We start from the raw sequence: 72089 nt of genomic DNA on the forward strand, positions 1-72089 counted from the left end.
CTGAGACTAGGATAACTTAGGAATCATCAGTTAATTTTTCAATGATGCACTCCATATTCCTTCTTGTTTTCACATAAGGCAAGATTTTTTAGTAAAACATTTAATTCTCCTTCAAAAAGCTTTGAGTTACTGGAATTGGCTTCCCTTTGCCGACAATAAAGGAAGAAGTATTCTAAAGCTGGCAAGATATTCTGCATGTCTAGAGATCAACTAGATTTCAACTAGAAAAGCCAATACACTGCTGCTTCAAAATAGAATTTCAATGAACACAGAAGCAAAGCACAGAAATATTTTTCTTTCTATTCTGAAATACTTTTAATGTTACTGAAGGCAAAGAATTTTAGGTCCTAGTTCAATATGCCGTTACTGAGTTTTGTTGACCAAGAATATATAAAGCTAACAATTAAATCACTGATTTCCTTTTGTAACACAGAAGCCACCTAACTGTAAAAAGTGGACAGATTTTTATTTTAGCTAAAGCACAACAAACACTGCAAGTTTCTAGATGAATATCCCTATTAGATGTAAAACTGATACTTGAGAACTTGAAAAGGAAACCACAAGAGCTAGTGGCAGAGACAAGTGGACTTTTGTAAACAAACATTTGACTTAGAGTAGAAAGTACTTCCTGCTTGCAAACCAATCAAGTCCACTTCCATACCAGAGCTTTAAAGAAAAAATTCCCAACTCTACCTTTGAAAGGCAAGACATTTTGAAAAGATGGTCTCACCACACAGTAAATCTTTCGACCTACATATATACTGGATTCTACCAATTTTTTTAAAATTACATTTTACTACTGTTTAAAAAAAAAAATCAACACTGCTGAGAATTTTGAAAATATATCGATGCCCCAGTTAAATTCTCCTGAAAATAGGTAAATTAGAACTTAGAGTTTTAAACAGTGTCTGTTACCTTGGGGGTTCAATTTTCAATCTCTCAAAGATTTCAGGATAAAGCAATGGAAAAATGACCATCTCCTTTAAAGATGAAATATGGTCAGAAAGACCACCCACGCCATCAAATTGTACCTAGAGATGAAGCCAACAGAACACATTTCATACGTTAAAAAAAGCTGCAGCCTTGATAAGGTTCCATGAGAAGCTGAATTGCTTGAGAGAAAACTGTAAACCGAGGGAGTTGTAGATGGCCCATTACTGGAAGCTTTCATAAATACTGCAAACGTCTCACTGCCACAATGAATAAAAAATACTTACTGAGCCATCTATTTGCATTTGCTCCACACCAGCCAGATCTCCTCCAATTTTCATAGTATCTTTGTCAATTCCCACTGAAGCACACTTCTGAAAGCTGACCAGAAGAGATCTGATTTGAATTGAGGGGAAAAAATGGCTTTCTAACTTACAATGCAGATAGAAGGTTTTTGATTTTCTAATGATAGCAAGTGAATGCAGAAGACCTTATAGATCAGCATGAACTTCCTAAATAGGTAAATGTTCATTCCAATGTTTTATATTTAATGGCTAGGAGTAGATAAAGGAAAATGGTCACTCCAGACATTAAACTGAGTCAATTATTTTAACAATAGTACTTATGAATATCCAAGTCAGTCAACACAGCACATATAGGAATACAAGATTAGAACAATTATTCCATCTGTGGAGACCACGGACCGAGCTTCAGTAGTAAAATGGAAGAATTCCTCTCTTTCCCAAATACACTGACATATTTCAAGTAGTTTTAGTTTCTACCTTCAAAAAGTTAGAGCCTAGGAGAACACTTATTTTAGTGGATGTTAACATTATAAAGGCTGCCCACAACTCTTGGGCTTTCCTGAGGACTTTGGAATGTGTGTGCCAGGAGATACACATCTGAAAGATGTCAGGCTAAAAACTCATTTGTTAGATCGTTATTATTTTTCTCTTAAGAGTGGTTTTCATTTTGGAAAAACAATAGTAATGCACAGAAGCAGTGAAGTTCTACATCAAGAAAATACATCAAAGTGTGTATCTCTACATTTCCTCCCATTCCCATCTAGAAAACAAATTTCTTATTAAAAGTAAATTCTAAAAATCCAGTTTTAGAGATCCCAATTATAGTTGTCAATTCCATCAGGTATGATTAAATATTGCCCCAATTTAGAAAGGGTACAATATGAAGATGGCAACACTTCATAGTTAGGCATATGCTAAGTCCTCCCAGGTACACTCCTCCCTCCTCTATTCTCTAATTTCATTAACCTTCTTAAATTTCTCTTCTTCCTTGGTATTTCAAAGTCGTCATTATCATCAGAAAAGGAAAGGGAATCACTGCTGAGGAGTCCATATCTCTGTCTGCAAGCATTCAAACAAGTAAAAAATTAAAATGCATTCTAAGTAATATCAAAATTTAAGTGAACAATATCTCAGAGTTTACTTTAAAATCGAGTAAGTTTTCAGATCATTGGACATTTTATCTGACTGAAAAGTACATTATGTGATTTTCCTTGTGACAGCAATATTTGATTTTTCTTAGCAAGGTAAAATGTATCACTAGTGTGTAAAGAAATTTCTTAATCAAGTTACTCCTTTTGTCCGGTCTCTCTCTTTCAGACACACAAATCGAGTTTCACTTAGCATTATGTAGCCACTCTGCGAAACATCAACATTTTAAACTTATTTAAAAATTTTACTTCAAAACCCCTTCCTTTCACAATTTGCTTTCAAGGATACTAAACAGTGTTTCTATCTAGCAAGGGAAGGCACTCTACGTGCTCTGTTTAAATGATCTGACACCCCTTTGTCATTCCTACTGCAATTCATAAATTAGATTTTCATTTAATACTTTTCTGGTTTAAGGATAGTTTCATACACAAACATGAACTGATTCCAAAGAGACATCAGAATTAGTGTTTGAGTTATTTAAAAAAAATCCATTAAAACTTCCATATAGGCTAACTAAACTCTCTTCGGTCATAAGAAAACAACTTAAAAAGAAAACAACTTTTATCCCTCAAAATTAAATAGTTTAAGGTTTTCAGAGGGAGAGTCTGGTCTCAGTTACAGAATAAATTAATTTCAGTTACACAATCCACAACCCTCATCATCACCTTATCAGCGACTGTAAATACTGCATTTTCAAATAAGATCTGATGGCTAGTAAAAAGCATGGTCTGCCCCTGCCAGTGTTTTTCTTTATACTCTCAGAATACCACAGTAATCATACTATTTATCTGTAGTTGCCACCAGTCCAAAACCCCTTAAAAGCAAGATTGGGTCATGTGACAGCACTATTGAGAAAGAAAAACTATCACTTAACCATACACAAACCTTTTACTCCCTTTGCATGGATCTCTCACTGATAGAGATGAAGACTGGACTGAAGAATCTGTCTCACATTTTCTACGTTCTGTTGAAAGCAAAGAATTTAGAATAATGTCACAAACAAGTTTAAGATAAAGTGGGATATTCAAAAAGGCAGAAAACAAGATGTGTATCTAAGTGTATCATCTTTAACTTCAGGGGAAGTTTCAAGGCAGGCGAGGGTTAATCATTGCACAGTAGAAGTGAAAAAATATGCAGCTGATTTTTAAGGGGAAACATGTAAAACACGAGTAAGACTATAAAGTCCCTTTAATTACTATTCTTTCAAGGCTAGATAGGTCATTTTTACTGGAAAACAGTAAGGATTCCAAAAAAGAAAAAAATAATAGAATGTGCACAGAATACAGATGTTCAAGAAAAGTTACTGGCAAAGTGAAGGTAAGAAATTTAAAGTTAAGTGTGTGCAAGTATTTTCATTAAAAAAAATATCTTGCTCTCATGCAAGAAATTAGCTCTTAAGAAAAACTGTGCCTAAAACCTACTTTCCAATGTATCTTGGTAGCACTCAACAAAGCAAAGCTTTTTCTCTTTTGCTTCACTTCCTTACAATGAAATTATTGCACACAACGTTAAACTCTTTAAGCACTGTTGCAAATAATGATATATTCAAAATGCACCACATGACAGCTATTCACTTCCGTCCACAGCCCTTTTATCATGCGTGTGTTTTGAAAAAACACTGGGCTTTGGGACTTTTTTGTCTGAATACCTATGAGCTCCTTACCAGTACAGCCCTAAAATCTGTGGCTATGACTTGTAATGTCAAGAGCAACACAGATTTTTTAATAGATGAAAAATACCCAGTAGTTCAGTCCATCTCAATTGCTTAAGAAAAAGCTTTTGGCTGGGGTATAGTCAAGGAAATTCAGAACAGAAGTAGCCTACAATGCTACCTGAATGGTCAGTTGTTTCTTCACCAGTTGTTTCCATATCTAGACTTTCCTAATTAAAAGAAAAAGGAAAAATCTGACACAAACATGCAGAAAACCTGTGGGCATATCTGGTGCTTTTACAGTATCATATTCAAGGTACCCCTTACATGCAAAAGATTAAATCAACACAAAGGAAGAAAGAACAGGAACACCACTCTGGAACCCAGGATTAATAACAAGGATTTATACTCTAAAATAGGGTTTAGTAGATGTGAAACTTAAACACTTGGCCAGATAAAAACCTGACTGTATCAATTAGTCAAAGGTTAATTATCCAAGAGTGTGATAAAACCCAGGACAAAGCAATTCTTAGCAGGAAAAAAAAATCATACTGGCATTTAAGAGATGATTTAGAAAGCACTCTGGTCAATTCTGGTTGAAAAAAAAACCCAACAAATTCATATCTGATCAAAAACAACTATGAAAGCAGGCTATGGATAAGTTTAAAAAACTAAGTGCCTGGCATTCAAGTGGACAGTGGACTAACTTGATTTAATAGAGCAAAACCAAGACACAGGGAATATGATTGATTAGTCTCTATAATTTTAACATGAGTTCTGCTTGGGACAGGGGACTACTTGAGCTGACAGGCAAGGCTGGCACAAGAACAAACACAGATAAACAGGTATCAATAAACTCACTTTTTAGTAAGACTTGGAAGAAAACCCAAGCCCTGAGACAGCTATTTGTAAAAATCTGGGGGTTTTATTTATCCATTCAAAAATCATAAGGCAATTCGGCAAGCATGGTATATGATGTGTTTCAGCATATCACTGCCCTTTCATACCTTCTGCAGAAGGTATTTCCTCCACCTTAGAATGTAGCTGTGGCATGACTGTAATAGTAAGATGTTAAATTATAATTAGAGAGCATGAATAAAATATTAGACTAAACTAAGCTTTGGGAAAAGGTTTCTTCAGCTAAATTAAAATTATAACTAAATAATTTCTTTACAGTATCTACTTCTGTGCAGTGGAACACCCCACTCCATTCTTTGCTGTGTAGGTGTCTTTCCTGTGTCATCCCTTTTTTTTTTTTCTTTGCAAGACTGCTTGTGCAGTACTAAGATACAAAATTGACATGTAAGAGCAAAGGTGAGTACAAAAAACAAGCACTGAAAACAACATAGGTAGTCAGCATGATACTTTAATATAGTATGCACAAAGCAAGAGTCATTGACTCTCTTTTCAAGCCAAGTTTTTCAACACTACTTAAAAATTATGTCAAATGCTTAGGTTTTTTATAGAGAGGTTTAAAAACAAGTGTTTGAGGATTTGCAGACACATATCGGTTTCAGTTAATTTTCCCTTCTCGATGAATGCAGTACAAAAAGAATCTCATTTAGTGAGAAAAAATATAATTCTGAAGATCTTAGGAAGAAAACAAAAAAAGAAATTATAGCATTTTTTCATAGCACTTAAGTTGCTCAGCATGATAGCAGTAAGTGATTTTTATTTCACAGCCATCCTCAGACAACAGGTTGCTTAGTCTTCTCTTAACCAGAATTAAGGTCTCATGCTGATTTTTCCATGAATACATATGCTAGAAAAAATAATATCTCCTTGCTGATATACTTTGAAAACCTTTCAGAAAACAATGTCAGTTTGGGCTTCAGTTTGGGCTTCAATTTGCGCAAAGAGTCACAGACACACAAGTAGAAATGCTAGGACTGCTTCACTTTGCCTGTATCCAACTTCCTACCATTTCTTAACTCAACAGGACATTATAAAATTATTCACAAGCATGAAAGAAAACTTAATTAAACATGAAGGCAATTCTGGTGCCAAGAAGATCAATTTAGAGGGCAGGTTAAATCTACTAAAAGTCACGACATGAAGTGATCATTTCAGTTCACAAGATACCAGCCCAGATATAAAAGATGCTCTGGCTTGAAGATCTCTCTACATCTTGCAATCTCAAAAGCAAGACACCAGTGGCCAATTTAAACACTGGCTGGTCCAAAATCTTTACACATGAAGCACCTGAGAAATACATCCTCCAGTGCGCAGTCTTTAATTTGTAAATCTTAAGCCACAAGCAAGAGACACTACCTGATCAACTTCAGCAGAATGTTTATGGAATGTTTGTCAGGTTGCTTGGCAATGTCCCGTCAAAGTTCCAAGCTTGACCATGCCCAACCCCCAAGTCCCTGATGGGACTTTACAGTGGAGGGCACCTGAAGCCCAACATCAAAGAATCATAGAACATCCTGGGTTAGAAGGGACCTTTAGCAACCATCTAGTTCAACACCCCTGCCATGGATAGGGACACCTTCCATTAGGACAGGCTGCCCCCAGCCCCATTCAGCCTGGCCTTCCACAGGTGGGGCATCCACAGGTTGTCTGGACAACCTTATCACCTTCACAAATAAAGACTTGCCATAAACATAGTGCCACGTGGGAAGGTCTCAACCCAACTAATCCATGCATTTACCACTTGCTGTTAAGAACAAAAACATCTTCTTCTGCCATCAAAAGGAATTCTCTAGCCAATGTTATGTCTAGCACAAAGGCTTGCTATTAAGGCTCGTTTTAGTAGCTCTGCATGATGAAAAAAAACCCCAACTTACTTTGTTCTAAGATGGCAAAAGAAAGGACTGATTTATAGTGGTGTCAAACTTTGTCAAAGTCTACAGGTTCAACAGACCTCTAAATCCCAATTTTCTTCATCCTTTAAGCAACCAGTAATACAGAAAATATAATGCAAAAATGGTTTGATAGGATTACATAGTGGGTTGACCTTGGCTGGAAGCCAGGTGCACATCAAGCCATTCCGTGGGCGACAGGGCAGAGAAAATAGGACGGGAAACAACTAGTACCTTGAGGTAAGGCCATTTACCAAAGCAAAAAAAGAAAAGCTAAAGTTTGTGCAGCTCAGTAGTAGCCAAAGCAAGGGTGTGTCATCAGTACCTTTTCAGCTGCCAACACAGAGCACAGCACTGTGAGGGCTGCCGCAGGAAAATGAACTCTATCTCAGCCAGACCAAATACAGATTACTTTCCATAAACAAAAATGAATTTGCATTAATTCTGCTATTCACTTTTAATTATTTATTGATTAGTTTCATGTGAGCTGTTCCATTATTTTTCCAATTATTTTTTTTTTTTTAATTTCTTCTGTATAGTGGCTGGGTTTTGCCTATGAATTTTTTTTTTTTTTTTTTTTTTTTTGTAAAGCAGTCAACAGACATGGAGTTAACATGATGTATAACTACAGGTAATTTAAAAAAATAGGACTGATAATAATTTCTTTTTTTAAGCTGTGTTTTTAGGGAGACAGAGGACAAAAGAAAAGTAATGCAGACATATATACGAATATTGTGATAGGAAACAACAACAACAACAACAAACTAGCTAGGGAGGTTAGATATCAAACTGGGCCAGTACAGATTTTTTAAAAAAAATCCACATTTTTTCTTTATTTGTTGTGTGGTTGAACTTCTATGTAAGTATGAATTAAAAGAATTATTAAGTCACAAGTAAAAAAAAAAAGAATTAAAAATTTAAATTATGTCTGATGTATTCTAGAACTAAACCAGTCACATTTCTGTATAGTATTTTCTGAGGTATGTTCAAGTAGGAAGGCAGCTGAGACCCACTAGTGTCACCAAAACAAGGTGTAATATTAAAATATTGAATTGCCCTTGGCTACAGTAGCTAATATTAGTTAAAACATTAGTTAAAATATTGAATTCTGTTGTTTAGAATTAGTGTTTGAAAATCTGGAATGATCCAGCAACAGTAAGAAATGTTTATAAATTTAATTCTGTATTTGCTTCCTTGTGATTTCACATTCAAGAAAACCCATGCAAAAGAAAGGCTGCATTAAGAGAACATCAGTGACTCATTCAGGAGATCAGAAACATCTGAGATTGCTTTTATAATGTTAATTCATCTCAGTTGTATGAATATCTTTTCAGGTCAATTAATGAGAGGATTTTTTTCAGAAGATCTCCATCTCACTTAGATCTGGGAATAAGGAAACAGTTTGTGTTGAAGAAGATGCTAAATGTGAGGTAGCCAATCCCCCTTTTGCAGTAGAAGAGTAATTTGATATAGTGAATATGGTAGCACTTGCAGAACAGTTGTCAGATTAAGGAATTTGAGTAGTGCCCAGAAAAATTCAAACCTCTCTTTCTGTGTAAAATCCAAGACAACACTGGAATAGTTCAAGACATAATTTTTAAAAATTGTTAGTAATTCTGTTTTTCCTCATTTTTTTATACCCTATTTTAAATCCTCACAGCTTGGGTTGTGGAATCGTAAAACCTCATTGGTGTAATTTAACATTTCATAGATTTTAAATCATAAAGGAGTTGCAGCTATCTACAGTCAGAAGTTGAGCTTTAGGATACCTGCTCTTCATCTAAACCAAACTGACTGAGATAACTTGTCCTTATTTCCTCTTTTAGTATTCTTGGAAGTTACTTCTAGAGGACTATAGGCAGTCTAATGTTATGAATTACTATGAAATACCAGGTCCAAGGCATCCAAAGTCAGTGAATAATTCTGGCTATACTTCCTTTGTTTCCATCTAAAACGTGGCATGAATGGATACATTAATGCACTTTATTTCATAATACATTTTATTGCAACTTTCTAGTTCACTCCTATGTTGAAACTGCTAAACGTCTAAATTCAAAGTTTGTATCTTTAACAGATACATGCTCCAATTACCCAAACATACCCTCACTTATGTATTCACTAGGTACTCAACCGTTCATGGAATTAGTGTATAAACAAACTCAAGAAGATATAAGAAATTACACATCCAATTGAGCAACTTCTCCCTGATGCCTGCTTTTTCTAACCATCTGGGCTACAGCACAATATTATTGTCACATACACTTTTTGTTCCTTATGAATTTCACTTTTATTTCCATATTAAAATACGGGTTTAAATAAATTATTTTGTAAAGATCAGTTGAAAATCTGAGGCACTGCCAGGCAGCACCTGAATTTACAAATCCCTGGTCAGTGCTTTGGTCACAGTAAAATCCTTCTTTCCTTTTATTACTCAGTAGAATTCAATTCTTAAAATATAAGTGCTAAAAAACTTTGTTGAGTCCTGTGGTATTTTTAATTTAAATAGCAAGAAAAATGTTTTTTTCCAATAGCAATACTGAATAAAGTTACAGATTGATTCTTGTCTTGCTTTCAGCAGGATCCAATCTCCAGCTCAGCTTCTCACTTGCACAAACTTTACTCCATGCAGCATTTTAAATGTTCTAGATTTTACTTCAAATTTTCATTCTGTGTGCATTACCACCTGTGAGAAAAGCACAAATGAAAACAAGTACATAAAGAAAGTGCCTAAGCCAAATCTCCTGAAACGTTCAGTTTAACATTCAGCTCGTTCCCAGCTTTATGGAAGGGTATCCTATAATTTGGGCTGCTATGAAGTTTTTATCCATCATTCTGATCCCTATATTTTATACATCAGTGCACTGAGTATTCTAGCCAAAACTTTTCCAGCAATCCAGCAAACCAGAGCACCACTGTGTAAGGGAGATGTCAGCCTGGAGCCATCTACTGGTTGTATTGCTTAGCTCTCATCGACAAATTTGAAAAACTGCTTTACACATGTAATTCTATTGCAGTTATAAAAATAACAGCATATATTAACAGATTAATCGCCTAAGTATGTGATGTTTCCTGTGTAAAAGTTCTTTGCCTTTAAAATTAAATACTGCATTAACTTAATATGGCCCAATTATTAAAAGAAAAAAGAATTTATCTTGCTTTCATAAACAAAATTAAAATGCAGTGAAAGGGGCCTCCTACTTCTCAATAACACCAAAAAGAAAATGAAGAATAAAGTAAAACTAATGCTAAGATTTAAATAATTTAGTAAAGCAATTCACATATCTTTAGTATTATTCTTGTAATGAAGAGGGTAAGTCATTCTTATTGCCTTACTTAATGCTGTGTAAGATTTCATCCTGAATTTGTATGTGTTATTCTAAAAAGCTAAAATGCACAGTTTTGGGGGCATTAGAAAGGATCTGTCAATTTTGTGACGTTCCTTAAAGACTCTTACTAAAAATAAATTCAAACCAAAAAATTTTAGCAGATGAACAGAAGACTAAAGTCTTTTAAATTGAAAGTTCTAATAAATGAACAACTATGAAGCAAGAATAATCCAAACTATTGAGTCTGGAGACCAAAAGTACATAATGATGATGTTAAGTACGCATTTACTCATTTATTATATGATAATACTGATAATTATTTGTGCAATTTAGTCCTATTTCTTATTTTAACTGTCTTGAGGAGCAAAAGAGAGCATTTTACAGAGCTTACAATTTTTAGTGAGATTCTTTGCACTTATTAAATTGCTACACATATACATTTATGTATAGGCATGTATACACACAGAGACAAAAATATATACATACTAACTCCCTATGCTAATGCCTATACTTTTATAGATATATACTTACACATGTATATAGGTATGTAATACATGTACATTCATCTGTATCTATATATACATATGCACACTTGCATACACACCTATATATCACATCTAACTTGTACCCTCAGTTAAACAAAATCCTCTGCTGGCTCTTAGGTATACTGGGATTAAACACTATTCACATTTGCCCTCAGCAGAACCATCAGCAGGAGAAATTTCTAGCAGAGCCTCTGTGTAGCAAGTACTTTTATCAAGAAATGCAAAGTGCAATTTAAAATGTATAAAAGGCAGATAAACAATAAGATGTCCCAGTTTAAAAAGGAAGGCGTAAACATGTTGCAGGTTTGGAGACCAGGCTACAGGAGCTAGAACTGGGAAGAAAAATATTGCCACCATTGCAGAAGTAGAAGTGGTAGAAAGACCTGCAAGAGAAAAAAAAAAACAAAACTGGTTTAAGAATTTTACTGACCTACTGTGATTTTACACCTCATCCATAAGAATAAAAAACCCATAGGTTTTGCTACACTAGAGTACCATTTCTCATGCTGCATACCTACAAAATAGGGATCTTTCCTAAAATACTTCTTCAGGCTCCTTCCAATGTCAAGGGGAAGAGATAGGCAGTATCTGAAATCCATTTGTCCACATATTATGGGCTCCTCAAGGACACTCAGGTCTGGGTGCTGTGCTGGTTTTGGCTGAGCCAGAGTTAATTCTCTTCACAGTGGCTTGGTGAGGAACTGTGTTTCAGATTTGTGCTGAACACAGGGATGATAACAAAGATGATTTTGTTAGTACTAAGCAGAGCTTACACTCAGCAACCTGGTCCTGCCATTTATCATGGTAATTTCAAGCTCTGATCCACCTTCCTGCCAGTTTCTACTACAAAACACATAAAATGCCTGCTCATTTAAACATTATTGCATAATAATCTCATTTTTTATGTCAACCTGGTTAATGTAAAACACGAAGAATTTTGATTCCTGATATTATCAGCAGCAAGAAGTTGTCACAACCTCTTTCAAAGTGCAAACCTAAGGCTTGCACTCTATTAATACACCTGTCCAAATAGAAGATTCTTTTAAGTTAAATTATGTCTTTTCTTGTCTCTTTGACCTCAATTTAATAATGCCACAGCAAGATTGCTGTGGGTGCAATTTAGCGTGAGCAGGAGTCAAAAGAGGCAAGGGCCCATCTGCTGGTAACTCCTGCTCTCTGACACCACATCGCTCCTGCCAGCAGCGAAATAAAGCTGAAATTAAAGCCCCGCACCAGATCTATCAGAACACTGCTTGACCCTCCATTACACCTCTGAGAGGAAAACTGCTCTGCCCTTTAGCACTCGCCTTAAATTCAGCTCCTCACAGACTACCTTCTTCCTCCCTGGGTTTTACACTTCAACGTGTACAAATGGTTGCCTTCTCAGACAGACACACTCCAAGTAATACCGTTCCTCTTCACATTCTGTCCTGGGCTTCGTTGCCAAGTCGAAGCTCCCGATTTTCAGTTTTTCTAGGCTCTGGTATCTCCTCCCTCCCTCCCGCAGCCTCCTCCCTCCAGCACCCAGAAGAAGACGCGCTCAGAGAAGCCCTTCGGATCACACACGCAAGAAAACACCCACGTTTCGCCTTTTGCTCTCCCAGGATGCGTGGGACACGGCAGCTCTCGGAGCCACTGTCCGTAAGTGACAGGACTCCCCGAACTTTCCTCCTCTGGCACCAAAGGCACCAAAACAAGCGCGCGGGGACGACCGCCCGGGATGTGAGGGGTGGCCGCGTTGATTGGTTGCGGCCAGGCGAGCAGGGCGGGGCCAGGCGGAACAGCTGTGCTGATTGGATGCAGGGCGGAGCTGGGCGGGGCGACCACTCTGATTGGCTGCGGCGCGGCGAAGGTCGGGGCTGGCAGCCGTTGGCGCACGGTTTGAAAATGGCGATGGCGGCCACAAAGGAAGCGGCGGATGGCGGCGGTAGCGCCGACGGTAGTTCCGTCGACTTGGCCCCGCTGGAGGCCGTGGAGGCTGTGGCCGCGGAGTGGATGCTGAAGTTCGCCTGCTCCTGCCTGTGCCGGCACTTCGCGGAGCAGAGCGGGGCGGAGTTCTGGCGGTGGAAGGACGTTGCGCAGGGTGAGAGGCCGCGGCGGTTCGGGGCTGTCGCACGGCTGCTCCCGGGGCAGCGGGGCCTGAGAGGCAGCCGCCTCAGCACGCCGGGCGGTGGGAGCGCTAAAGCACTCGTAGTCTGTAAACCGCCGTGGTCAGCTGCGCTGGGAGTGAGGCTCAGCTCTTTCGGGGGCTTCAGGAGATCCCCTGGAGGGCTTGGGAGGTATCGGCAGCACCCGCACACGGTGGCAATACAGCAGTGCTAGAAATATTTCAGAGAACTATAGCCTGGTAGACAGAGATGAGATGAAGTCTGGTGACTGTATTTTGAATAGAAAAACCTATATTTAAAATGAGAAATAAACTTTAGAGTGAGAGTGGTTGACAACTAGAATTAAATGTCTAAGTCTCAGATAAATTTGATGAATTTATGTTTTCTTCTGTAACAAGCACTTTTCCTGAGGATAGCAGGTTAGAACTTCGGGGGGTTTTTGTTCTTGACCCAAGAAAATGTAGTAGTATGACTAGTTTAAACTTCTGCAAAGAATGGAATACAATGGCATGCACAATGATTGCTAAATAAATTGATATGGAATATGGTAAGAGGTTAGAAATCTAATGATAACTTTGAATGGGGGGCTGCTATATTAAGTTTTTATGTTGCTTCTCGATGTGTGGCCTTTGGACTGCAACTCAGCAGGAGAATTGTACTGAAGTTTTGTGAAGGTGGGAAGCAGAGACACTGTCAGTGCAAAAACAGATTGAAAATATGTCCTGAGAAGAACTGGGAAGACTGAGTGCATTAGTAGAAACTATTAATTAAGTTGTACAGAATTCAAGGTCATATGGAAATAAGAAGTAATAGCAAATTTTGAACTTATTCCTACTCTGCTCAGCAACAGAGGAAAGTCTTTGGCACTCTAAGATTGAAAAGTCAATATTGTTAAAGTCTTTGGGAAAAGCTAAGCACAGTCATAAGGTTGTAATAGAAAAGCGAGTGTGTTTATTTCTTCTATTCGAGGTAGGAAGGCAGTGGTTCCAGATGATACCCAGTGGCTCCTTCGAACCCCAGCTATTCTGTGATTCACTTTTTATTTTGAATGCTTCTGGATTGTGCTGTGAAGATGAATTGCTATATCCAACACAATAGCATAAGAAATTCACAATAACCTGTGTGATGGGAATTAACTCATGACAGCTCCCATTTTAAAATATATAATAATCTTTGTGGCCTTCCAGCCTTTCAAGGAGGATTTCCCTTTTAAATTTACATTTCTGAGTAAGCTTCCCATTACAGTAAGCTGTAATTCTGTAAGTTGCTATAGCAACATGTAAATGTTACCAGTCTACCTGCGGCTCCTGATTTGTGGGCATTCCCTGGCAGTGTTCTTTGGAGTAGACAGCTGTCTTTTGTAGTAACGTACTTACAAAAAACCCCCATAAATTCAATACTATGGTCTTTGAATTGGATGAATATAAACCTGTGATTAATTCTGCTCTTTCTTCAGGAAAAGATATGTTCTTCTGGTCAAGCTTTTAAATATTATTTAAGTTGTTTTAGCATGGAAGAATACTAATTAAGTGTGCTTCATTGGTTTCTTAAGGAAGTAGAAATTCAGTGAAAGCTGATAACACTGTGTCTAATATATGTCTAGCCACACTGTGGCAGTGCTGGAACAACACTGATACAACTTTTTTCTTCTTTTCCAGCTCTTATTAATGGCGCCTCCCACATACCTCCACATCTGAAAAAAACAGTGTATCTCTGCCAGCTTTTGATAAGAATTGCACAAGGAAAAAGGCTTGGTAAATACTCAGGTTCTTTTTTTTACTTGTTTAAAAATTGTTGCATGAACTTCTACAGAGATGTCTTAGATATGTTTTCACATAGCCTTTACTGTGCATATCTATATATACTTTGATATATAGCTATATGTATATACAAATAAATTGCATAAATTGCATAAATTTCACATTTTAGACTTTACTACACATGTGACTGAGCTGTCCACAGGACTTGTGTTACTCTGTGCTGACTTAGCTGCATGGAGTTTGAATGACCATGTGCTTCCTAAATTACCAGGTCTTGTTGTCATATTAGTATCAGCAAAAAAAATATACTGGAAAGGACTGACTGACTCTTAGTGAGCAATACTAGCAAGTTTAAAACTCAGAATATGTTTTCTTTTCTGCACGTTTAACTCCAGAAGTTAAAGTAGGACAGACAGTAGGAATGAGAATATGGATGAAAAGGATGACTGCTCATGTTTCCTACAGAAGATTGTAGGACTTTCTGCTGACAGCAAGTCTTTGGGGCTCTTATTCAGGACCATATCTTCTGTTTGGCTGCATTTGCAACTTGTTGGTTTAGCCAAGATGATTTTGTTTGAGTTTCTGGAAGAGTTTATTTATTTTCTCTATTTGATAAAACTCTTTCGAATTTAAAGACTTCAGAAGCAGTCTCGAAAGCATGAGCATGGAAGAAAAGAAAGCGTATTCTGGCCTAGTAATGCCACAAAGTCTTGTTTTTATAGAATTAAATTTCCTATGTTGCTTATCAGGTATTATGTCATCCTGATTTAGTTTAGCTTGAGAATCAAATTCTAATATTTAGAATAATTCATCATATTATTTAAAATAGCATACAAATTATGAAATTTTTGTGCTAATGCTCTAAATTATTGTATATAACACTTGAGAATATGACTTCATTCTGTTTTTCTCATCAGTAGAGAATGATCTGTGTGATGAGGAAGATTGCATCTGTATAGTAGGTATTACATGACGTGTAGCTGCACAATGTACATGGAAAGCTAATATATGGTATCTTTCCTATTTTTTCTAGTTATTAGAATATTTGATCTGTGCTGATCACACAGAATAGGCTGTTTCAGCTCTCTAACAGCTAAATACTTTGGTTTTACAGTATTAAACAATATGAAGTGTCATGGTACTTGATGAAGACAGTGTTTAGACAAACACGTGGTTTTGTTTTAGTTTTGTATATATGCACATGATACTGTTTGAAATTTCACTGTTTGACATTGTAGCATTATAAAATATTTTTTCTGTCTGAAAAATACTTAATGAAAGGAATAAGTTATTAAGAGAGATTCTGCTGATACCATAAAATGAAGGCGTAAATGAGGCTGTAGTTCAGTGAACATTTTGAAATAAGCTGGCAGTACTATGGGGAAAAAACAGCACTTGTGCACCTGCCAGCTCCTCCTGCATCTGTCACATTGGCACACTCACTTGTGCAGGTGTGCAATGACCAGACTGGGAAACTGCTTGAGAATGTTGAGGGGATAAATATTTGGCTTGGCTAGATTTCTGCCAGAACTCGTCACTCATCCTTTGCTGGGAGTTTCACAGACCTCGGTGTTGGCACAGCAGTACACTGGCCTGGGAGGTTGCTTCTGCTTTTTCAGTGACACGCCTGTGTTGAGCTGTTTGAGTTTCCCTCTCAGTTTAAGCACTTCAAATACAACAAAAGGTTAAGAAATGAGTGATAGACTCAAGGGAAAAAAAAAAAAATTACTTAGTATGGTGATTATATTACAAAATTAATAGTATCAATATCAAATGGTGTGATATCTGATGCTAAGTTTAATGTATAATTAATGCCAGCCCAAATACCTAATTGCAAGTGGTGTTTTAAGTGAAGAATGATTAGCTGACATAATACCCCCTGAAAATGCAACAGTGATGTTATTAGCAAGGATAGGAAGAACCAGTCTCTCTGAAAAGAAGACAGTTGCTTCAGGTTTCTTAAACACGCCTAAAATTTGAGGGAAAGGAATTGAAATTGTATAATACGTATTACTTTACTACATATAAATAATGTAATCTATTTAACTTTATCCTCTGATTTTTACAAGTGCTTTGGTTTTTTTCCCCTCTCTAAGGCTTACAGTTTGAAAATGATCAAAGAATTTCACCTTTGGAATCTGCTCTATCTTTCTGGACTTTACTTGAAAGGGAAGAAAATAAACTGGGCAAACTTCATGAAGATATTCATCGCTTGATTCAAATTCAGGTCCATGTGACTTACTCATAATGCTTCAGGATGCTACCTACTCATTGGGAATGAGTAGCTGGAAAGCTGCCTGGCAGGAAAGGACCTGGGGCTGCTGGCCAGCAGCAGCTAAACAAGAGCCAGCATGTGCCCAGGTGGCCAAGAAGGCCAGTGGTATCCTGGCTTGTATCCAGAACAGTGTGGCTATCAGGACCAGGGCAATGTTTGTCCTCAGTGCTCAGCACTGGTGAGGCCACACTGTAAAGCCTGTGTTCAGTTCTGGGCCCCTCAGGACAAGAAAGACTTTGAGGCACTGGAGAGTGTCCAGAGAAGGGCAGTGGAGCTGGTGAAGGGTCAGGAGCACAAACCTTACAAGGAGCAGCTGAGGGAGCTGGGAATGTTTAGCCCAGAGAAAAGGAGGCTCAGGGAGGACTTACCACTCTCCAGCAGCCGTGTGGGGGTTGGTCTCTTTTCCCAGGTGACAAGTGACAGGACGAGAGGAAACAGCCTCAAGTTGTGCCAGGGGAGGTTTAGATTGGTTATAAAGAAAACTTTTTCACACAAAGGGTTGCACAACATTAGAACAGGTTGCCCAGGGAAGTGGTGGAGACATTATCCCTGGAAGTGTTTGAAAAAAAACATGTGGATATGGCACTTGAGGACATGGTTTAATGGTGAATATGGTGGTGGGTGCTAGGTTGATGGTTGGAATTGATGACCTTAAAAGGTCTTTTCCAACCTTAAAAGTTCTCTTCTATTCTGCTTAAGCAGAGCCCCTTTTATAAAAATCTTGGGTTATTAGCAGACTGAACTGAATTTTCAGCTTTAGTATGGAGTAAATAGATCTGTACAGGGGACCTTTCTCTATCTCATGTGGTTCCTGTTTGTACCAGTTCAAATTTGTTTCAAAATTTGCCAATCTGAAAAAGATGTCAATTGAAATAAATTTCAAAACTAATTTCAGAGCTAGCTGTTAGATGTCAATAAGTGTCAGTAACACTTAAATATGTCATCATCTGAATTTTGGGAGTGTTAGAAAACTGTAGAATTGTGAATTCTCTTGTTTTTTCTGAATCTCAGGTGGAAAGTATTTAATCATATCTTGTTATTCTATTTCCTGTAGATTGTAGCAGTCTATATGGAAAACAGATATTTCAAGGAAGCTGCTGAAGTTCTTGAAAGGCTGTTCACAGACTCTGAATCAGATAAGGTAGTAAATTGTGCAGATTAAAAGCTCTTGATTTTCAGAGGTGAAAGGGGGGAGTTGGTTTGCAAAGCTAGCAAATCCTACCTGCATAACTTCAGTCTCATTATTGTCTATGCAGTCACTTTCACACCTATGTCACTTCAAAATACAAAAGGAGATTTGTGGCTAGGAGATTGATAGAAATATTGAATGATTTTTAGGAGTAAAATGCTTTTAGCAACAGTTGTTCTTCATCCCCTCTTCTACTTCGTATGAGGAGTGAGGTGGCACCACAAATTCTGGAAATTTGACAGTGCTGACTACTAACAGCCAGTGTGCTGATTTCTATTGCAGTGGACTCTGTCATCTCTGATTAGTGTTCTGTGTACCAAAGCATCCCAGGGAAGGAAAACTCATTAGGTTCTGTAGGACAGACTGAGTGCTCTTATGCCTCTGCCTTGAAAACACAACATATGTGTCAGACCACCTCCTGGTTTGAAGTTGACTGTATCATTCAGAAAGTTACAAGTTTGAGTGAATATCTCTTTAATATAATAGTGCACACACTTGAATTTGCTGGGGTGGAGAAAAGAGAAATAGAAGGACTGTAGGTGAAAAGAAAAGAAGTTAAAAATGCTGCCTATATCTTCAACTGGTGTTCTAGGACACATGTTGTATGTAAGTAGTAGCCTGTATAACTTACTCTTCAGATGCACTTTCATTCAGAGGATTTGGATGCTTGAAAAGTGAAATGTAGATTATGGTAATAGTACTCAAATTCATAAACAAAAATGCAACCTATACACAGAAGATAATTCTCTGCTATATTGGATTCTTTAAAATTCAGAGGGATTGGTAGACACAATGTGAATTTCTGATTATCAGTATTGATGTGTCCTTAATGCTGCTGTACTAAGTTATCCTTTTCCTGAACACTGTACACCCCTTTCAATGGCAGTCTTTTTGAGGCAGCAAATGAGAAGAGAGAACTGAGTGGCTTTTTCTGGGTGTTTTTCCTCCACTGACAACCCTGTTTTCAGTGTTTTCATAAAGGAAATGAAAATGTGGAACTCTGATCAGTTAAACTTTACTATTTACTGAGCACATAAGGTAAATACCTGGTATTGTGTCTAGTTGACTATAGAACTCTTTCAAACTGCAGCATGAAGTTGTATAGGGATATTCAGAAAACTGTATCATCATGTTTAGCTTTCTATAATTCCTGTAGATACCAAGTTTACTGCAGGATTTGTGTTGTATAAAGCTGTGCTTTTCTTAGCCTTTAAGGGTGAAGCTGGCAACTGTAGTTAAAACCAAGGATCCATATGTTCCTCTTCTCCAAAACTTCAGTTACAGTCTTTTGATAAGTAAAATCAAGTCTTACATTAAACTTTCCATGAAAGAGAACGAAACTAACATCTTAATACAGGTATGTTGAAAGTATTTTAAAAACTTTTGGAAAAAGTTACCTGATACAATTAAATAGATTTATCCTTTCAAGGGAGTTGTTTAGGCAATATTTAGTTACTGTATTAGATGAAAAGGAAACTTTACCTTCCTTTGAATTGTCTTGTATTCAACCTTTTTGTTTTAATTACTGTGTCTTGGAGAAAGTTAGTAGGAAAGAGACTCCTCTAAGATATCTTCTATTAATACTTTTCCCACAATTGTTTTGATTAGCAATATGATTAGGAAAACAAGGTAATTAAAACAAGATCTGTTTAAGAGAAGAAGTTCTGATATGGGACTCCTAAAAAACATAGCTTTATATTTAATGCTTATTTTAATTAAGCCTACATGACCACTTATACTAAAAATAAAAAGTCAGGACCTGTTAATTTGGCTAAAAGCTAAATGTCAGAGGAGTTAGGAGATAGAAAACTATTATTGCTGTTTTCCTGTAAATACAAATGTTCCTTACAAACAGTCTTGCTCAAAAGTGATTTAAAATTCGCAAGAACAACATTCCTTCTTCAGTTCATCTTCAGGAGGATTGTAAAGAATTTCTCTTATGTTTACTTCATATAAAAGAATATTGAATTATTCAATTACAAAAGCACAGACGTCTAAAGGTAATATAAAGCAAATTTTAAATAAACAATCCTGAAGTTCCTCTGTGTTTTTCATTTTCTTACGAGGGAGACTAGACAACTTATTAGATACAGTCAAAGGATAATACAAGGAATACCTTTTAATCGTTTCACTTCACTTCAGTTTTCAAGTTTCTTTTTCAAGGCTCTTTCTTTGAGTGTAAGAGGAAGTGGAGGCTGGAAGGTGTCAGAGAAGGCCCAGAACTCCATACTAGCATGCCAAAGGCCCTCACTGCCTTTGTGTTTGTGCTACTGTCTGCACCCACATTGCAAAGCTTACTTAGAACAGTTATTCTGGCACATGGAGGAGACAATTTTGTGAATTCCCACTCCTTTTCAGCACACAGGTTCCCCAGCAGTGTACCCTGTCTTCTCTGCAGAAGAACACTCTAGTTTTAACTATTTTCTCTTCTCTTTCTTCTAGTGTCAGATGTAGAAGTATAATCATAGAATAGTTTTGGATTGGACTTTTAAAGGTAGCTTAGTCCAACCCCCTTGCAATAAACAGGGACATGTTCAATTAGATCAGGTTGTTTAGAGCCCCATTCAACCCGGCCTTGAAGGCTTTCAGGGATCAGGCATCAGCCACCTTGCTGGGCAGCCTGTTCCATGTTTTTCCACTCTCGTCATAAACAAAACAGAGTTCTTCCTTAGATCTAGTCCAAATCTATCCTCTTTTAGTTTAAAACCATTACCCCTTGTCCTACTACTACAGGCCTTGCTGAAAAGTTTTTCCCATCTTTATTCAGTGTAGGAGGCCCCTTTTAGGTGCTCTAAAAGGGAGTAATGAATTACTACTTCTTTCTCTTAGCAATGGAGGAGAAATAAGCTTAGTTTATGGCTAAAAGTTTGAGCAGGATGTTAGAAATACTTTTTGCCAGTGCAAAAAAGGTTATATTACAAGCCTAAGGTCTGCTTGGAGGTGTCTTTTGAAAGTGTTACATGTATGTTTTGTCCTGCCATGTGCTACAGACCTAGATAAACTTGCAGTTTATCCTGCAGTTTATCCTGCAGTTTTAGTTTCTAACCTACTCATAAAATCCAGACTTTGGAGTACATTGATAGTATTTGCAGTCTCAGTTAAGCTCTGCAATTTACTTCACACATTTTTAAGTTCACTCATTATGCAACTATTTGTTATATTTCTGTGTCCATATAAAAAATCAATTGCAGCTATGACTAAAATTTCTCCAAGTTGTTAGTTGATAAAGATATTTATGGATTTCAACTTAACGTGCTAAAGTTGTTTAGAAACTACTTAGCTTAATGTTATTAACTCTGAAATATCTGTCAAATAAGCACTTCAAGTTCTAATAAAAATTATACATATTAATCTTAGTGCAAACTCTAATCTAGGTACTGCCTGGCTTTAATTTTGAGATGTCAATTCCATTTCTCACAGGAAGCCACGAAACACGTGTTGTCTCAAGGGTTGGGAGCAACAGCATTGCTAAACAGAACTGTGGAAGTCAATGAAAATGACAGAAATGATTTGCAATCAGAACAAAGGTTTGTATTAAGTATTATACTGTTAAGGGATGTGCTCAGATAGTAACGTGAAACTTGTAAACCAAAGATTAGGTAGAAAGAGGGATGTTAAATTCCAAACTACTGTCCAATAGAAAATTAGCTACAAGCACATTTCCCTATTTTTTTTTTTTTAATTTGTGCTCCTCTGTGGTTGTTACTTCTGGCATTTACATCAAACAGCTTGTCATTAAGTTTAATTATCTGTGAAGCTGCACAATTTTCAGTTTAAACAGCTGTCAGTCTATAATAATAAAAGCACGAAAAAGACTTTGCTTTTTTAATGCTTGATTGAACTCCTTTTAGTTCTAATTGCAGGCTATAGATCATCTTATGAAGAAAAAGAATAAGGAAATGGAATCAGTCTGTTACATTTTTTCTTACAGCTGACCCCTTAATGGTACTCGTGTGTAGGGAAATAGTTATGTTGCTTCATGGTTCTGACAGTGTAAACCTTCAGAACAATTACATGATTATTTTGGAAAATGCTAATTTTCTAGATTTATCGCCACTTGTTTTTAAGGGAGAATAAGTTGCAGTGTTTAGCTGGGATAGAGTCTGTATTTCTTCATTTTTGTACTTGGAATACTTGACATTATTTGGTTAAGAAAATTGGCTGATGCAGACAGTATAGAAGAATAGAGGTCATGAGATTTTTAATTTTTTTTTTCCTTAGAAGGGCATCTCCTGACACATCTGAGAGATATGATGAAAGACTCATTCAGAAAACTCATGGAAATAATTCCTAATGAAAAAATAAAAGCGCAAAATGCCTCTTATCTTCAACTTAAATGTCTTGGGAACAGGCTACCCAGGGAAGTGGTCTATGCACAAAACCTGACAGTTTTTGTGTTCAAAACAGTTCAAGAAGTATTTTCACAGTAGCATCAGGCACGTGGTGTGACTCCTGGGGGTGCCTGTGCAGGGCTAAAAGCTGAACTCGGTGATCCTCATGGGTCAACTTCCAACTCAGCAGATTCTGTATTTCTCCTCCAGGTACAGGGAGGCAAGGTTAAGAGGGCGAATGCATTGGTGCAGTTAGTGATTGTATGTCACTTCTTCTGTAGAGAAGTCTTAGGATTTTCTTTCATTTAAATATTGTTGAATCATATAAATGGCAGGTTGCTGCCTAGGAAATAACTTTTGTCTTTTCTTTTTAAGACTGGTGAAAGAGGGCCAGAATATCACAAGTCAGTCATGTGGAGACATTAAAAAAATTTTTTGTTGGTATTTCTCTGGTCACAGACTTTTTATCAGGTTATTTGTATTCTTACTTTAGATCTGTGTTCTTTCCAGGAGACGTTCAGGACAGGAACCCAAAGAGAGCAGAGTTCTTCAGAGTGAGTTTATTTATACACTTTTGAAACAGTCACGTCAAGCACTTATTTCTAACTGCTATCCAATGTGATTGGATTAATGCAGAAATGGTTGTGGTGGATAAAAACACTCCAAGTTGTGTGTGGTTTCTGCACAAATGCAGCTTTAGTGGTTGCCATATTTAGGAAGCTGTGAAGTGGCTTAAGGTTCTCTTGCAGTTAATTTTGCAAAATCATTTGCTATTTTCTGGTTTGCGTGGTTGGTTTACAGGACTTATGGTATTCTGTGCAGAAGAAGGCTGCCAGAGGAGTACTGAAATTCATTTCTTTCTGAATTCTGTGCTAGATAACTTGACTGGGAAGGAACTAAAGAAGTTAACTGGTTGGAAAAACAAATTGTACTATAAAATGCATGAAGTCAGAATGTTTGTGCATTTTCCTGGTATTACTTCTTAAAAAACTCACAACACAAATAATATAGTACTTAAAGTAAGTTCTTAAGACCATTAGCATCCTCTTACCACAGAGAGATGATGATATAGTTCCTGCACATGGCCATGTTGTACGTGGAAGGACAAACTCTTAGGATGCCTTGAATGCTTGCCACAGTCAATACTGATACATGTACTTGGAAACTGAGGAGTTTTATACAAAGAATCATAACTCTGATTGGTGTTACTTCCCATTCCCTCTATGCAAAATGAGAGTAGTGCATACAGTAAAAATGTTTTTACCAAAATGAAATGCTTTATTATGTACCAATTTTTTACCTAAGTGTTTAAAATATAATTCTTCTGTGAGGTCTATTGTACAGTAAATACAGTGGAGGTTTTAAATAGCCTATTTTTTGAAGTCTTTGGACTATGGCAAGATTCATGTGTATTCATATATAAAAGTATACTTATATTTAAACAGACAATGAAATTTTCCCAACCTGTCAAAGCATACCAAAATAGCATATGTTCTTGTCATGTGTTAATGGTAAAATGCAAAATGGCTGCCTTGATGTTGACTCCTCATTGTTCTGGATTTATACTGACTGTCTTTTAGGTCTTAACAACATGCAAAATGTGGGGGAAAATGGAGTTTCTCTTGCATGTAGCCGAAGAAGACAGGTTTGTACCTATTTTCTCTTCTAAATGGAGATAAAATGAATCTGCATGCACAGAATATTTTCCCCAGCTTTATTTAATCTATTTTTTAAATCTAGTTCTTAGATTTAGGATTCTGTAGTTTACTCAAGTGTTACAATTCCTGAAATTGTTACAGTTGCTTTCTTTTTAAAGACAGGAAATAAAACATATTTTTACTGTCTCAAATATTGCTTTTAATGCTTACAAGCCTTTTATTTGTTGAAATACACCATTACCAAAGCTTAGGGTGAAATAAAAGATTCTTTCCACAGTTTGGATTAAAGAATTCAGGATGTCATTTGCCTGTGAGGATTTTGTGCAAATATCAGACACAACTTGTTTTCCAGCATAGAAGGTTAAATATTTAGCAATTTTATAATTCAATACTTCATTTATGTGATATAAAAACATTTTTACTTGGGAAACTACTCTAGTTTTTATAAACCAAATGGTAGGATCTTCTTATAGTGGTGCATTTCAAATGGTCCTTTGTGCTTTCTTCATGGGTAAGCCTACTTAATGGAATTATATTAAAATAACCCTACTGTGTTCACTAATGCTAGAATTCCCATTGGTGGGAAGTGCAGAAGTGTTTGCCTTAACAGAATGCAATTTGAAATTGATTTGATGTTGGAGTCTTTCAAGCTAATTTTTGTTTATAGCAAGTTTTCCTTCATAAGTGCTCAGCATTTTATCATAACTGAAGAAATTAACATTAAATAAATGTATTGCCATTGGATTGGATTCCTCTTCATAAAATCTCTTAGAAAGCAATGTGTGGAGTCTTTCTGTTTAGGTAATAGTGCAAGTTATCATCATACGTTCATTTTGATGTGAGCTGTTTCATTTTTCTGGTGTTCATTTTGATATTTCATTTTTCATACAACAGGGAAGACAAAATCTCCTTACTTTTTGGTTTTTTTTTTTTTTTCCAGAGAAGAGTTGTAATCACTCTTATTTCTTTAAGCATTTTTACTGAAGTTGAAGTATTGGTTAAATATTCAGTTACATGCTGTCCTCAAATTGGTTAGAGTCCTAATGAGACCTCATCTATCCTTGAATTTTGAGCCCCAATAAAGAGTTTTTCACTTTCTCACGAATCTCAGGAATAGTTAAATCACTGACAATCTCTTTAAAAGCTGCAGATAAAACCAGTGCCCCAAAAAAACCAAAAAAAAGGCAGCACTTACTGGTTTTGTTTTTTGCCTTTAAAAGACATAATTACTTTATTCCAGCGTATACTTGGATAGGTACTTTGTTAGCCAGTAGCTGGTAAACACAAACACTTCCATCAAGCTTGTTTTCAACATTAAGAATTAAACTATTTGGGCCACAATGACACAGAGCTAATGAAAGCTTTGTATTCACATATTTTTATGCTGAGCTAGTCTGTTATGGGGTCACCTACAAGTGCTGTGTCTAGATCTAGGGCTTACCCACACATTTTGTTAAAAAAAAATAGGAGTTCTTTGCTTAATTATGTTGTTATAATTCAACCTTAATTGAAATATAAATACTATATTTGTAGAGAACTGCATCTGACAGTGGCATTGAAAATTTTAAAAGAACTTAAATGAAACTTAAAATTCAGAACTGTGTTTCTTTCAACACTTAGAAAAGTTGTAGGCATTTATTCCCTCTAATATTTATGCCTTACTCCTACCACTGAAACCTCATAAATGTTTTATAGAAAGCAATGATAATTGGCCTTTTAAACAATAAATCTTCTCCTCTGCTTAATCATCTAGGTTATAAAATTGTCCACTTGCATGAAAGAATGCAATGAATGTCAGAGCTGTTGACTTCTAGAACTTCCTTTTCCATGTAGTCCCTCATTCAATGTTGGCATTGTTTGCTCTTGTTTTGTAAATGGCATTTCATTGCAATGGTTCAGTGCCCATTTTCAGCCTTTCATTGCAGAGTTTTCAGTTAGCTGCATAAAACAATCTGCAGTGCTATTGAAAGGACGCATACTTTATTTTCTTATTCCTAAATTAGGGGATGCAAGTGTCACAGAACTTAGGGAACTGTTTGTGCTCAATTTTATATCCAGTAAATATATGGCAGGTCCTTTGAGTTGTCTAAAATCTGCATGATACTTTATTTAAATTAAACAATATGTCTGAAAATCTGAATGTTCAGAATTTAGTCAGACTTATATGGAAAAAGATCCATATATTTAAAGCTGAAGGAGAAAATTCAGAGCAGAGTCCCTTAATGCATAAAGGAAAACAGGTTACTAGAGCAGAACTGACTCTAAGGAATAACAGGATCTTTAGACATGTGAGGGAATGTCTCCACATTCTGCCTGGCGAACTCAAGCTTGCTCTGCTGGTGTTCAGAGGTGGCCAGATGTCACGTTGCTGTGGAACAGGCACTGTGCTGATGTGAGCTCAAGCGTAGTGCAGCATTATGTCCAGGCTTTCAACCAGTATTGTAACTGTGCAAAGCTGAAGCTACATAAATTCTGTCCCAGAGGGAACAGACAGCTTGTCAGTGAGTGGGGCAGGGGGCAATTACTGCTTTGTGCTGTTCCTCAGTAAAGAGTCAGTTCCTGATTTACCTGTAGAGCAGGCTCCTCATTTATACAGTATAGGAAAGAAATTTATTTTTTAAAAAAGCTCAATATAAGGAATTAAAAATCAAGACAAGCTAAAAACCGTCCTTTTAATAGCAAATGTAATTAATCATTGCAAATAACAAGGGTTGTAATTGTCTCTTTTGATGAAAGTATTTCAATTATCTGGTGTTGTAGGTCAAGCATAACTGTGTTACTTGAATAAAGATTTTATTTTGCAAAGTTTTCTGGCGTGCTCTGAAATGAGATGAACTACATGATTCCAATGGAATCTCTGGCCTTTTAATAATAGTAGAAAAAAAAAAAGCTATTCACTGCTAATGTTGCAAAAGATCTGTGGAACAGGAAGAATTGTAAAAAGGAAGTATTTTTGATAAAGTGCAAACTATTTTAGAGAAGTTTTAGGGTCCTAACTGTCTAGAAAATACAGTTGAACTACTCTTACTTTTAATTCTTTCACTGCTTAGTGAGGTTAGTCAGTGATGAAAGTTTACTGAGGAGGCCCTGATACTTGCATTAAGCTGGAATAAACCTAGCATTGAGATGTGAAGTTTTACACACCTCAGCTTGCATTTTGTGTAGATGTCACATTTTCCCTTTTTGAAGAATAACCAGGATACAGTTTTGATCTGATACAGTTTTGAGGCTGAATGTAATCTAAGCTCCTTCCTCCTCAGAAACTTCCCTCATCTTTCATGTCTGAGGCTGGCTGCAACTTTTAGAAGTTTAAATGTAACAGAAGGGTGGAACCACCCAGAATAGCACTCAAAATTGTTACCTGGACAGAGACTGAACTGATGATGCTTACAAGAGCAGAATCTTTTAAAGATCCCAGAAGGATTCCATATCATTAAGAAATAGATTTATTTTTTTCTTCCTATTACCATGGATATGGGTTCTTGTACCACTGACAGTCACAATGGCTGGGTGTTCCTGCTGCTCATCCTCCCTTGTGCACAAGCAGGAGGGTATGCATTTGTGTAACGACAGTAGCCATAAGATTTACATTTCCATTGGGTACATTATTTTCAGAGTTAAGTGATGTTTGTTCCCCTGTAATTCACATTTTCTTGCATTTACCAGATCTACCAGTTGGCCTTAAGTTGAGGCTATTCCTTTGCACCTACGTTTCTCTTTCTGCCCAGTTCTTTACAATTTTGAAGGTTTCAGTTGTAAAGGTGAGCCATAACATGCTTCTCTAATGTTCCCATCTGCTTTATAGCCAACACCATTAATCCATTTTATTGCTGGAAGTGATCTGTTAGTTACAGGAGGAGGTTTTATACGTACTCTGGGAAACCAACCTTTCTTTTACTCCACCAAGCCATAAATTTTAGGCCTTCAGATTCAGCCATTTACAATTCTTATGGCTCTTGTAACCTTCTATAAACATTTTTTCTTCCAATCCAGTTACTCCAATTAACCGAAGGCTTTATTAACATGGGTCCGCTTTGGGAGCCTCCACAGAGATTCAGTTAAAAATTTATGATTTATCCCTAGTTTCAAGATATGGTGCTAAAAAAAAAAAAAAAAACACCCCACTGACATCTGTACTCTAATAACTAGGGAGCTATTTGGAAACTTGCTTTTATATTTGCTATAAGCTCTTACATTAATACCTTTCTCTGTTCATGTATTTGGTGTTTGTTCTTGTCCTAGCGATGGACTTACAAAGAAGACTTGGAGCTGAAATCGGGAGTAAGGAAGTTTGGAGTGGGTAACTGGGCTAAAATTTTAGCCCATGGTAACTTCAACAACCGAACAAGCGTCATGTTGAAAGACCGGTGGAGAACATTGAGCAAGATCAAATAAACCTGATTTGGACTACAGGAACCAACTCTTCTTGACCTTCCCCTACATGAAAACCTACTCTAGCTTTTCAGAATAACATCTTATTTTAGTCTCAGAGTGTCCAGCAGTGTTGCTGTCCTAAAACATGAAACAGAATAAGTAATAGTAATTCATGTAAGCTCACTTGCTCTGGTAATGGTGACTTGAAGTCTGGCCTTTTTTGCTACATGCAATAGATGGCCTAGATTCTGAAATGGGAAAACGTTTGCAGTGATTTAAGAAAGGTCTATTATGTAAATAGGGGTATTAGATCTGACTTGCAACATCTTAGCTTGATGGAGGCTAATAAAAAGTCCAGTGTTCTGTATTTTTAAAGGGCTGTATCTCTTTTCAGATTGACCTTTTCATAATTTTATTTCCTGCCATATAACCCATTCTAATTTGTTTTGCTTCACTTTGAAATTTTGGTCAGACTTGTCATGTCTGTAAGTTGTATCAAAAAGTATGTATTTATTAGTATTGCTAATTTTATGAGCTGATGATTTGTTGTGTTTTTTTTCTGCACTTAAAAATGTGTAAATTGATATAATATTGTATTTGTAAGTAGCAAAGGGACTGGTTTATTCTCTTTACATGGAAAGGAATACTATTATACTAACACTTAGCACTTCTTGGTTAGCTTGTGCTACCTACCTTGACTTGACAAGTGACTCCTTCCAAACCAGCAGGAAATGGAAAGCTCAAAAATGCAATCCCAAAGTGGGGCTCAATAACAAGTCTACACTTGTCACTGACAATAAAGATACACCTTGATGGGGGTCATTATAAAGGTCTCTGCTGGCCACTACCACCAACTCCTGCTCATGGGAGACTGGAACAAATGGATGATGGCATTAGCCTGTTTCTCTGGATTCAGATCATTTGGAAGGGATTTCTACAATCTTTTAGAACTCATGCTTTCCACTGTCAGACTGGTGGGAATCTAGTGACTTGAACTACCATAATACAGCATTCTTTTAAAAGTGAAATCCCTTGAATTCAGATGTTTTCTGTACCTTTTTTTCTTGGCTAAGGTTTTTATTCTCCAAGAACCTTACAAGAAAAAGCACCTGTCTGAATTGGTCATAATAAAACAAAGCTCTATGAGATAATTTTCCCCATTAAAAAGGAAAACATATATTCTTGGAAGTCTGAAATGTTCAGAAAGTATTAAAATAATGTCTGCTTTCTGTTTTGGGGGCCTGCTTTCATTACAATAAAATAGTAAAATACAGTTCAAAGGTTTGTTTCTCAACACACTCTTATTGTGGACAGAACTTCCATGAGGCTCATCTTCCTCATTCTTGCAAAGAGACACTATGGTTTCCTCCAGGAAGTCTTTATCTTGCATGGAGATGCTGCGTGTCTTAACAGGAAATTTTCTTAACCTGCATGTCAGTCTTGCCAGATGTTGCAGGTTCCTATGTTAATCACTGTAGATACCATTTTAAACTAGTAGTAAGTTTTTTTTTTTTACTCTTAGCCACTGCCTTAGTCACTAAGTCTTGTATAGGTTCATCTGCCGGAGAAGTTACACTGTGTATAGACATGAAATTCTGAGGAGACCAATCCCATAGCAATGCTAACTAGGTATATGTGTTCATGAATGTGGATGAATGTGAAAACTGCAGTGTAGAGGAAGAATACTTATGCAGTTGCAGTGTAAAAAACTGTCTAGGTGACATTGGAGAGGAACAAAGGACCTAAACTGAAATTGGTTTCAGCTCTCAAAAACATAATTTTTATTCACCCTTGCTCTTAAATGTTGACAGTGACTATTCTCAGACTTGAAAATATTTGGCTGGCTGACTACTGAGTAGGAACAGTGCCTGTAGACATGGCTGTGGCCAGTAAAGATGGACAACTGCAGGAAAAGCAACTACTAGGGTTAGAAACATTAGCTCTTTAATTACAAAAGAGAAACATGGAAACATGCTTCTAGTGTTATAATACAGAGATCATTCTTCGCATTTCGTATTAAGGCAGAGAGAATTTCCTGAAATACTTCTGCCAAAGTTCCAACTCGTTTAAAATTTGTTAAGGCTCCAGAAAATGCAGCAGGAATATATAGGTTTCTTGGCATTGGTGTTAATTTTCTTATTCTTTTTGTTGCCATTTTAAAGATCTTTTAAACTTTTATGTAAAAATAAAACTATGCACCAGGGGACAGGAACAGTGTTCTAGTTGCCGGATCTTCTTCCAGGTTCCTTGGCACTGAGAGTTGCCAATTGCTTCCCAGTGTAAGATTTTATCTCTGAAATGAGACAATAAATGAGAAATTAGAGGAATAAAAGCTGTGAATTTAGTGTTACTGGATTGTGTTGTATAAAATGTTGCAAGATTGGTTTTTTTAAATCATGTAAGTAAGATTTTACTAAACTCATCTAGCTCTTGAAATTATTCTGGGGCAGACATTATATTCATAAGTGAAATATCCAAGATGGTGGGTTGAGTAGCTGGTTGTACAGGTATTAAGTAATATGCATATTAATGTATGGATCAAATAAAAATCAGTTCTGAATAATAAATATCTACTTTCACAATTACTTTTGTAAAAAACAGGTATATAGGCTTGATGGGAGTACCAATCCACCACTGTTAAATCTGCAGTGAGATTCAGACTATGGCAGGAAATACCTTTTTTAAATAAAAGTGCCCACAGCTGTAAAAAGTCCTCTTCCTCTACACAGATTCCTTCACTTCTTCACAACAGTGAATAAAGTGTGCAAAGCACTGAACTCCTATATTGAAATTACTTCCCAATTTTATCTAGGTTTAAAAGCAGCTTCTGAGGGAAGCAACTTTAGAAACAACTTGTAAGAAAAACCTGATCTCTACAAAACAGTTTGAGCTGTTCCATTTTTTAGGTATAATAAATGCAGCTTTTAAAGAGATCTTGAGAAGCTTTAACTCGTGTCCTGGGTTTTGGTTTACCCGTGTGCGTTGTGGCCGTCTCCGGAGCAGCGCCGCGTGGCCTCGCTCATGGCCGGGGGCTGGCAGGCGACACACACGGTGTGTCCCTCGCGCAGGTACTGCATCCAGCGCGCGAACGGACGCGTCTCCAGAGAACACTGCTGGGAAAGAGACTCTGTCCTGAACTCCACACAGTATCTGCCCAGAAGGAAAAGCACCAAATTATGAGAAAGGAAGCATGAGCTAGGTAGGCACTTTGAATGGATTGACATATCTATGTAAGGGTGGTGTTTGTGAAGTGCAAGTTAGACATCAGCATTGCGAACAAATATCTTTCTGACCCTAACCCAATCAGTGGAGTCTTAAAAACATTATGTAAACTATTTCTCATTCTATGCCCCAGTCCAGTGTTTTATGTATAATCTCAATTTCTGGTAGTGTTTTGTATTCTTAAATTATTTTGAAAAACATCTCAGTAATCCATATTTTTCCTTCTATGCTGCTGAAAGAAAAAGCAAAGGAGACTTTAAGAATATCAATGAGTTTTATTGTTCTAGGGCAAATAACACAGGACAAAGCATTATGAGCATTACAGACCCAATAATAACCTAATTTAAACTTCATTACCATCTCTACTGATAACTAAACAAAATTTCTTATTGCTTGTTTCAAATAGTTGTTGAAAAAAAGGTCTCTTGAGGCCAATCCCATTCAGCCCACTTTGTTCAGAGACCTACATCTAGTTTTTCAGACTTACACTTAGGATACATTCAGCTTTGTTTTAGCATTTTTGCTGTTGGCTTTCAAATGCAGCTATCATCAGATTTGCCATGATCCCAATGTCTAATTCAGGACAATTAGCAAGTAATAAAAAACATCTAGAATATGCAAATAAACTGCAGGAGAGAAAATTGGTACAAGCTATAGCTTATTGTTTAATCACTGCAAATTTAATTGCATTTTTCTCTGTAGCCAGCTGTTTTCTCCTGAACAAGATGACCTACATACATATGATAAATAGATTACCCTGCTGCTTCTTTGTCTGAAGGCCAGAGAGAAGATGCTGCTCGTCTTTTTCTTTCTTTACCGTATTCAGAGGTAGTTATGAAAGCAGGGACTGAGGAAAAAACAGTTATAGTAAAACAGCAAGACACAGCTGAGTCATATTTCAGTTACTGTAACAGTGAGTAAATGAATCAAGAGCTTGTGGATGGCAATGCTGGCTCACTTTATTGAAAAAGTGATAAATTGTTGGCAACATTGCACCTTAACCCCATTCCCCACAGCTAAACCCGCTATTCAGAAGAAAAATATATAACAATGCATGCCATCTAGTCAGTGAGGAAATAGGATGTGCTGGAATCCCACAAGGAGTACTGTTTCCTGTTTTATACTGAATTTGTGTTCTAACTTGATATAGAGATAATTTGATACTTACATCTAACTGAAGGAATGCACACAGTTTAGCTATTTCCATAATAGAAATTAAGAAAAGCCAGAGTAGGAAAACAAATTATCGAATAAAAAGCAATATGACATAAAAAGTAATGTTCTAAATTATAATTTTAACCAGCTAAGTGCAGATAAATGCTTGGGTTTTTGCTGTTCATTGACATGAGGAAAATTTATGATGGCTGTGATGGATACAATGTACAGCAGAGAGATGAAACTGAGAATACCATGTTCATGGCCACAGTCCTCCCCCTGGTAAGTCAGGTATTCCAGGCAGCCAGCCTTCTCCTCCAGAGCTGGACACGGTTCCCCACCATTTTTTGGTTCCTGTTGCACATAGCGCCTACGGATCCGCAGCCCAGGATGACACTGCTCTGCACAGCCACTCCAATGACTCCACTCCCCCACAACACAGGGAATAGCTGCAAAGCAGTATTAAAACATTATTAGTAGTCAAGACTTCTGTTTTATCCTAATTGCTCTCAGAAGCTTCAGATAACAAGATTATATTGAGGGGCTATTTGTTTGGTTTGGGTTTTTTTACTTTCTCTTTTCTAGTTTTATTTATATGGGTTTAGACGCTCTTCCAGGATTTTGCATGATCGAATTGACAATTCAAACCTGCCTGCAATGCTTGACTCCCTATTCTATCCCTTGTCCACAAAGAAACAGCCCCTCATCAAAACCTTTCATTACAGCTGTGGGGTTCTCCTGTACCCTCTTCTGAAGCATAAAGCATTAGCCTCAAAGGAGACCAGCTCATGAATTATCTACATCAGACTGGTCTGACCTTCCTTGGCAGTTCCTACACCACTAGATTTTGTTTAAAGGCTGGTATATTAGGTAGCAGCATGCTTGATTCCCTTCAGATCAATTTCTAACTCCTCTTTCCTCAACACTGAACTGTATCCACTGCCACATCTTTGTTTCTCTGTTTTAACACAGGTCTGCACATATCCAGCTACAGAACAATCCACTGGATATTTGAATTTCAGTTCTCATGGATCATAAACTTTCTCTGAATTTAATCAAAATTTGGGAGGAAGAAAACATTATTTTTAAAGTAAACTTTCAATCATAACAAAACTGCATTTCCCTCAGGCAGGGGAAGAAAAGGTTTTGTGGTGTCATTCCCAAAATACAAAACCAGTGACAGATACATTATTCGTGAGTGAGAAGCTTCACTTTACTTTTCCATTAAAACAATATACAACTGTAAAGATCACACAGCCATTTCACATCTCCATGAAACTGCTTTCCTCAGCCTCACCTCCAGGAACACCAAGTCCTCACTTTTGAAAACTGTATGACCTAAAAATTTTCCCTTCAGCAGTTAGAATGAATACTACAGGTTTTCAAAACTGTACTTCAAGTGAGCCCTGAGGGTTTGGAGCAGGATGACCTCTGGATGCTCACTGATGAAACAAATACAACCCCTCCACCTGAGAACTTCAAATCTGCACAGCCTTGGCAGGAGGAGCAGTGAAAGAGCAGATAAGAAAAATGTCTCACACATGGGCATCCATCAAGTAGAACCAATTCTCTGAGGATAAACAATCACTTCCCTAAAGGCGTCATCCTCAATTTGTGGCCTACAAGGACATTTAATCTGATTAGTGATCAATTTCCAGTAGCCTTTTTTCCTAGAGGCCACCTGGTAGGTGCTCCAGATTAGAGAATGGTACAAAATACACATTATCATCAATGGGTGGGCTATCTTAAACTGGTTCTGGATTGTTTTGGGTCATGTCCCTTATTATCTAGTTAAATAAAACTTTTCCATCTCCCATGTGTACTATTTTTCATTAGCTTGTAATGGAACATAGCACATGCTTTCAATTTTTTTTCTGCATTTCCGGATTACAATTTAAATCCCCAAGAAGCTTTACAGCTTAACCAATAGTTACATCCTTGTATCAGCCTTGCAGGAAAGTGATGGGACCAAATTAGTCTTTCAGGATAATATTTTACACCCTCTGGGATTCTACCAGGGTAAGACATTGGAAAGAAAGAGTGGAACGTGATAACCTCCTTGGGGTTTGTGACTCTTCTCATAAAACATTGAAATTGCAGTGTTTGCTCTGTCACTACATCTCTAATTTCTTGGATGACTACCAATATCATAAAGCAGATAAAACCTCTGAAAGAGGCTACTTGGCAGATGTCCTTAACACCAATTTACTAAAATTCCCTTCCTCTGTTGTCACTGTGCACCAGCTGTTCTGACCAAACTCACCCACTTTTAACTGCCCTGACAGCACCAGGTGTCTTGTGGCTGAGGATGCTGCATCCCACACCCTAAGGAATTCCACTGAAACAGAATCACAGGGCTGCCCTGGGTATTTGGCCACCAGTTGTCCCTCATGCTCAACAATCAGTATTCTCTGGTGTTCTCCTCCAGTTACTGATAAACACCTTCCCAGACAGCTCCTGAGTATGATTTGCATAAAACAGTGCTGGAAAATCACAGAAAAAGCTCCCTTTGCCACATGCAGACACCTGACACTGCGCCACCAGGAACTGCCCTCAGACACATCCAGGTACCCCAAAGTACATGACACAACCTCTGTGGGTGTGAAGGCACCACACTGACATGTTGCAGTACAACCCTCAGACTTTTTGTCCCAAGAATTGTGAACTTGAAAAGAAAACCAGTGATAGTAAAAATGTCTTAGACCCCACCATGGGATACCCAGGACAAGTGCTAAATGCAGTACGGACTTCACAGTCTTTGCCACTTGGCTGCAGGGACCAAACACCATCCTCGAGCCTGTTTGATTTAATGGTACAAGCACAGACTTCGATGCCTGATCACACGTCTTAGTTCTACCCAACTATCCAAAGAACAGTAAATAGCTATCTAGCCTGTTTTCCTTATCTATTGATTCTCTTCCGAGCTGGCCGCATGAATGACCTGCACAAATAAGAATTTCCACATATGTTATCTGCATATGATATTAGCACCTTGATATGCAGATAACATCAAGTCTAACATCACATTTTCCATGAAGAAACTCCCAAAGGGACTGAGTAACTGCATAACAAATAAAGCACTGACTTCATGTCTTACTGGAATCAAACCAAGCTGACAGTGAAATATTGGTCATGTCCAGAAATACATGGTAATTTTATGGTTATCAAGATTTAGAATGAGAAGGATGAATTGCCCTAGTCATGCGGAAAAATAAGAATATTAGGTTGCTAGAATGGAATTTAGGCAATGGGATAATACTGTTGCTCTTGCAGTCAGTACCCAACAAGTATTAAGGGACAACAGAATAATGTGCCTTGTTGGAAAGATGTCAAATTCCCCAGCATGACAGAGACAGGGTCCATGAGCTGACATAAAAGGAAAGGTGCCATCTTTTGACATACAAAAAGAAGCATCAGGAACCCACAGGTACATCTTTATAGATCCCTCTCTGCGTTCCTATTTGCTCAGCTTAGTTAACACAGCAATGTCAAATGATGATTCATTGAAACAATAAGGAGGATGCAAGTCAAAGGAAACTGAAAGATGGGATTTGTTCTCAGGTACTTACCAAAATGTGGAAGCTAACGACACTTGGAATTTCAAAAATACACAGAAAAATTACATAGCTATCTTATGAAAGACAGCTTGAGTAGCCAAAACCTTGTTTTTGTCTTCCATTTGCAGCACTATTTCTGACTCAAACTCTATTTAATTTTTTCCATTTCTGGAAAAAGAAAAATGGAGGACTGTAATATGTTCATTGTACAACTTATGTTGTAATGTATAAGGATCTCTGACTTTTCTCAGAGCAACCACTGATTCAAATGGTGAGCTGATTCCTTTCTCACGCTTTCTCATTTGACAGTAGTTTCTATTTAAAATGCTGTGTACAAAAATATTCTTTCTTCAAAAATATTCTTCATTTATTCAAAAATATTCTTCAGTGTTAGAACTGTAAGAAAGTTTACTTAAAAACTCTTGAACTTGGGTTCACCAGTCCATGAGTCTCTGCTGAGCCATCTATTTATGAAGTACCAAACCTACAATGATTTTTAGGCATGACAGAATTTAACCTTGCTGCTGGCAGCTTTAGGATGTTCATTCTTTCAGTAGTTTCTTTTATTTTGGAGCATTGTTTTTGTATGACTCCTAACATCTCTTGCATCCTAGCACCTCTTGATTACTTACACTTTAGGCACTTTACACCTTCCCCAAAGAAAAAATAATTTTTTGGGAAAAGTCCCCCAAAAATGTAATTTCTGCAGGTGCTGAAATCGTAAGTTGTGAACAAGCTGTAGCATGAGAACCATTGATCACCTTTCTTCACATCTCTATTTTAAAGTTTTGAACTCTGCATTCAAAACAGTGACCTGTGCCATTAGATTTTAGCAAGACTCAGTGGGGAGACCTCGACATCCAACAGGAACAAAGATGACTAAAATTTTCAGCTATACTTGTGTAAATTGATACAAACTTCCACTGGAACTGTTTAGAACTTCTGTTTATACAGAATACAAGTTAATGACTGCTTGCCATAGAGAGTATATATATGCCTTTAAAAGAATGACGTCTTGTAAATTTAGCTTCTGGATGTGTGAGTTCTAGGACCGTCTTGCTAGAGTGCCAAAACTCTGCCCTCCCATGCTACCCCTATCAATGCAAAATGCGCTGTTCCCTCCGTTGGTGTTTGCATTAGTGCTTGCACAACCGGGCAGCGAGGCAGTGTAGGGAGTCAAACCAGGCAGAAACAGGCAATAGAGGAAAGTCAAATAGTTCCCTGTGTTTAACTCCCTGAACTGGGCCACCAAAGACCAGCAAATCCCAGCTCTGATACAGCAGAGGCAGCGAGACAGGGAGGCTCCACTGAGACTCCACCTTCCTGACTGCATCTAGGGCACCCACTGCCCACACACAGGCTACAAGTATGGTGTGCTTACACTGTAGGCATAAAATGCCTTTTGAGGCAATCACCACTAAGCCTGAGACAAAAAATACCAGCTTGATAACAGCAGGGCACCATGCATGCCAGAAGTCACGGTAATGAAAGTATTTAAACTAGAACTTCACAAGCACAATCTTGAGCTTCTTTTTGAAGGATTTCAGCTCTGTTTTAATGCTAACACTGTGCGTGTTTATCAGCCCTCTCCTTTTATGCTTGAACATTAAAAATCATTTCATTTACTGAAAAGATGCAATATGCTGTGACTGTATGACAACTATCTTGCCAGTTCTCCCTCTACTGACTTTCCTGAATGAAAGAACAATGTGTTTTAAAAATGCTAATTTCAAAAATGCTACCTTCTGTCAGACTTTGTGGTGCATTTTTTTCCCTTCTGTTACTCTGAGGAGATTATTTAGCTATGGGAGCGCTGACCGTATTTCTTCTAGAGACCTGTGGTCACAGTTCTGCTCTGCTGAGCTCTTCTGTGCAGTTTTACATCCCTTAGGATGGGTCTACACCATCCAAGAGCCATACTCCCCCTTCCCAACCTGGGCAGATGTAAGCCAACTTGGGTCCCAAAGATATGTGGCTATGTCAGCACGGCACTGAGCCTGCTAAATACACCCCAATTAGCAAGACTGGGCAGCAGAGGCTCATGACTTTTTGGCTGTAGGCTGGCATATGTCCAGCCAGCTGGGAAGAGACATGAAGCTGACCGAAGACTAGCACTGCACCTGCAAAGCGAGGTCTGTGTTCTGCATCCCAGGCATAAAAGAGGTCGGTCAAATTGTGAACACTGCAGAGGGTAGTAATCCCACAGAAAGAGGCGCTGTGAACACCTACAAAGCAGATACTCAGTTTGGTAGAACTGGGCTACTTTCCCCTCTATGCCATTGCTCACTGGGAGGCCGTGCCATCCCCCGAGGGCTGGCAGAGGACCCTCTCACTCATGCTCCTATGCTTATTTTAAAGCCTTTGCCTTCACAGTAAATTCTTGCGAAATCATTCTCCTAGACAAAACCTCACCGTGGGGACTTCCCCAATTATTTCATTGATATTTGTTTGTCAGGATGTGAGGAATCAGCTGAGAGACGCAGGCGGTGCTAAATTAATGTCCCCGCTGTCTCTGTAATCAGCCCCACTGCAATCAATTTGTGTTTGTGACTTGCCGGAATGAAAAGTAAGTAACATAATATTTTAGAAGTGAAATAACTTCAAACTGTCACTGTACTGCAGCTGATCCGGAAATCTTTTCTCTCCGGTGAGAGAAAAGTCTGTCCCCCCTTCCCTGAGCCTGTCGCTAACCCTGGCGCTGCCCCAGCCGAGTGCCCGCTCATGCCCTCGCCCCGGGGCTGGGGAAGGAAGAATCTGCCCCTCTGGCAGCCCTCACGCCCCATCTCTGAACCCAGCGAAAATCCTCCGCCCCGCGCAGCCCCGGCACCAGCTCCCGTCCTCGGGGGGAGCCCCGGGCTCCGCCGGCCGCCCTCCGCCGCGCCCCGCTCGCCAGGGCCGGGAGCGAACGCACCTACCCGGGCACGCCTGGCCGTGGTCGTGGCAGCAGTCCCCGGTTCGCCGGCAGCCTCCGTCGCAGTAGCAGGTCCCGTAGCCGCCTCCCGCCCTCCATCCCTCGCCGACGCAGGCGGCATCCCGACCCTGGCAGCACTTTCCCTGGCAGCTGCCCCCGGCCCCGCTCCCGGCCCACAGCAGCCCCAGCCACAGCGCTCCCGACAGCGCCGTGCCGCCCATCACCGCCACACTGTCACACTGTCACACCGCCACACCGACCACCGTCACACAGACCACCGTCACACCGACCACCGCTGCGCGCTGCGGCCGCGGCCGGCACCCGGCGGAGCGCAGCGGAGCAGAGCGGGGCGGGCTGGGCGGGCGGCGGGGGCGGGGGGCGGCCAGCCCTGCCCTGCTGTGCCCTGCCCTGCTGTGCCCTGCCCTGCCTTGCTGTGCCCGGCTGTGCCCTGCCCTGCCCGGCCCTGCCCTTCTGTGCCCAGCCCTGCCCTGCTGTGCCCTGCCCTGCTGTGCCCTGCCCTGCCCTGCCCTGCCCTGCCCTGCTGTCCCCTGCCCTGCCCTGCCCTGCTGTGCCCTGCCCTGTCCTGCCCTGCTGTGCCCTGCATTGCTGTGCCCTGCCCTGCTGTGCCCTGCCCTGCCCGGCCCTGCCCTTCTGTGCCCAGCCCGGCCCTGCTGTGCCCTGCCCTGCTGTGCCCTGCCCGGCCCTGCCCTGCTGTGCCCTGCCCTGCCCGGCCCTGCCCTACTGTGCCCTGCCCTGCCCTGCCCTGCCCTGCCCTGCCCTGCCCTGCTGTGCCCTGCCTTGCTGTGCCCTGCCCTGCCCTGCCCTGCCCTGCCCTGCCCTGCCCTGCTGTGCCCTGCCCTGCCCTGCTGTGCCCTGCCCTGCCCTGCCCTGCTGTGCCCTGCCCTGCCTTGCTGTGCCCTGCCCTGCCCTGCCCTGCTGTGCCCTGCCCTGCCCTGCTGTGCCCTGCCCTGCCCTGCCCTGCCCTGCCCTGCTGTGCCCTGCCCTGCCCGGCCCTGCCCTGCCCTGCTGTGCCCTGCCCTGCCCGGCCCTGCCCTGCCCTGCCCTGCCCTGCCCTGCCCTGCCCTGCCCTGCTGTGCCCTGCCCTGCCCGGCCCTGCCCTGCCCTGCCCTGCCCGGCCCTGCCCTGCCCTGCCCTGCTGTGCCCTGCCCTGCCCTGCCCTGCTGTGCCCTGCCCTGCCCGGCCCTGCCCTGCTGTGCCCTGCCCTGCCCTGCTGTGCCCTGCCATGCCCGGTCGGGCAGCGGCACTGCTGCCGCGGCAGAACTTGGAGGTGCGGGGGCAGCGGCAGCTGGAGCGGGTACGTGTTCCCCGGGGGCGTCCTGCCAGGCGGTGGGTGTTTCCGTCGGGATCCGCATGGCAGGACAGCTGGCCGTGTCACGCAGCGATGTTCTGTATTAGGATGTCTGCGCAGCAGGAACCGTGTCTTACCCTGCAGGATTCCCACAGGCATGACCCTCGTAGTGATGTCCTGCACAGGGCTGGCCTGCACATCATGACCCACACTGCCATGTCCCACACTGCAGGGATTTACACAGCGGTGACCTTCAATGTCCTCCCATGGCAGTGTCTCCCACATGATGATGACCCTTACGGCAATGTCCCTCTCAGCAATGTCCCCCTCAGCAACGTCGCACACTCCAGTGGCCCCCCACAGCAATGTCTCTCATGGTGATGTCCCTCCCACAGAGCCATGTCCTGTGCAGCAGTGTCCCATGCAGTCATGAGCCACAGAGCAGTGTCCTTCACAGTGGTGTCACACAGCCATGTCACACAGCCATGTCCTGCACATGACCAATCTGCACGGCAACATGCTGACCAGCAGTGTCCTGCACAACTGTGAACTGTGCACGTTCCCTCTACAGTGGTGGCTCACATCACAATGACCCACAAAACTGTTCCAGAGCATCCCCAGCCATCTCCACACAGCCCCATGGGTGGGAATGACCTGGTGCCACTAGCTGTGGTTTATTGGTACAGGCACTTTCTCATTTCAGGGCATGTCCCATACAGTGTTTGCATGTGTAATGTTTTTCATTTTTGGTGGGGTTTTTTTTGTTTTTGTTTTTTTTTTTTTTTTAATTTGTTTCCAGAACGAAAAGAAGTTGTAGTTGCAGGTGCACAGGAAAAGTAAGATGGATTCTCAAGTAACTTCTTCATAACAAGAGGTTTGGATTCTAGTTTTCAGTTCACTTCAGTGCTAAGAGGTTTTCAGGATTAATGGAACCTGATAATTTTAGCCAAAAGTCAAATCCCAAAAGTAAGTAGTGAGGTGACTGCAAAAATATGTTAGCTTTGCACACTTCAATTTGCAGATAGCTACTAACGCAAGAGACATCTGGTCTCCCAAAGCTGCCTACGAGGGGATGTAACTGTTTGTTTTATTATCTACTACATGTGGGTACTTGGACCCTCTGAGACAGCCCAGGCCAGACAGAGTTTAATTTCTTCTAGCCATCAAACATTACTGTTAAAATGTTGTTTAAATCCCTGAGGATTGGGTCTGGTCTGTTATCCAGTGTGCCACTAATGAATTTACTGGCATTCTGCCAGCCCAAAACTTGAACCCCTGAATAGCAAATGTTGGGAGAGTTCCTGGGGTGGGTGAGAGAAGACCAAGACTTGCAGCTTGCCTTGGTAAAAGCAGTGTGAGAGAAGAAATGCCTCTTTATGTTTTCATTTCCTTTATTGTATTCCTGTGCTTCACCTGAAAGGCAAAATACTAGTAAATAGTAGTAGAAACTACCTTTGTAGGTAGATAAATTGTATGCAGATGACTTATCCTGAAAGGATAGGTCAATAAAACTTGGATGAGCCCAGAACTGGTCAAAGAGGGGCTTTCTCTTAGTGGATATGTTTACAGAAGAAACAAGAAAAAAATGTCTTCAATAGTCTAGTAAAAGAAAACAGAATACCAATAAAAAAATGTTACAATTTCTACTAGATATAGTAGAAGGAGATTCTTTGGAGCAACGACGAAAAACAGAATCTTAATTAAAGGAGAGAACAAGCTCACCCAGTTTGTTCCAGCAAATACTTTGGTTTTTTGTTGGTTTTGGTTTTTTTTTTCCTTTTTTTTTTTTTTTTTTTTAGTTAATTCCTTTCTATTAGAAGTAGCACTAGGTATCTAAGAAGGACAAAGAAACACAGTGATGTGTTCTTGGCAGTGACTCAGCATAGAAACCCTTACAGGCAATTCCAGCAGAACAGGCAGAGATTTCTTCCCAGTCTAACATGAGAAGGTCCACAGAAAGATGTTGCACAGTACCTGCTGTTGGTTATCTTTTTGTCATGCAAAAAACTTTACAAGAAAAGCAGAGATTTAAAATGCACATGTAGGTAAGCTTAGGGAACATGCAGAGTCCTTGCTCTTTCTTGCAAGCCACAGAGGAGTATTGCATGGAGCAGAGGTCATCAGGCATCTGTTCCACATGTGCATTTCATGCCAAAATACTTCTTAATCCCAGAGGTGAGGAGAAATCTAAGGACTGTATTGTAGTCCTCTCAAACACAGGTGTTGTTGTTGGCTCTGAGATTCTGAAGCTCAAGTTGTCAGCCATTTTTTTCTCCATTTCTGTCCTATTTTAGCTTTGGAATCTCTAAACTCAGAATCCCAAACTAAAACGTGTAACTGCAGTATTAAATGGTGAGAGGAGAAAAGGAACCAAGACTGTGAAAATTTTTTTTTTCAACTAATTTTTCAAACATGTATTCAGTTGCTACGAGTTTTGTTCCATTGTTGTATTTCCAACCCAAGTGTCCCCATTGCCTTACTTGGAGTTCTCCCTGATTTAAAATGCTGTAAAGACAAAATTGAGCCAAGTGTGTTCCAACAGTAAATCAGAATGAGAACTGGTCTCTGTTATTTACCATGCTTACCAGTATTATTATTTTCCATTATTGTTTATGCTTTCTCTATATAAAGAATGTAAAGCAGAGCCAAGCCTTTACTTTCCATGCATTCCCGTGGAACACATCTACCCATAATACTAGGTAGAAGACTGAAAGCACCTGCAAATGAGAAAAGCTTCAGACTGGGTACAAAATATATGTTTGATAGTAAAATACCTTTCTTATTTTTTCAAGTTGAACTTAGAGGCACAGAGATTCTGAGTACCTCATGTAAGGTCTTTTCAACTTAACTTCAAAGTCTTTTTTTCAAATATATTATCTGTCAGCCAACAGCATTCCACATGCCCACACCTCCTCACGAGCAAACTCTCTGGAAGGTTCAAACTTGCACAAATAGAGCTAATTTTTTTTTGCTGCTGGGAGGTTAATCCAGTGGCATAAACTGAGAGGACTTCAAAAATCCCGCAGGGCATTTCTTTTTCTTTCAGAGTCATGTTTGCACACCGCTTTATTTATTTGAGAGAAATACCCTTCTGGAAGCAACCTGCTTGCATTTATATTGGGACAATATGGTGACTGATGTGACTACAAAGGCTACAGGCTGTCTCTCTGCTGCTACACGGGGCCAAGCTTTCCAAGAGCCCCATAGTCAGCTACAACTTGATTTGTCATATGAGGCCCTTGTTCTCATTGTTCTGAAAAAGTAGACTTTCTCCTGATAAGAAATAATCCCTGCTAAGGTGAAGAACCAAATCACAGTGTTTGCTAGTGTAGCCGACAGCTTAAAGCAATAGCAACCTTTTGTGTGTAAGAGAAATGAGAAGTATTTTGTCTTCGCTAATGATCAACCAGTATAGAAACACAGTAGAGGATACATAAAAGAGGGTTTCTATAGTTTCATGGCCCATGATGTTATACAGAAAACATGATGCTGTTTCAATGACTAGCTTGAGCTGTTCTACATTGAATCGCTCCTAAGAGAGCAGGGTGAATACCTGGCTGTATTTGAGGGAGGTCATTTGCTCTGCATCCACTTTGCCTTGGCAGTCCTGTCAGGCACAAGCCTTTCACGGGTCATGGGAGATGCAATGGCTCGCTGCATCTCAATTACAACCATTGATTTTGCTTGGCGTTGGTAATGATGCACAAAATTGCTTGAATTGGAGACGTTAATGGAAATATAGAAAAGCTATCTATCAGGATATTTTTAGCTGATTTTTAAAGGCCTTCATCCTCCCTGTAAGTTATTGAAGAAATGTACAAGTAGTGCAATGAACAGAGCTGCTGTCGAATTTCCATGCAGAAAAAAAGCAAATTTGTGTGTCCAGCCCAAGCATATAAGGACTGGAAGACATCCTTGTCCTGTCTTTCCCCCTGGATTTCTCGTTTTCAGATTCAGGGAGCCAAAAGGAAATGGAGCACCTGAAGCCTGCATGAGGAAGGGGAGGTAACCTAGGGCAGAAAGGGCAAAAGGCTGCAGGATGTCTCCACCAGTAGCAATTAAAGATGACATTGGCTCAGCTGGTGCACATGGTAGACCATTCCCCTTGCTCTATTGGGCTACAACTACATCTCTTGTTTCAATAACAGCCCCTGGCTTATGGAATAGGAATTATTGCATTTATAAATAAATTTTCTTATGTTAGTTTTTATTTCATCTTAATTCTAAATGCTGTATAATCTGAAAGTGTTACTGATGTTCCAATTTTCGTTTGTCTTAGTAATTTTGAGAGCAATATTCCCACAAGGGTCGCTCACAAGGGAACATGCTGAGTACCTGGTTGTATTTGAAGACCCAGTGGTGTGGTTTTAAACTCTTGATCCTGGAAAGTCAGCCTGTTATTCAGACAATCTGTTCTGGTTCTTCAGGCCAAATAGGACACTCGTGCTTTCAAAGGCTTTGCTGAGTTGTGAAGGCATCTATTCATTATGTGTGAGGAACACAGTCCACTTGACTCCTGTTTGTTAGCTATCTGCCTGCAGGGTTTACCAGGTAGTTTTACATTTTAAAGGCACATGATCAGCCGGAGTAAGAGAGGGTGGCGGTTTAACACTTTCCGAAACAGAACTGTCTCTTACAAGATAAGCATCCTAGGATGTTATTCCACACACTTTCCCGTTTCCCCTGCTTTGGGGTTATTTTCTTTAGTATTTACAGACCTCCTCTTTTCTGCAAACATGACTAAATCAATTATTTTCTTTCCCGATGTAGGAATAGTTATTACCGTTTTGAAGACAAGATAAAAAGATACTGAGAGATGAGGGCACCTATCCAACAAAACACTTAAGCACTTGCATAACCCAAGACACATAATAACACCACCATTGGACTGTTCACTAGTTCCAGGTTGTGCAATCTTGAAGGATTTACTGAGCCGGGGGCCTCCCGGTGTGCCGCAGGGCTCCGAGGCTCTGCTCGCTCCCTCGGAGCTTCGTGCTGCAGCCACCCGCCTCTCCATGCACTGCTTCTTAGCAGCCACGTCATTCTGCCAGACCTAGAGCAAACATTAGCCCTGGTTTGTGCTCAGTCAGCTCCTTTTTTCATCAGCATATAAAGACAAAGAGATGAATAGCTCATACTCAAATTCACTATTAAAATTAAAGTAAAAAAGTGGCTAGGACAGTTTATTTCTCATTAAATCCAGATCAGATTTTCCCTGCTGTTTTAAACTATAATCAGTATTAGCACAGTCCAAAATTCAGTCAGTTTCTTTCTTTCTCAGTTTTCATATCCAATAGCAAAGATTCTGCATCTTGGAGTCATTGGATGATTTTGATGATGGTGCATTTTGCAGAGAAGAATGCAGCTCCCCCTCCTGCCCCTGATGAGCATGCTCTGCTAGCAGGAATAAGCACACATTTCTGTCGATGAAGAAAGCAGGAATAACTATGAGTTTATGAAATTAGGGCACTGAACTGTTGAGAGAAAGAGTAATTTTTTTTTTTTTTATCATGATCCCACTTTTGAGAACTTCTGCCTGTCTTTCCACTGGACTGATGAAAAGATGGATTCTGCTGACTTGAATAATTTGAAAGTAAATGATGATTCTGGTGTACACTGGCTGGCAGAGGGAACTGTTTATATAATTCTGGGCTTGCTAATAACCCTCTTCATAGCTAGAAATGGTGCCAGGAAAGCTGCTGGCTATGTAAAAATGCTCTCCCATTTCCTTGCCTTTATTGTTTTCTGTCACAGCTTGTTTTATTTTAATTAGTACATGAACTATTTTTAGTGTCTGGAGACAAAAATGTATTGTTCAGACTAAAATGAGGCCAGGTACCATGAAAATATTTTCAGGGAAAAATACTTGGAGCCAGTTTATCTTTGGCTGTGTGCAGTGAAAGTTTGCCCTGCTTAGTCCAATTAGTTACAGCCATGTCACTTCATGTAAGTGAATGTAGTTGTGTTAGTGTACAGTGCAGATTTTGTCTCTCAAGCTGCAGAGGAATACTCTAAACCACACACAGCTAGAATCTGTAGCATCTAGAGCATTCTGAATTGGTTTTTTTCCATACAAATTCCATGCATATCTTGCTGAGCAAATAAAACTTTTCAGTCAGATGATGACTTAGGCAAATGTGACTTTTCCTAAGGCACCTCTTTGTAACTCATCTAATCTTCTCTAAGAGATCTTAAAGTTCCTGCATTGTAGACAGACTAGCTGCACTGAGTTCTATCCGTGTGTCCACACACCTGTGTGTACCATGCAGGTAAAGGTGCAGTAAGATTTTGTGACCCACTAATTCAGCCTGGAAGAAATTGAAAAAGCTCTTCCATATGCAACAGTCTCAGCTGAGAGACAAAATGTGAATGCCACATCAGTTCCTTGCAGAATTTCAAGTCAAGCTCAGTCTTGACCATTTTCTTCGTGGTTGCCCAGAGGCCAGTCCCACACTAGTCACCAGGGGAGAGCTTATCTGTGTGGAAGTATTATCCATAATGGGAATTCAAGAAGAAATCCACAGGAAATTAAGAGTTCTTCCAAAGAATCAAGTGCCTCCTGTACTCCAAATATGACTGCATTCTTTGAATTTGCCTAATTAAAAAGAAGCATATATATTTACCAAAAAGACTGACAACATCTACCAAAATAAGTCACTCCAATATACATACTTGTACTTTTAAAGAAGACAACTATTGCTCATGCTGTTAAACACACCTATGAAAGTTTATCCAACACTAGGGAGACTAGAAAAGCAAGACACGTCACATTTGGAATCTGTCCTAGCTGCATGAATGAAATGGGTCCTGATAGTATTTTCATTGAATGAAACCAAGTATTTCACAAAGAGAGAAAAAATATTATCTACAGTCATCTGTCATAAGTGCAATGCAGACTTTTAACACTTCACCAGATAATTTCCTTGCAAAGGCAGGTGACTTGCAGTTAAAGTAATTCTACTTCAAAAGCAGCAGGCATTTTCAACATTTTTTGGGTTGAGTCCTTAAAATACTTCATTAGATGCACTGATCTCTGCAGAAAGAGCTTCAGTTTAGAGACCAGAAATAATGGAGAAGTCACCAAATCCCACAATAATGCGCAAAGTTGTGTTTTCATGTGTCCTGCTGTTTTCATCCTTCTCATCCTTGGATCCTGCCAGCAGCACAACTACCAAACCTGCTGTAATACACTGGTGACCTTCAGCCAAACTGGGACAGGGTTGCATAGAGATGAGAGGCTGAGGGGATGAGCCTCTGAGCTTGGCTTGGCTGGAGGATCTGCTTTTGATCTGCCACAGCCAACTGTTTTTTCAATATCAAAGGATTGGGGTGTCCTTTTCTGCCTGCAAGTACCAGGGCCAGGTCCTGAGGGTCCTCAGGGGATGTGTAGGTGCCTCAGCAGAAGAGAGAAGCTTAGAAATAATGCAGTTAGTCCAATTGTTACCACTTTTTTCTTGTGTTCAAACCTATCTTGATAGCAATAGCCTTTGGCTAAGCTGCCACAGAGCCACAGTACCTGCATGAGGTAAAAAATGAGCCTCATCAGCCAAAATACCAGTTAACCTTGCAGACTTGCATCAAGAGGAAGATCTAGTCTAGGAAGATCTCTCCATTACCACTAATACTTAAAGGCTTCTTTCAGGAAATCCTCTGCAGGTGTCCTTGGGACTGCATTGCCTACCAAACTGCCTCCTACCACCTTCTCCACTTGGCTGCTTCTGTCTGTGGTGTGTCCACGTACTGCCTGAACAGCCATGCGCACTCACTGCCCTTGCAGCACCTGATGGGTTTGTGACACGTGGGCAATTCAGCTGGAGTCAGCCAGCTGGCTTGGGAAAATTTTCTGCAGAGACCCTGAATGATTTTTCAGCTGGTACACTCCCGTCACTTTCTTTGAAGGCTGTCCTTGCAGAGAGGTAAGTGGCCTCCCCTGGACTCACAGGGGAGTGCACATGAAGGGCCTGAGAGTGGATCAGTGTTTTCTTAGCACTTACCTCACTGAAAGGACTATTCTTTGCTTCCTTCTTTTGGCCTATACCCTTATTTATAGAAACACTGCAGAGGCAGTGGTCACAGAATCAAAGTCCCTCCCGCCACAGCGTAAATGTTGTTGAGTGCTTTGCAGTTCCACTCACAAAACCCTCTGCATCGTTTTAAAGAAAAATAATGTAAGATTTATATAATAGGTCAATCCCAAGTCTCAGCTGGCATCACTCTATGTAATTTACATGGAAATATGCTATTTTACACAGAGATCTGGCTTTTCATATTTTGCCTAATTCAGATGCTCGGAAATTTTTGGAGTGCTCTGCACTCCATAAAAGAGCCTTAAATTAATCTGTGTTTTTTCCTGATGTGTAATAACTGCATGTCCTCTCCTTTTTTCGAGAGGCTTTGCAAACCAAAGTGATTTGGAGGAGCCTTCTTCCCAAATGACAACAGGAAGAAGTGAGGAAGTGAAAGGGCCACCTGGGGACAAAGAGTGAGAAATAATCTTTTTCTACCAAGGTGTTGAATTTGGCTCCAATTCAAACTCTGAACTCAGAATGGGTTCATGTATTTTTGCTCTGACTTCAGTAATAACAGCACCAAGCCTGGCCTGGTGTAGATACAGGCTGGGTACATCTGTGTCACCTAGAATAGAGATTACCCAGAGATTACAGAAGGTTTGTAAAACATTGAACAGTGCTAAAGAGCACAAACACTCTATGCAGCCTGACCCAGATTCTTCCCAAGACAAATTTACTGTTGGGCCATTTTTGAAACTTTTATTTTTTATATCATACACCAGCAGGTTGAAATTTGGATGCAAACCCGAAAGCATTCATTTCCTTCAAGGATACTTCAGGTGGATTCTAAGATGGTAGTAGCTGACTCCTGGACTCTCCCTGCTTATGAGAGTCTAGGACTTAGTTACTACCACTGCATATTTGGAAGAAGACAGAGCTGATTAATGTGGCTAGGCTTTACATTCTGTTGGGGTGAATGTATGTTAAGGACAGACAGAGCACTAAAGTCAAGAGGAGTCAGCTCAGCTTTGCCTGTAGCAGATGAAGCAGAACAGCCAGTGCCTGCAAGTGTGAGGGCTTTTTCCACCCAGGAAACCCATTTATTCATGGTCCTGAATTTATCTCAATACCCCTGAGTTTAAAGATACATACTATACATAAAACTGAAAAATATATAAAAAGGTTAAACTGAATAATATATTAAAAGTTTATTAATTTTAGGGCTACACTGTGTCTTCATTTGTTTGTATCTTTCTCTTAAATGTCTGATTTTGCTTGAATCTGTGAGTATCTAGCTTGAATATGTGAGTACTTCTGTTGTATTTCTGTGTTTCTCTGGATTCCAATATTGGTTTAGCTGCAAAACAGAAGTCTCTAGGGCAGAGGATGCCTCCAGTTAGGCCTCTCTGTCTGAAATATGTTTGCCAATTCTTTGTACAACTATCTGTGCATTAGTTTGATTGTAGACCAGCAGAGCATGTCTACAAATCTGATGTTGAAAAATTTAACATTGTTTTTGTGTTCAGCTAGAACTATATCCATGGAGGACAAAACTAGATATACTGCACTTAGTGCATGGAGAAGCTTATATCTCAGAAAGCAGAGCAATTTCTTTTCTCAAGGGATCACATTCCAGCTTTATCCACCACTCATGAAACTTGCAGAACTGTCCTGCTGACTGAATGTGTATCAATACAGAATGGGCCACCAGCAATCTAAAAGCGAATTAAATTAAATTGAAGAGTTCAAACTTGTGTGCTTTTATAGACTTAAACTTCATTACTTCCTATGAGAATACAGTGTAGATACTCTTTGGTGTGACTTTTGAGAATTCTGAACACTGACATTAACCAGGCTACCCATTCCATTCATAACTATTCTTTCTGGCAGACATCAGTCTTGGAGAGATCTTTTTGTTCATCCAAAGCAATCAAAAATACTGCAGTCACTCACATGGGGAAAAAAGAAAGCCCTACACCCATTTTTAATGCCTTAAGATTTGCATCATTTGGAAAATGTTTGACAGCACCAAGTGTTTAATCTATGAAGGGATTACAGCTATCTTCACAGCATGCACACATCATTAATGTTAATGGGAGCTGCACCTCCAAGACTCACCCTAAAAGGTGGGCTGTAAATTGCCTCCCAGTAGGATAATTAAAAGTCTGGTAGAAATACAGCAAGTTCCAACAAACATTTTCTCCCAGGGTAAGTGATCAGAGTGTTTGGAATTGAAAAATATAATTATCAGTTTGCCTGAGAAAGATAGAGCATTGGTTTTACAAACCAGCTCACACACAACAGCTTTTTCCAACTTGGGTATAATTTTAGTTGGTAAATTTTCTTGTGTGTTTCTTAGCCTACTTGTTTTTTTCCTTCATTTCTGTAATCCTACTTGACCTGAAGTTCAACACTGGGCTATGTTTGCAATCATTATTGTATCAGGATTTCCAATTGTCATTTCTATTTCTCTCATGCTAACTACTTGGAAAGATTATCAAAACTGTTAGCAGAATTACATATTTTTTTCCTCTCCTTTTTATTTTTTCTCAGGCTTAACAGAAAACTATGTTTCATGACTGGATGTAATTTTTGGAATAGATTATATCAAAATTAACTGTCTTCTAAAACTACAGTGGCATCAGCTGATAAGTAAAAAAACTGATTTGTCTCATTTTCTTATTCTGCAAACAATAATGACAAAGATAAAGCTAGGAATGAAATCAAAATAATCATCTAATACCCTGTGAGGCCCAAATTACACTGTCAGAAGCAAATAGCCTAGAGCCTCTAGACTGCTTGTAATGTCCCTTGTGTTATCCAATTTTGAGATGACAGTGTTTGCCCGTGGGGACAAGTAAGCTGTGGGAATGGTTTTCCTAATCCACAGAGGTTTTAAAGTTTCTAGGAAACATTATAGGTCTTGACACATTTTCAGTTGATCTAAGATGTTCATATAGAGGCTCTGAGCTTATCCAGTAACCTTTGAATCTCCATCACTGACATCAAGAGACTTGAGACTTAGTCTCCACCATTGCCTTTTCTGGCCTCTGAGAAAAAAATCTCCCAGCACATTCCTGTGTGTACATGTTTAAATGTTTGCATGAGATGAGTGCTTTAGCACAGGATAGAAAATGCTTCAAACAAAATGGGACTTGATTGTTTATGGGGAAAAGAAAATTCGGAACTTTGGAAGTTATGCCACAGGCAGCATCTGATTGTGCTGCAAAACACAAGGCCTTAAGCAAACTTTGCTGCAGTTTTTCTAGACATAAAAACCCCCAATTTCTTAAAGTGGATATTTTCATCAAGCATTTCTGCAAACTTTTAAAGGAAAAAGAAAGACTGTTTCTTTGTTTTGTTACTTGGTTTCTTGACCTCATTACAAATCTATTCACATTCTCTTTGGAACTTGATAGAACAAGTGGTGAGCACTTTCCTGAAACAGATATTTATTTGTTTACAGAATAGGACTTACTGTAAACAAAATAACAGATCAATCACTTGCACTACTCCATTGAAATCAACAGGCACTCAATGAGGAACTGAATAAAAAAAATTTTAAAATGTTGTTCAACTTCTTTATACATCATCAGATTAAAAAGTGTAAGTCCAATACTGCCCTGCAGTGCTCAGTTAAAGCAGTGGGAGTAAACTGATCCCCTGAATGAGTAATGCATGGCTCTGTGGAGGACACAGACAAAGCATAGCTCAAGGCACTCCCAACTTCTAGTTGTGCCCTAAGGAAAGGAGACAGCATGTTTGTTAATGAGACTGGATTATGATCACTGGTAAAGATGAAGCTGCCAACCAGCAGAGAACCTCAGGTCCATAGCACTGCTGCTGCAGCACAGTGTCAGAGAAAGGTCTGTGCAACAGCTGGTGCAGTGTTGGAGAGTCTGAAGAGCCTGAAGTCTGACTAAAAAGGAGATAATGCAGCTCCCTGGAGTGGCTTGTCAAGCCTCGTCACACTCTGGGTGGCTCTACAGGATTTCTGTGCTAGGGAGAATACTGTAGAGGACCTTTTTCTGTGAGTCAGTCCAAGTCAACAAGAGGATTTGTGAATGTTGCGACTGTCTATGCAGATGGTTTACCTTCATGTCAGTGTGAGCTACAGAAATGCCTGTTACCATTTTGACCTCAAGATGAAGTGACCTCCAACAGATCTTCACCTTCAAAAGCATATAGGCAAAAAGTATCAGTATTTTTCTCGTACATATGGACCCAGGCATCCTCCTCCAGTTCTGCCCAACACTTGTGTTCCCACTGCTACCATACAGCAAATGACCCAAATGACCTCACAGCCCTGGGAGCCATTTTCTTCATGTGTCAGGTGCCACCTGTTTGTCCATCCTGCCCAGCATGCTGCCCCTCTTCTTCAGCTCTAAGGTTTAAGGCAGTCCCTCTTTTACTGGAATAAATCTCTGGAGGAAAAAAGACACATTCTTCACAGTTAGAGTAGCAAAACACTGGAAGTGATTGTCCAAAGAGGCTGTGGTGTCACCACCATTTTTGGAGATACACAGAATTATTTTGGATGAGACCTCAGGCAACCTGATGTAACTTTGAAGTTGACCATGCTTTGGACTAGTTCTCTGGATGTCCTCTTAGACTAGTATTACTTTATAATATGAAATACAGCATCTTTTCCTAATCAAACCAATGCAACTTCTCCATAGCGGTAGGAACTGAGGAGTATCCCTTTCACAGCTTCTGAAGCATCTAGTGACCTTGACTGTATTCTTTGTTTCACAGTCATCAGAACTCAGTCAAAAGAATGGTGTTTACATGTTGCTTGGCCTTGCACAGTACGCGCTGAGGGTTTACAGAGAGTAAATGGAGATATTTAGACTTCACCCACATTGCTCCTTTTGGACTACACGCTTTATGGTGTATCTGTAGTTTCTTGTCCACTGTACAGTGAAAAAGAAACTTCAGATACACCATATTTCCTTTCCATGTTCTCTAGGTAAATATTAAGTTAGCAAAGGATTTTTCTTGGATGGGATTTTAACTGCTCAGTGGTTATCAAGTGTATGATTTCTTTCTAATGAGGAAAAAAGTTGTTTTCCCTCTAGTAATTTTGAACTGCTGTGTATTTGGTTGCTCACATCAACAACAGCAACAGCTGTATATCTGGACTTGACAAGTCACTAACAGTACATTTTATTTATTTCATATACACTTACATTATACTACAGTTTACATTTAATTTTGACTTCACTGCACCCATTTTGTTCCTGGAAAAGTTGCAAAGTAAAAGACACAGCACTGCTCGTTGGGCATTTGCTTGTGCTGATAGATCAATGTCATCATATGTTCCACGAAAGAGTGTCATGTTATACTGTAGAATTTTCTTCATCCTTAACTTTTCAAGCTCTGATTTTTTGTTTGGTCTTAAGCAACACAGTGGGGAATTTTCTCTGGGACATGGAAACTTATAATGGCCTAAAATTTTCAGTGAAGTGTATTCAACTCCCTGCTATAGTAAGTAACAAAACCATGTGTTGGTAGCTATTTCAGCCTATTACTTTGATTCCTAATAGAAATCATGTCTTTAGCATAAAATAATTTTGATGTAGGCAGGGGGAAATAAAGCAAAGGGTAAAGGATCACCAAAAATCTAATAGATAAAGATGAAAAATTGTAATTCTGCACTCTGGTAGTATGTAAACAACTTTTTGTTATGATCACATTAAGTTTTACTACAGTAGTACAAAATATTCATAAGGAAAAAAACTTAAAGCAACCTTGGGCTTTCTGATTAACACATGGTGGGGTGATTAACACCTGCAGAAAGCAGACAGAGTACACTACCAATGGAGAAATGTCAGTTCACCTGCTCTGGTTTTGAAGCCCAGTTTGCACAGGCTGGAAGGGTTTCCTGATGTGCAAGGTAGTGAAAAATTAGCACAATTAGAACGAGACAGACCTTGTTATCCTGAACAAACTTGTAATGTACAGGTCCAATTTAAAGAATAGTTTGCGATTTTTTGAAGGCCATGCTTCTGTGGAAAGGGTAATCCTGCCTTGCCACTGCTGCCCCCATGTCTGCTCTTTGGGATGAGCAAGTCACCTTGCTGATTCAGCTAAATGTTAACTTCTTTTTTTTTTTTTTTTCTACTTTTTGGCACAGGTATTTTCAGACAGCTATATAAGTAGATCCAACAGTTCTTAGCCAGTGCTAATGAGCAAGATGTGGTAGGCACAGAACTGAAGCCCAGATGATTGCACAGACATTTTTGATGGCAATATGACCTTGAACTGGTTGAAAGAACCACCTTTAAAAAGCATGTGGTGGTGCTAAATATGACTTGGCACTAGCATTGCCATACAGTTTTTAAAATAATGAATATTCAGCTTTATATGCAGCTTATCATGATAACATATTTACCCTTAAACTTACATTATTATACCCCTCACCCAATGAACTCACTTCAACTTCCATTAAACATTCAACTTGATAAATTCAGCTTTTGTTAAAAAATAAACAGAAGCACAGTATTCAGTATAACTTTTCAATATTTCACAGCAAAGCCAGTAGCAGAAATTCATATTGGTAAGGAGGAAATAAAAAAATATCTGTGTCTGTCTGCAAGCTTCTAGAGAGCTACAGGCTTATCAAGCTGAAGAATATATGAATTTCAATTTGGTAGCAGAGTATCCTCTCTTTCCTTGAAGAAGTTCTAAAGTGAGCAAACTATTTCAACACTGGAGTTAGTGGGAGCTGATTTTGCAAGTTGACTTCACTGGAGCTCTGAGCAGACCTTTTACAAGATGCTCATCTTTCATTTCAGGGGAAAAGCTGACTGGGCAAGACTACTTCCTGCTGGTTTATCACTTTTTGCACCAGAAGTATGGTTTTGGCATTTTTCCTTTCAGCTTCAATGAAAATGAAGAACTAACTTGATTGAAGTGTTGCTAGCTCTCACAATTTCATCACAAGTCTCACTACTTATGTGTTTTCTTAAAGCCTCAAGATTCTGGTTGAAAGAAAACGAAAATTTTCTATTTCATGGGACTCTCTCCTTGCATTCAAAGCAAAGCTGTCTTTTTTACTTACAGACAAAGTATGAAGAATGTGAGACAATTATAGTTTCAAGGCTAAAAAGTCCCAAGTCAGCTATGAATTACCCACTTTTCTTTTTCTTCTTCATGACTTTAACACCATTTAAAGTCTAAGGGGATTGTATTCTTGTTTTCTTTAAGTTTGCAGTTGGCAGCACTGCAAATGTAGCAGGAAAAACATAGGCATCTTTTATCAGTTTTCTGTGTGACTTCTCAAATTGAAAAAAGTAGGACTGGGACTTACAGTGCTGACTCCAGCCTAATAAAAATGAAAGGAAATGGTGCAGATGAATGATATTAGTTTTCTGTCAAGGGAAACATGATATTTAAGTAATACCCCAGTTGTTGATATTTTTTGTTTATTTCAGTTCAATATTCTTTCTAACATTAAGTCATCAAAGTTGGTAATTCATAAATACTACAAAAAGTTTTTTTTAAAGTGCTAGCTTTCCAAAAATTAAATGTTGCTGTTTGTTCCGTCAAAGATACTTCATATGATAGTAAAATTTCCATATTCAGTGAATCATCTGAAAATATTGTATGTAACAGTATAAATAGAAGAGAATCCTATCCTACCTGTGGCAAACTTGGTCACTGAAATATTAATATTGGGGGGAAATCCTCAGAAGTTTTATTTTTTTATTATTTTAGATTTATTTATTTTGTTATCAAAAACATTGTGCAGATCACAGGCTCCTTAGCATTCAGGTTTTAACAACTGAATCACACACAAAGTAAGCTTAAGCACAAGCCAAAAGGGAAAAACCAATATTTTGAACATTCTTCACTGTTATTTCCCCCATCAATTTCACCTGTCTATAGAGCAACCCACAGCCTGGCAAAGAATAAATGTTTCCTGCCTTTAAGTATTCCCCATAACTTATGCAGCACAAAAACCCAAGCAACAATTAATTCATCTAGTGAATAGATAAACTGTTGTTGGAGCATTTTACATGACTGTCATGAGACATAAGTTTTTGCTGCCACTTAATTTATACTAAGTGAACACCAACAAAAGTAAATGACACAGTTATGCAACCAAACTAAAACTTATTAATCAAATGCGCTTTTTTTTTTTTTTTAATTTCTACAAAGGAAAAATTGCTACAAAAAGTAGTACATGTTCATGGTTTTGTATTATTTGTTTAATTCAAGGTCTTAAACTCAGTCATAAATATGAAAACACTCACAACGGTATCAACCTAAAAGAAAATTGGTTTATGAAACTGAAGATACCCAGTTAAATGAAAATGTGACCACTGTGATTCTGTTGTGATTTCAAATTTTTAGCCTTTAAGAATCAAGAACTGAAAATGTGGATGACTCAGGCTTGACTCCACCTGCTTTTTTGTGACACAGTTTGGATTTATATAAAAAGATTTTCTGAGGGAACGAAATGGCCTAGTTCTCTCAAACAGAAAATGTCACAAGCCACACCTGAAGGAGGCTGTTCTGCCCTCTCCATGGTCCCAGCACCTGCTTTTGCTTCCTGCATTGTTCCCATCTCTGCACCACCCCAAAATGTCTTGACATTACAGTAGCGAGTCCTGATCCCACTTCCCAAGCCCATTGATAACAACCCACATGCATTGGCCATCCACCATGTTGAAAGGACCATTTCCACAGGGGTTATGGAAATCTTGGTCCAGGACTTTAGTGGAATTTGTTAATTTATAAATAAAACACTGCAGGACTTACAATCAGTCACAAATGAAGTCTGGTGCAGCAGGGGTGTAGAGGAGCAGCGATAGGAAAGCTTCAAACCAGTTCTCATTTCATCCCATGGGGAGAGGCCCAAGCTGAAATCCTGGGAAAACTCTAAAGCAACAAGACCAGCCATTGCTCCCTGATTGCAGAGGGGCTGCTCCCCTCAGCCCTAGCCTGCCCTAGCACCACAGAGTCCAGCGAGGACATCCAGCTGAGGCTCTTCTGATGGCTCACTGGCCCAGCCAGATTTCTGTCCCTCCTTTGATAAGAGACCTCTCTCTCTACCCTCTCTCTACCCTCTCTCTTCCCCTCTTGCACCTTTTTCCTTTGACCACACATCCCACTTAAGTGGAGAGGTACAGGAGGGTGACTGGGCATTTTGTGTGAGAGAAAGACTTCTTGGGAAGGTGGGAGATGAAGAAAGAAACCTGTAGTTTCTCAAAAAATATTTTCTCAGTTACAGGGCCTGAAACTTCTTATATCTATCCCCACCAATGCTTCATTAGGCCCACCAGCCCCAGAAACAGCATGGATCTGTTTCAGCATTTCAGCTCCACCTTCCTACCTCAACACAGTGTTTTGGAACATGTTCCATTCCCTTTGGCTTTTTATAGCTTTCTTAGAGGCAATAAACTGAATTGGATTTCCTCCTACAGGAGAATCAATCAAACCTGCAATTTTAGGCACTCTGGAGCCTGCAGAACTGGAACATGTAGAACAAAATATATCTCACTTTCCTGGGAGGTTAATATTTCTTATTTCTCTAGGCTGGACATATCTCTGAGACTAACGGGATTTGTGCCCTGTCCTGCTGGGTGTGCAATATCATTCGGTCCAACACAGCTTCTACTTTATTTTTATTGAAGATCAGAATGGGATTCATATAAATAAACTATATTTCGTTTAACCTTCTTGGAACAGGTGCTCATGAAAAAAGTAGAGGTTTTCATACCGTTTACTCAAAATATTTATTTAAACTTTGGAGGCCTTCAGCACACACACTTTTAATGTTAACACTTCACAGACATTATCTGTCGATCAACTATGTTAATTTTATCAGTTCACACCATATGTGGTATGATATTGGGGCTTTTCCAGGCTGTTGCCCATTTTTATGTATTTTCCTCTTTGGTAAAGTAAAGTAATTTTATTTGTATGGTTGCTTCCATTAAAAGACCTGGGGTTTTATTAATTATTTTGTCCATACAAGGAAATGTTGAAGACTTTAACTCTGAGACCAAAAATAGAGAGGGAAGGAAAAATGGTGCCAAAGTTGTGACCCACTTTTTCCTTCACTCCATTTATATTGCTATCCTCTTAAATGCATGAGAAGAGCTATGCAGCTCTTTTGATTAAGCTCCGTAAACCAGATTCAGAAGCCTTTGGAGTTAACTCTAGACTTCCATTAGTATAAAGGAATTTGGAGTTGAGAGTTCATATTGTATATAACATAGGTCCTTCATATGAAGAAAAAAATCCAGCATGATCCCTGCTCAAAAAGGCTGAAAATGAGATTCCAGACCACGTCTTGAAATACATTTTTGTGTGCCAATAATGTTGCTATTTCTCTGCGGAATAGCAGTTAACATCTTTTTTCCAACCTTATTATGGCAATTTTTTTTTTTTTTTTTTTTTTTTTTTTTTTTTTTTTTTTTTTTTTTTTTTTTTTTTTTTTTTTTTTTTTTTTTTTTTTTGTGCCAGAGTGTCTTGGACCAGGTTGATATGCATGAATCCTCTTAGTCCAGAGGCAAAGACCTTCCAGCAACAGTGAATGGTTCCTGCAAGGATTAGAAATGGGCAAAACATTCCCACTGTGTTTGATTCTAGTGCAGCAGACCTTTGGAAAGTGCTCAGTCCAGCTAGGAGTGGACCTCAAAATTTATTCCCAGCAGGTTCTGGCATGCTTTCCATGGCCCTAGTCCTTCCTAGGACATCACAGGGAACAAATGGTTTCTTCCTCTTCAAAATATATCCATTTCTGGATTTCTCTGCCAGCAGCAGAAGGCTTCCCCAATATCTTGAAAATTAGTTTGGAAAGCTTAAAAGAAAAGTGGCAAAACACACTTCTTAATGTTTGAAAATAACAAGGAAACACTGAGGGTTTCCCAGCTGCATTTCTAAACTCACTTTCATGGGACAGTCCTGCTGGGCTTTGGCCAGGCTGAAGCTGATGGCCAAATCGCAAAACTATGGCCAAAGAATTAGCACTTTTGTTGCCATAAATTCTTGAACACCTTGCATTGAGACTCCATTTAATTTTAATTATATTTTCATTGAACAGTAGGAATATGCTTCTGCCAATTTTGATTTGAAAATAAGAAGTGGGGAGAAATCTTCCAAATGTTACAGACAGAGGTGTTAAAAGTTGAAATGTGTTTTTCCAGCATTACACAGTAACACAAATAACTGAGGAGAACATTTCTGACAACTCCAAGGTATATTTTGGTAAGACAAGTTTGACAAAGAGACAGAGATTTTTCATATATTGAAAAACTAAAAGTATATTTGAAGAGAGAGAGAAACTTCCAACACATTTAGTACCTGTAAGATTTGGGAAAATCAGAAGATGGACAGAAATACCAAAGTAATTCCCCTAGCAAGGAAAGGCAGTTTTAACTTAGTTGTTTCTACTCTGGGGCTGCATCCATTTGATCAATGCACCCTGCTACTTCTTGTTCAGTTAAAGAGAAAGAGGATAAGAAAGGAGCTGATTATACTGCAATGAGGAGAGGGGGCTGACAGAATGAAGACATGTAACATACAGATCTATAGGAAACTAACCTTTATTTGTTCAGCTACACATAAAATAATTTTTGTTTGCAATATGTTTGGGTTATTACTTGCACAGATCAGTTTAATGATTCCTTTCTAATTTATTTGTTGAAGTGTATTGAGGGGTTCATTCAGTGATAATAAAAATACTGCAATACAGCAATAACTGCCAAACTGCTTATCTGAAAAGGACCTTCCAATTAAAGTAAAGTAGCTCTTGAAAGTTTTCCTGAAATGCAATATTGAAACGTGCTTGAATTTTCAATTATGCTGTTACTGCTCAAATAAACATTTTTTTTTAATGAATTCAAACAATTTTATGTCTAGCATTTAAAATTGCCTACAATTAAGCAAAAGTCATACTGATTTCAGGTAGAGCAAGAGTTTGTCTAGTTCACTGAAAGACTTACATTTCTGTGTGTGGAACACTGCAAGCAGTGAAGTATCCTTCCTGCAGGAAGGAGTAGGAGGCTACAGTGGTGTGTTTAGAGGAGGTTAAATGCTGCTGAACTGGGGCACTTTTATTCTACTGTGTTTAATTTGTACTAAATGAGAGTTCCTTGCTGTTCAACATGCAGCTGTTTGGTTCACATTGCATGAATCACAGATTCACAGAATATTGTGGGAAGGGACCCACAAGAATAAAGTCCAACTCCTTAGTGAATGGCCCATACAGGGATTCAACCCACAACCTTAGCATTTTTAGCAGCAGGTTCTGACCAACTGATCTAGTCTCAAAGGATGGAAAAGTGATTTGGCAAAGTCATGTAAGATGAACAAGATATCAGAATAGCATACTTTGTGAGAAATGTTACCTTTGAAGAGACTTGGTTCACATCTGGAGATATCAGAGGGATAAGATTAGCCCTTAACATCTACACATTTGTTCTTGTGGTAAACAATGTTCATTATTCTACTTGTTTCTTTGGCTTAGGCAAATACAACAAAGTATAGCTGCATAAGACTTTGAGGATGGGCATGAGCTCACAATACCTACTGAACAAAATTGTGTGGCTATGCTAAATGCATCCCTAAGCCATCACTTTAATACCCTGTCTGTCAGCTCTCTTAGCCAGGATTTATGCCAGGTGAGAGGACAGGGAGAAAGAGCTCATGTTTATTTCCAAAATACTTTTTATACAGTGGTAGCTACAGAAAAATATTGTTACAGTAAGAAATGCTAACTATTAGTTTTGATATCCTTTCTCCACATTTTCTTACAAGGGGAAGAGGAGGGGATTGATCAGACACTGATCTCTTCTCTCTGGTAGCCAGTGAGAGAACCCAAGGGAATGGCCTGAAGTTGTGTCAGGGAAGGTTTAGGTTGGAGACTGGGCACTGGAAGGAGGCCCCTAGACATGTAGTCACAGCACTAAAACTGACAGAGTTCAGGAGTTTGGACAATGGTCTCAGACATACGGATCCTTGTGATTCGGGGCACGGCCAGGAGTTGGATTTTGATGGTTCTTGTGGGTCCCTTCCAACTCAGGGTATTTTATGATTCAACGAATATAACCTAATATATTTATAGTAATATTCCAGTCAGATCACAAAAAGTGTATGTCTTTTAGTGAAATGATTGTGGTTAGCATATAGCAAAAATGAAACACTCAGGTTGTAATTTTTGCAGTTGCACAGACAAAAGTTCTGCAAGTGACTGTGATGAAAGGGGTTAGACGAGGAAGAAGAGAGATGCATGTATAATGCCAAGATACAATATTAGCTTTTAATGCAATTATGTGGGCCAATAGTTCTTAACATTAGTAGATATTGTATCCTAAAAAAGCAAGATCATTATGTGGGGAAGAGCTTCTTTATAGAAGCTTCTTATATCCTTGCAAGAACAAACATATGCTCAGTTAATCTCTGCAATGCACCAGCCTCAGTGGCCCACCATGCTGTCTGGTGGATAACAAGTCACTGGGGAGGAGAGGCAGACTGCTGTTCTGACCACTTGGCTGCTCCTTTCATTTTTGTGTGGAGAGCACCCACAAGTGTCCTTTATCTTTCAGATTGCTTTTGCTGGACTCAAAAGGAGTACCCATCTTTTAATTCAGAGGCATTACTAATTCTTGTTTTTATGAATAGCATCACTTTTTCTTAATCCTGTTAAAAATATCATTCCCATGTAAGCCAGGTGTCTCCTGCAGCTCTTTTTCTCACGTTGTGCTGAGAATTGGACTATCTACCTTCACCAGAGGCCATTGCTCTTCAGCTGGATCATACAGATTGTGGTTCTTTAATACCATGCACAAACATTCTCCCTGCATTCTGCAGGCACAGTGCTGATGCCTTGGGAAGGGCTGACTTGGAACAGACACTGGACAAAGCTAGAGACTAAAGGCTGGTATTTTTTAAAAGCCCTTTAAGGATACTCCTTGGCCAGTACAAGAGCCTGGCCAGGGCTACACCCCAGATGGATTTAAAATGGTCACAAAATGAATGACCAGCCACGAGGTTTCAAATTTTTATAAGTTTTGGTCCATTTGCATATTGAGGTTTAATTGTCCAACTGCATCCTCAGGTCATGAGGTCCCATCTTTCCTGTTTTCTCTCTTCAGTCCACTGTTGTTCATGCTTTTGGGCCTGAAAACTTGTAACCATTGTCCTTGGTCTCCATCTGAAAAAAGATTTGTTTTGTCTGCCTACTCTGTGAAGAGAGCTCACTAACACTTAATGTGAGGCTCAGAACTACAGCCCTAGGCAGCACAGAATCTGAAAAACACAAAAGCTAAAACTTTAGGCATCACTTCCCTCTTTAGAGGCTTCACAAGGCCTTTTCCTTTCCTGAATGCTCATACATTCTTATAAACCTTACAGTGGGTCTAACAGGCCAAACAATTTACAGGGAGCCACAGTATTTCTTGGGTAAGAAATAATTATTGGGTAGACAGGGAAATTTCTTTGCTAGCACAGTATTTCTCTGTTAAGAAGCTCTTCAGAATTTTTCCTTTATAACCACAAGTAGTCACAACTTTATTAAATCATGATATCTTATTTCAAGTTATCTGATTACATGTTATATAAACTGTGGAGTGTGAATAGCTTCCTTAAAGCAAAAAATACATTAACAAAATCATGATGCTTTTGTGGCTTTGCTTCATTTCAGAACAGGAGGTAAGCTGGTCCTTAAGACATAGAATCATCTGTAGTTTTGAATATTTCTCTACAAGCGCTGACTTTAGGTCAATTCTTTGTGTATTTTCACCAGTTCTCTTTCTTTAGTTCCTTCATTTGTGGGTTTGGTAGATACTGACAACAGTTCTCAAGTTCCTCTGAGTCTGTATATCCTAGCTGGGTGGAGCTACAGAGGATAACTTTTAATAGGATTTCATAGCATTTTTTATTTGAATATATCTTTTATAAGATAATATAGTCCAGTCAAAGGATTCTTGTGGCTGAGTGATTTAAACAGAAAACTTAGGGAAATAATCCATCCTTCTGCAAAGTATTTCCAGTAAGCCCTCAGGAAATGTGAATCAACATGGTACTGCAGAATTCTGTAAGGTAACATGCCATCTGAGAATCATTCTTGTAGTCTTTAAGTGCTGTTTGTGGTATAGATAAAAATAGTCTTGGAATGTATCTCTGCTGCTTATTAAACAATGCAGAAAAAGAAGCAGTAAACATAAAAGTACAGACACCCTGAGATCACCACAGTCCTTGAGCTCTGGGAGGCAGAAACTGCTCTGCCAAAGGGCTCTGGTCCCTGAGAGAGAGATTACCTTATGATAATGGTAAGGTCAGTCTTTCTTTTACAGGGAGACCATTTGCACTCTGGTAGTGAAAAATAAATAATGGTGTTGACATTTTAGAGTGGTTTAAAGTTAATCCTTTGTTTGGAGTCAGCATTTCATACAGTAATCTTAATACCCAGATACCACTCAAGAGCTTAATATCCATTCCAGTCCCTCAGAACTCTCCCTCTGTTCAGACATACAGCTTGGGCATAGAAAAAGCTGTGATTCTTCTGATAGCTAGAGTTTTGTGACAGACTCCGAACAGATACACATCCACCACACTTTGGAGTCACCTGGCAAGAAGGGCTGAGGAGGAATTTAGGCAGATCTCCACTGAAATGTAGAGCACAGGCAGTCCTTGGGGGACCAAGCTTCTCACGAAGATTCAGGGGCAGATAGTATAAACTACTAACCCCCAAACACCTTAATGTTTGACAATGTGCATAGCTTGAGCCTAAAATCCTTTCTGGCTATATTGCTGCAGTGACTTAATTTTTCTATGAAACTGATCTTGATCCAAGACCCTCCTTGGAAACTTGACTTCCAGAGAAGTAAGAAAACGAGGATGTTCATGATAAAACACCTGTTAGTTCTTAATTTAGTAAGCACCTTTGGATCTTTAGTCTGTCATGATTGTGTCTTTCTGGTTCTCCTTAAAGGCACGAGTAAGTAATGTACCTAAAAGTAATTTTTCAAGTGCCTTTCATCTCGCCCTATTGAATATAGTTCTGGTGCAAAACAAAGCCTTTCATTCTGAGATATTTGTAAGGTGGGACTTAAGCCAGAAACTAATAATAATTCAGAGAAGTTTTACATCCAGGATTTTTGGAGTTTCTATCCAGGGCTGAGCCAATTCAAAGACTTAAGTGGACAGAAACTTTCTAAAGACTAGAGTAAAGACATTATTTTGAGGGAATTATTTGTTCCACAAATCTCATCTCTTCTTTCTAAATGTAGAATCTTACAATCAGCTGCCTTGTTTTCTTATTCTTTTTATTACCCAAGCAGGCAATTAATTTTATATATCTAATTTGCTATAGAAATTATGACAATTGAACTGTGTCCTTTAGCTATCCCAAGTCAGATACATGTTCAAATACTGCTCGGAGTTCTCAAAATGTGAGTTTTTAATACTACTGCATTCAATATTCACGGAAAGTGGGTTTAGTTATTGGAAGACTATAAATTACTAAAATGCTACCAGTACACGAAAAGACCAGGCTATTCTGTAATGGCTTCTGATTGTTCTACAGTTCTTCCAAAGGAGGCAAGCAAATTTGTATCTGAATAAAGCATTAAAGGAAAGATGGAGAAAAACATTCTTGTGTGAAGTAAACTCTCTTAGGAGAGGGATTTTTAGTTGGTATCTTCATGAACATTTGCCCTGCAAAATCCTAGGGAAAAAAAATTCCTAAGTAGATGTAATTTGGCACTTTTTCTTTCTAAAGAAAAGGAAGGAAGACTATTCCCAAAAGAAAATAGCTTGTACTCCCTATTATAACATCACTCCAAATATGGAAGAAAATGTGCATCATTGGAGGTCTCCATGACAGCCAAGGACCCTTACTAGATGGCCAAAAGAAGAATCAAAACTTAAATAATTTCATCTGATTCAGGAAGAGGTACAGAGCCTGTGGGGAGCAATCCAAAGCCATGCAGGTCCTGTCTTTCTTCATTGGGCAAAGAAAGAGTTTAATGAAATTGGCCACCTAAAGCTTTGATAGACATATCTCCCTAGGCTTCTTGTTCATTTCAGTGATGTTCTTTTTTCTGGCCCTTTGTCTGTAAAAGCCTGTATTACACAAGATTTCCATAGCTGGTCTAATCCTCACTACACGTCATGTTGCTGGTATAGACCAGAGATGTCTGTTTTGGTGGAGTGGACAATCCTGGGTGGGTTTTTCCAGGCTACACCTCTAGTTTCTGCATTCTGTGAGAGAAACATTATCACTGTAAATGCTGCTGTCATTACATTATCTGTAGCTATTCCAAAATCCACTAAAAAGGAGCATTCACAACAACAAGCCAAAGCTTGCACAAATTGGATAAGATAATGACCATAATTTATACAAGGATTTGTCTTCTTTGTATACACAAAAAGAGCTCTGCATCTTACAAATTCCAAAATTTGTAAGTATGAGACAAAATGGTGTTCTGCAAGTTTAGAAAGTTAAGATTTGATCACAGGCAAAAGGTGGATTCTACTTGCTTCCCTCTCCTGAAATAATAAGTGCTCATAATACTGTCCTTCAGAGTCCCTGTGCACAAGGAAAACATTCCCCAGCCAAGGACACATAATGAAATGCAGTCCTAGTTCATCACACAGGTAAAACATCCAAATGTAAAACACACGAGGTAAATAATAAGGTATTTAAGACTTATCCTAAAGAGACAGGCATTATCAGTGATACTTTTAATGGTGTTCTGGTTCACCAGGAAGGCTCTGAAGACATGTGCCATTGGATTACCTCCTCTTGGGACAGAATGGCACATGCTCAGCTGTGTCGTATCATATTTGGATCAGTTACAGGTCCAAATAGCACCTAAAAGCCAAATGCCAAATGCCTAGATGAGAGGTTGGACTCACACCTAAGGATCAAAACTTCACTCCAAACTTTCGAGTTTGGGCCAAGCACAAACTACAAAAAATGCTTTTGCCAGATTTTTTCCAGATCAAGCCCAAGGAGGAAGAAACTGCACAAGACCTGAAAAATCAGCAAGTTTTTCACCATTTGGATGCAAAAAGTCCATCCATCAACTAACCCTGGATTCACTGTAGATTTGAACTTTGAAAGATGACCTAACACAGCTGGACTGTACTTTCATTGCATTTCTTTCCACGCTTCAACAGGCAATGAACTCTATTTAAATCTCAAAAAATTTCAGTCAATTGTTCTTCCTTGTGTCAGTGTCTAAAGTCTTCTTCTAAACCTCTGAAAGCAAAGCTAGCTTAGCTACAAGCCTGCTGGGTTGACGTAAAACCACGAAGTCACATCTAGTTTTCCCTCAATCAGGGCTCACTTCTATCTCCACTGAAACTGAGATGGAACTTCACCGAGCAGTGGCTGAACCCTGGCAAAGGCTGGAAAAGGCCAGCAGGATACTTTCCTCTGATGATGATTCAAGTCCAGGTTGGATGGGGCTTTGAACAACTTTGTCTGGTGGCAGAGGGGTTGGAAATAGACGGTCTTTAAGGTGCCTTCCAACCCGAACGATGCTACGAGTCAATGCGTTATTCCCGTGCACCATCTGGTGGTTCTCTGCAGTCGGTGCAGCAGCAGGTCCCAGTGTGACCCAGCAGCTCCCAGCTGAACTTGCAAAAGATCTTGGGCTACTGCAGGAGACAGCACCTGTCACCAGACTAGTTAATAATGCAAAACAACGCAACCCCCCCGGTATGGCAGAAATCCCGCTTTTTTGCTTCAGATTGCTGTTCCACCATTCTGATCACAGACCTCTTCACAGAATCATGTGGAGAGTAAAAAATGAAATCTGACAAAACTATATAAAAAGGGGGTGGGGAAATCGGTCAAGGTTTAACAAACGCTTTAATCAGGGTATTCTATAAAGCCTGCCAGAAGTATGTGCCAACTAACAGCAACTTTTGACCCTGATTTTTGGCTTTGTTGACTCTTGGCACTGAAACAACATGCAGGGTCAGCACTCTGACAAAGTCGACCAATTGGACCGGGTTGTATTTAAGTGGTTTTGGAGGAGGACAGTGATCATCATTAGGTGATTAAAAAAATCTCAGGCTTAGGAGTTGTGGAACAAATACAAGTTGAACTATTTGACTATGGAGCACAGGCCATAAAGCAGCTTAAGCTTTTTGAAGAAAAAACTCAGAAATATATATATTTCCCCATGGGAATGAGTGACATTGTTTAACAAGTATTGCCTTCACTTCCTGCTTATGGAACCCGAATCTGGCCACTGTGGTGAAATGGTTTAAGGTCTCAATTGCTGAAAACAGCAAATCTGAATGGATCTGATTAAACAGGCTCTGCAAACCTTGCCAGATGCTGAACTGCTCAATTAAAACCTGGACTAACTCCACCAAAGCCAGTAGTGAAATTGTGAGAGAACAGATTTCCTTCAGCCCAGAGACATGTCCTTCTTGTAATGTATGTACTATATTCAAAGAGCAAGATTCCATGTCTTCCTGCTTTGGATAACTTTCTTTTTATAAGTCATATGGTTTCTGCACATTCTAATGGTCTCTGGAGACGTGAAAATGGGCCATAATACTAGTGGAACCTGACCTTTGAGAATATTCCCTATACGCAGGGAACAGCTCTCAGAATGGTGAGAGCCTGTGGCTCCTGTCCCTGATACAAGAGCTGTCTCAGGGAACAGGAGCAGTGAAATTGGTGAAGCTGTTAGACTGCTCTGACTATGGTTGGGATGAGCAATACCTCCACTCCCTAGAGATACACACAGCCCAAAGATGCAGGAAATTTCAAAAAGGCTGAATCCTCCACTTCTTCTTGTCCTCACACACCCACAGTCAGTGAAGGCTTGGTCTCTTTTCCCTCCCAGATCAACTAAATTTTTGACCAGAGGCAAAACAATATTTAAACTTTCCAGCATGGAAGGAAAATCTCTGTCTCCCAGATTTACTGGGTCATATCATTCCAGTACTAACTGCCAAGCCCATTCCCCACCTGGACATCTGTAAGAAGGACCTCACACAATCAGGTTGTTCTCTCATATGAAAGATTTTCCAGTCAGCCACACCCTTTTTGAGATACATGGGATACAATAAAAGTTCTCCAGAAAACATTTCCTCTTTCCCTGCTTCTGAACTTGGATAGCTGTAATTTCATTGACTTACCAGCCACTGAACCCTGTTCTAAGGAAAATACTGTACAGACATAGTCTGTTGGAAGAAATAATTGAGCTGTTACAAAAACCCAGTAAGACACAAACTGAAAACCATGTTTGTTTTTAACCTCAGTGGTTTTGACCTCAGCAGTATTTCTCTCTGACCTGTCATATCTCTCTATTCAATACTGATATTCTTCCCAAAGAAAAATTCCCATGAACTCACTTTCATGAAAAATGCAGATTACTCCACCATTCCTAAAATAACAGGGAGTTTTCCTGGGATTTTGAACCTTATATAGACTGTATCTTTTAAGGCTTATGGGTTTTTTAAGTTGATCCAGCACACAGATGCAGGACATTATATGCCATGAGTCCATCTTTGAAATACCTTTCCTGAAATTTATATTTGTGAGCAGTCATCTTTAAAAACAGATTCATTTCTCAAGCTTGCATCTATGTCTGAATTCAGGGTAAGGATTTGGCTCAGATAAGAGCACAATTTCTACTATAACAGTCCTGCCTCCACTGGGAAGGACTTTCTTTGATCTGTTATAAACTGATCAAGACTTAATAGTCATCTGAGAAAGTCTTGGTTCATAACTCATTTTTACAGCTATCTGATTTCTTTTCTGTTTTGAGTTTATTTTGGATATGAGGCCCCTGAAACAAATTTAAACTTCTCCACAAAACTATGAATATAAAATCTCCTGTGAAGCAATCCAGTTTATCTGTTATCATGATTAATCAGACTGTGACTCCCCAGCAAGGCTGTCACAAGGCCAGAGCAATTAGCAAACTTTCATCCTTTTGCAGTTCCTGTTTTGTATTTATTTTTATGTACTCTCAGTAACTACCTAGTCGTTTCAGTTTAATTGCTGAAGTTATGTACCCCTACCTCCACCTCGAAAAAGGAGTTCTTCATGAACTTTTTGTCCCCAAGCACTAATCTGTTTTCGTGACCTGAACAGTATTTATCCCCTGGTTATAAATGAAATCTGTATTTCATCACATTCATCATTCTTTTTCATGCTACAGCCAAATAGCTGCACTCCTACAGCTTCAAATGATGGCAGAGAAGAGAATTGTTAGATATGCACATTCCAGCTATCCCACATCTGCCAGGTCTGTTGTGGGCAAAAATGAGGAAACCAGAGCCAAAAAAACAACCCTGCTTTGTGTGTATGTTTTATTTTAAACCATTCTGAAGCCAAGAATGTGAAGATCAACCAAATGCTGACATGCTAGTAATATTTTGTTTTACAAAGATCTATAAATATACTTATCACTGTTTAAAGTAAGACTGGGTATACTGTAGTCATAAGAAACACACATGTTTTAGAAGACAGAGAGAAATAATTATATGAAAGAAGGACTGGAAACACTTTCTTGTTCTGGGTGGGGTTAGACTTCCTATAAAATTTCATTGGGGATAATCTTCCATTCCTTGTGCAGGTGAACTTAATGGGAGCTTTCTCTAGGGTTGGGCACAAAAACAAATACAATTTTTGTGCTTTGGTTTTCAAGTTTCCTGCAAACATTTTTTTCTTTCTGGACGCACTTCTAAGCCATCTATAGCTATAAATAGCAAAACTATTATCAGTAACTCTGAACTCACCACATAGGAGCACCTCCACTGGAAAAAAATGTAGGCTCCCATAAATAATAAAAAAAAAAAATGTTCAAAAGAAACACAGAATTGCCTCACCTAAGAATCAGCCATGATTAATGTAGCTCACTCTGCTGTCTCTGACAAAGACCAGCACCAGACACATGGCTAGAAACTGGTATGAAAGGATATGGCAGGACTAGGAAGAATGAAAAAATGTAATGTGGTACCTGCTGTATGGACAGAACGCACATACTGACCCTCTGGAATTTCCCTGTACTGAAGCTCAAGGAAAAGGAGGGGACAGATTTCACACTGTCTTTGGTGTAGACAAAGAAGAAAAAAGAAAAATGGTAATGTTGATAAAGGGTTGTAAGAAAGGAAGGGAGAGACTTCTGCTTCTTCTCTCTAGAAGGAACAGGGCAGGCAGGAGTGGAGATAATGTAGCAGGAAGCATAGGATCTTTGGAAATGTTCCACTGGATCTGTGCATACCCAGGAAAGAAAATACACACCTGTGTGCCTCTGGGGAAGGCAGTCCAGTAGGTCAGTGGCAGACTAACAGGTGAGAACAACCCCATTGCAAAAAGGAAAAATGTTAGAAGGCAACCAGATCTTGAATAAGAGGAATTAAAGGTATCAGATTAGATCTGTCAAAGTTTAGAGAACTGCCTGTCTCTTTAGCAGTGACTGATGAGCATTTCTCTTCCAGAAAAATAAAATGCCTGTTTCCCAAGCCAGCACCTGAGTTGGCTGAGTTGAGTATCCAATCTAGATTGAATAGATCTGAATTTGCACTGTACAACAGTGTCCTGGGTTTGAGGACACCTTTGTGAGTCACTGTACCATTAGTAGCTGCTGGCTCTGAAGCCAGACCTGCATTCACATGCAGCAACAGATGCATTTCAAAGCACAACCCTTTCTTCATTCATGGAGCACAACATATACTCACAGCACAATAAGAGGCAGCTTCAGCAAAGGAACAAAAAAACTTTCCTCTGTTTGCTCTTCAGAAGAGACGTGGACCAGAGGGAAGCATCCAGTTACCCAGATCTGACTGGTGTGCTGGCAGTGGGGCCACACTGGTTTTGCATATGGTATATAAAATGAACAAACATAAAAGTGGGTATTGATGAAGTGTGATTCCACCCTTAAAGTGCAGCTGAATCCACTGCATCAGTCCAGGCAAGTGCCAAAAATGTGAGGGAGCTGCAACAGCATCACATAATCTGTGCAATGAAAAAACTCAGGGTTAAATGGACCTCACAGCATGAATGTAAGATTGCCCATCTAGCATGAGAGTATAAGTAAAATTCAGAGATAAATCCTGCAGGAATTGCAACAAATGGGATACATAAACAAATTTCAGGCCTGTACAAAAAATATTTTTCCGACCACTTAATGACAATAGCAGGGGAGTGTTGAGTTCTACAGGTCGTGCATATCCAGAGGTAAGTCAATGACCAACCTGTGTGCTTATTGTCTGCACGTTTACACTGCTCAGTCCTTGAAAAATTGTCATCTTTGTATGGTTCTATTTACTCACTTGGCCCTAGGAAAAAAAAAGTTGGTTAGGAAGGAATGAGTAACTTTATTTCAACTTGTTTTTTTCCCAATTAAGGAGCAAAATAATCTCCCCTTTTTCCCTTGTTTTCTGCCAACATGCTGAAAGATGGGCATATTATCAGGCTGATATATTTTCCAAAGAATTCTAAAGGGTTGATCTGAACCAAATGTAAATACTAAGCAATGCAACTCTTCTCTTTTTTCCTTTGTTCACTGTGGTTACAGAAATCATTAAG

General features: G+C 39.3%; 3 protein-coding genes across 3 annotated transcripts in view; 1 reads left to right on the forward strand and 2 right to left on the reverse strand.

Moving 5' to 3' along the window:
- LOC136358980 (ATPase family AAA domain-containing protein 2-like) overlaps window positions 1-5088 on the reverse strand; it is a 20210-nt gene extending 15122 nt beyond the window's left edge. Inside the window, exons 1-5 of the mRNA XM_066315235.1 lie at window positions 5043-5088; window positions 3270-3348; window positions 2202-2294; window positions 1218-1326; window positions 916-1031 (exon numbers count right to left, since the gene is read on the reverse strand). Coding sequence (XP_066171332.1) covers window positions 916-1031; window positions 1218-1326; window positions 2202-2294; window positions 3270-3348; window positions 5043-5088 — 443 coding nt within the window. The remainder of the gene's footprint in view (window positions 1-915; window positions 1032-1217; window positions 1327-2201; window positions 2295-3269; window positions 3349-5042) is intronic.
- A 6993-nt stretch (window positions 5089-12081) lies between these two features.
- TERF1 (telomeric repeat binding factor 1) lies at window positions 12082-28937 on the forward strand. Its single transcript, XM_066315359.1, has 10 exons — window positions 12082-12793; window positions 14477-14572; window positions 16675-16805; window positions 17908-17994; window positions 19250-19399; window positions 21463-21569; window positions 22749-22814; window positions 22884-22927; window positions 23954-24018; window positions 28274-28937. The coding sequence occupies exons 1-10, from the start codon at window positions 12082-12084 to the stop codon at window positions 28424-28426; spliced, it is 1611 nt and encodes a 536-aa protein (XP_066171456.1). The 3' UTR covers window positions 28427-28937.
- Window positions 28938-30327: 1390 nt separating this feature from the next.
- On the reverse strand, window positions 30328-39471 carry SBSPON (somatomedin B and thrombospondin type 1 domain containing). The gene is made up of 5 exons (XM_066332310.1): window positions 39255-39471; window positions 33037-33231; window positions 32384-32474; window positions 31379-31555; window positions 30328-30698 (listed from the first exon to the last, which is right to left on the reverse strand). The coding sequence occupies exons 1-5, from the start codon at window positions 39469-39471 to the stop codon at window positions 30581-30583; spliced, it is 798 nt and encodes a 265-aa protein (XP_066188407.1). The 3' UTR covers window positions 30328-30580.
- Window positions 39472-72089: the final 32618 nt, after the last annotated feature.

Source organism: Sylvia atricapilla, chromosome 1 (genome assembly GCF_009819655.1).
Source record: "Sylvia atricapilla isolate bSylAtr1 chromosome 1, bSylAtr1.pri, whole genome shotgun sequence".
Lineage (NCBI taxonomy): Eukaryota > Metazoa > Chordata > Aves > Passeriformes > Sylviidae > Sylvia > Sylvia atricapilla.

Coding starts and splice junctions, on each gene's coding strand:
- TERF1 (XM_066315359.1), top strand. CDS start 12,082: ATGGTTGCCTTCTCAGACAGACACACTCCAAGTAATACCGTTCCTCTT. Junction 17,995..19,249: donor CAGACTCTGAATCAGATAAG/GTAGTAAATTGT, acceptor TGCTTTTCTTAG/CCTTTAAGGGTGAAGCTGGC. Junction 22,928..23,953: donor AGAGAGCAGAGTTCTTCAGA/GTGAGTTTATTT, acceptor ACTGTCTTTTAG/GTCTTAACAACATGCAAAAT.
- SBSPON (XM_066332310.1), bottom strand. CDS start 39,471: ATGGGCGGCACGGCGCTGTCGGGAGCGCTGTGGCTGGGGCTGCTGTGG. Junction 33,232..39,254: donor CCACGGCCAGGCGTGCCCGG/GTAGGTGCGTTC, acceptor ACTGCTTTGCAG/CTATTCCCTGTGTTGTGGGG. Junction 30,699..31,378: donor GACGGCCACAACGCACACGG/GTAAACCAAAAC, acceptor GTCTCATTTCAG/AGATAAAATCTTACACTGGG.